A 72,089-nucleotide genomic window follows, 5' to 3' on the forward strand; every position below is an offset into this window, starting at 1 on the left:
GTTCTATTCTCCTTGACTGATCTCTCCCTGGAGATGAATAGTGAATAGTCCACTGAGCTAAAAGCCTGTGTGTGTTTACATGTCTCTCTACACCCCCTCTTTCTTTCTTTCTCTCTCCACCCCCATCCAGAATGTGGTGGAGGTGACGGGGACCTTCAAGCAGATGAAGGTGAGGTTAGTGGAGGAAGGTTTCGACCCGGCCAGCATCACAGACCCTCTGTACATCCTACAGGAGAGAAAGCAGAGTTACACACCAATGACTGGCCAGATCTACAGCTCCATAGTGGCAGGCATCATCAAGCTGTGAACAGATCTGTAGTGATACTACTCCTGGGTCCTATTCATTAGGGCATGCAATGGAAAACGTTTCAAAAATGTTTTGCAACGGAAAAACAAAAATGAGCATTACTTAGTCCCTCCTCGTTTTAATCCACGCCAGCCCTAATTCTTCACCTGCGGGATCGTCTGAGACCAGCCACCCAGACAGCTAATAAAACTTGGGAGTATTTCTGTCTGTAATAAAGCCCTTTTGTGGGGAAAAACTAATTCTGATTGGCTGGGCCTGGCTCCCAAGTGGGTGGGCCTATGCCCTCCTAGGCCCACCCATGGCTGCGCCCCTGCCCAGTCATGTGAAATCCATAGATTAGGGCCTAATGAATTTATTTCAATTTACTGATTTCCTCATAAGAATTGTAACTCAATAAAATCATTGAAATTGTTGCATGTTGTTTCTATTTTTGTGTTTATATTAGTGAACCTTTGTGGAAACAGTGCCACTCTTCGTCCCAGCGACTGTAATAGTTCTTGTTTAAACAGAGGAGAGGAGTATCCGTCAGCGTGGTAAAACATTTTCTATAAAAACTCTTCACCAAAATTAATAATTTCAGAAGCACAGTAACTACTCTCTTTACTGCCAGAACACTGCATTTCCAGTCCAGCCTGTTTTAGTCAGTAATAACTGTTACCTGGTATCCAGTCCAGCCTGTTTTAGTCAGTAATAACTGTTACCAGGTATCCAGTCCAGCCTGTTTTAGTCAGTAATAACTGTTACCTGGTATCCAGTCCAGCCTGTTTTAGTCAGGAATAACTGTTACCAGGTATCCAGTCCAGCCTGTTTTAGTCAGTAATAACTGTTACCTGGTATCCAGTCCAGCCTGTTTTAGTCAGTAATAACTGTTACCAGGTATCCAGTCCAGCCTGTTTTAGTCAGTAATAACTGTTACCAGGTATCCAGTCCAGCCTGTTTTAGTCAGTAATAACTGTTACCTGGTATCCAGTCCAGCCTGTTTTAGTCAGTAATAACTGTTACCTGGTATCCAATCCAGCCTGTTTTAGTCAGTAATAACTGTTACCTGGTATCCAGTCCAGCCTGTTTTAGTCAGTAATAACTGTTACCTGGTATCCAGTCCAGCCTGTTTTAGTCAGTAAAAACTGTTACCAGGTATCCAGACAGTTCTAAGAGCATCCCAAAATTGCACCCTATTCCCTATAGTGAACTACTTTTGACTAGATCCCTATGAACCCTGGTCAAAAGGAGTACACTATCATATAGGGAATCGGGTGCCATTCAAGGGAAAGCTACCTCTGCAGTCCTTGACTGGGGGCCTCATTCCTCCAGTTGGGGTTTCTGAGCAGTCCTCGACCAGGGGCCTCATTCCTCCAGTTGGTGTTTCTGAGCAGTCCTCGACCAGGGGCCTCATTCCTCCAGTTGGGGTTTCTGAGCAGTCCTCGACCAGGGGCCTCCCTCCATTTGGGGTTTCTGAGCAGTCCTCGACCGGGGGCCTCATTCTTTCAGTTGGGGTTTCTGAGCAGTCCTCGACCGGGGGCCTCATTCCTCCAGTTGGGGTTTCTGAGCAGTCCTCGACCAGGGGCCTCATTCCTCCAGTTGGGGTTTCTCAGCAACAGCACAGCAACAACTGTCTGGATGATAACTGTTTGATTATTGAGTAGGGCTGCATCCCAAATGGGACCCTTTTCCCTATACATGTATAGTGCACTACATTCGACCAGAGCCATAAGGGCCAGATAGTCAAAAGTAGTTCACTATACAGGAAATTAGACCCTGGTCAAAAGTAGTTCACTATATAGGAAATAGGACCCTGGTCAAAAGTACATACTGTAGCTACCTGTGTTATCTGTCAGCAACAGAGAGCCGATTTTACATCTATGTAGACTAGGTAGAGCCTACACCTTGACCAGGGGTCAGGGCAAAGATAGTGGCTGTGTACCACCCTCAAATTCATATCTGGGCATCAGACAGTTCCACTGCTTTTTTAAAAATCCATTTTTCATATCCGTGATTAATTTAGACCTGGGACACCAGGTGGGTGCAATTAATGATCAGGTGGAACAGAAAACCAGCAGTAGTCTGGCCCTGGTGGATTTGAATACCCCTGGTGTATGGTAGAAGTCATGGGTCAACAATGAAACCCTTTTACAGAAATAGGAAATAAAAGAATGAAAACTGATATGTTGATTGATGTATTTATGAAGCCATGGTCTAATGTAAAGCCCACAGCCATAAACACAGAGACAGTGATTGAACGGTATTGCTGAGATTTATTACAATGTAATAAAAACATATGTTTGAGCCTTCTGATTCTCCCAACAGGACAAGCATGTAGCCTGCCTATGCTGTTACAGCCCCACTGTCACGTCCTGACCATAGTAAGTTGTTATTTTCTATGGTAGAGTAAGTCAGGAGGTGTTTGTCTGTTTTTGTATTTCTATGTTCAGTTTCTAGTTTTGTATTTCTGTTGGTTTTGTTTGGTATGATCTCCAAATAGAGGCAGCTGGTTGTCGTTGTCTCTAATTGGAGGTCATATTTAAGCTGATGTTTGTCCCACCTGTTTTTGTGGGTGATTATATTTTGAGTAGTGTGTTCTCTCTGCGTCACGGTTTGTTGTTTTTGTTAGTTCAAGTAATTAGTGTATTGCATTACGTTTCACGAATAAATAAAGATGTGGAACTACAAACACGCTGCATTTTGGTCCGATCCTTCAGACAGCCGTGACAGAATCACCCACCAAAAATAGACCAAGCAGTGTGGTAAGGAGTATCTGGAGGAATGGACTTGGGAGGAGATTTTGAATGGTAAAGGACCCTTGAGGCAGGCTGTCGCTGGAGGTTTCGGACTGGGGAGCGTCGCTGGAGGTTCTGGACTGGGGACCGTCGCTGCAGGCTCCGTGCCATGGATCATCACTACAGGTTCCGCGCCATGGATCATCACTGGAGGCTTCTTTCGTGGAGCTGGAATAGGTCTCACCGGAGTAGAGAACGTCGCTGAGAGTTCTGGACTAGGGAACGTCACTGGAGGCCGGGTGCGCGGAGCAGGCACAGGGTATACTGGGCCGTGAAGGCGCACTGGAGGTCTGGAGCTTATGGCACGAGGCATTGTGACAGGTCGCACAGGTTTCTGTTGGCGAACTGGGGTTACCGTGCCTAGATAACCTGGACCGAGAAGACGCACCGGAGACCAGGAACGCTGAGCAGGCATACTCCTTCCTGGCTCAATGCCAACTCTAGCACGGCACCTGTGAGGAGCTTGCACCAAGCGCGCCGGGCTGTAGCTGCGCACTGGCGACACAGTGCGTGTCTCAGCATAACATGGTGCTTGCTCGATCACTTGCCCCCCACAGTAAGCACGGGGAGTTGGCTCAGGTCTCCAACCTGACTCTGCCAATCTCCTCGTGTGCCCCCCCCCCCCCCCCCCACCACACACAATTTTTTGGGGGGCTGTCTCTCGCCCTTGCCTTGTTGTTGGTACAGCGCCTCATAATGACGCCGCTCCGCTTTAGCTGCCTCAATCTCCTTCCTCGGACGGCGATACTCCCCAGCCTGCCTCCAGGGTCCTTTTCCGTCCAGAATTTCCTCCCAGGTCCATTTCTGTTGCTCCTGGGCACGCTGCTTGGTCCTTTTGTGGTGGGTAGTTCTGTAACGTGCGTCGTATAGAGGGGCGTGTTGAGTGCTCATAATTATTCTTTAATGAATAAACGAAACACTTCACAAAGAAACAAAACGACAGCAAAGAGTTCCGTCAGGAAACATACAACTAAACGGAGAACAACTACCCACAAACACAATAGAAAAAACCCCAACTTAAATATGATCTCCAATTAGAGGCAACGAGGACCAGCTGCCTCCAATTGGAGATCAACCCAAAAGACCAACAGAAATAGTAACCTAGAATATAACATAGAAAAACACCCCCTACTCTACTATAGAAAATGACATCTTACAAGGGTCAGGACGTGACACACAGGCCATAACATAATACAATGTCTACTCTCAAACAAGGCGAAATTATATAGATCTATGGATAGAGGTCAGCAGGGGTAAACTGGGACCAGAAATCAGCTCCGGAATTTGTAACTGATAAGAGAATTATATAATAAAGGTAAATGAATAAAGAATCCATTATTAATTAGTAGTTATGTAGCATGGGTAATGAATAATTAAAGTACTGAACGTTAGTCCCATAAGGTCTAGTAGAGACCCGGAAGGGAGAGAAATGTGTGTGTGTGTGTGTGATTAGTGGGCCTAAGGGAATTGTAGACGTGTGTGTGAAGAGACCGGGAGTAGCCTTCAAGGTTCTCCTAATCTTGGGGGAAAGGAACAGGCAGCGCTGGTTAGTGATTAACAGTGGTGGGAAGTCCGGGGACGGATAATATTCACCTACTGTTTGTGGGTATGTATGTGCGTAGGTTATCTACTGTTTGTGTGGAGGTGTGTGCGTGAGCGGGGAGAGAGGATAAAATTAACTTCTTTGTTAATGTTGGGCAGAACGTTCTCTGAATAAACTGTACAGACCTTTTGCAGAAAGCTGAGTCCTTGCCTAATTATTCTTTACCCAGTGTCTTGCAAACCTTGGGAATTAGTCAAGGCTTATTGATTGTTAATTATTATCATGGGGATAAAATAATTCCTTTGACACTAACATAGGGCCCATTATTATCCAGATCATTTTCATTGTGCACCCTGAAAAAAAAGTTAGACTGGCCCAATAGGCAAAGAAATCTGCCCATGGAGGTCAATGCCCTAGAGGTGTCTGTCTGTAATGTCACTGCCATGGTCATAATTAGAATAGAATAGCCTGCTACTTCCTTACTTTATATTCCTCGCAAAGCCATTGGCTGTTGGGGATTTCACACCTACATGCGTCCAAAGGTCGTGGAGAGTTGTGGACTGGAGGGGTTGCAATAACCCGTTACTTTCTTAAACAGCACGGCCAAGAAGGAGACACCTTTTATTGACAATCACAAAGAAGTAGACCTTAACTTTCAATATGTACGTGTTATTATATACCATATTGGCAGGATTGGCTATACTGCCACTCGTCCTTTATCTCAGAAATCCTTACCTTATGCAGGACCTGCGCTACACAGTGACTTGCATCGTACTCGGGTTCCGAATGAACAGAATCAAGAGGAGCAAACCGTTCTACAGCATGCTGGACTGTTTTCTCGATAAGGTCAACAAACACCCCAACAAACAGTTTATTGTATTCGAGAAGAGTTCGTATACATACCGGGATGTTGACAAGCAGAGCAACAAGTTGGCCCGGGCGCTCTCACAGCACGCCGGCGTGAAGGAAGGGGACACTGTCGCCCTCTTCATGGGTAACGAGCCCATGTATATGTTTATCTGGCTGGCCCTGGCTAAACTTGGATGTACAGCTGCTCTGCTCAACTACAACATCAGGTCCAAGTCCTTATTGCACTGTTTCACCTGCTGCAGAACCAACGTGCTCCTGGCTGCTTCAGGTAAGCCCAGCCCACTTACCTTGTGTAATATTCGTATGTGTAAACATACTGAATTGGATGCATTTTACCGCCGTACCATACTGTGCTATGATTGGTTAAGACCACCCAGATGGTTAGGTCATGGTCAGTTGATCATGGTTGGAGATAGGTAAACATGCCAGTTGTAGCTAGCTAATAAAGAGCTACGTTAAGAAATATCCTGTAGAACTGCATTTTATTATTTTGTACAAAGCGTGCAAAACAAGACATGGTGTCAGAGTAAAAGGTCTTAAAAGATGGATTTTGCTGGAGTTCCTTCACCTCGAATGGACTGGGAGTCTACAAACTTACCCGATGCATGGCGTAAGTACAAACAGCATGTGGAGCTAATGTTCACAGGTCCTCTGAAGGAAAGAGGAGAAGAGGAAAAATGTAGCTACCTGCTCCTCTGGATCGGTGAAAAAGGGAGAGATATTTACAACACATGGACACTTACCGAGGCCGAATCAAAAGTACTGAAAACATACTACGATCGTTTTGAAGCATATGTTGTGCAGAAGACCAATACGATTTTCGCTAGGTACAAATTCCATGAGAAAGTACAGGGAGCTAGCAAGTTTTTTGAACAGTTTGTGACTGAGCTGCGTCTGCTTGTGAAAGACTGTGATTATGCAAACAAGGATGAGATGGTCAGGGACCATATTGTATTTGGAATACACTCACCGCGAGTGAGAGAAACTTTTGAATGTTGGGTCTGAGCTAACGCTGGACAAAGCTATCGACATAGCCAGATCTCACGAGCTAGCACAGGCTCAGATGAAAACCATTTCGCGCCGCAGCACGAGCGCATCACGTGAACACGCAGTGCACGCAGTCATCAAAGCACACCTCCGGTGCCCTGAGAGCGCGTTTTAGAACGGAGAGAGACATAACTCCAAAACAGAGCGACAGACTCAAAACATGTGGATATTGTGGATGAAGTGCATGGTGAACAAGGAAATGGAATCACTTTGCAAAAGTGTGCAGAGCTTACCGTGGAAAAACAGTACACGCAGTGAGTGAAGATGAAATGCCAATCAAAGAGTCAATCGCTGATGAACTGTTTATTGATTCAGTGACACAGAAAAGTCAAATATCAGAGACAGAGCAAGCCTTTGCTGACATTGAGATAGGAACACAAGGCACAGAGCTAAAGTTCAAACTAGACACTGGTGCACAAGTAAACATTATTCCTCTGAATAAGCACCGCAGCTTGACATCTGAGTGTGAGCTACAGCCCACCATGCGCAGACTGACTGGTTATGGTGGTGAACAGCTCCCAGTAAAAGGCACATGCACTTTCAAATGCAAATACAAGGAAAGTGACATGATGTTGGACTTTTACGTTGTTGACACTAGAGCACCTGCAGTGCTAGGTCTTAAAGCATGTTTAGACATGGACCTCATCAAGCTAGTTTTACCAGTGACAGCACCAGTAGAGACAGAAAATGTACTGGAGGAGTTTGCTGATGTTTTTATAGGAATAGGATTATTCCCAGGAGAATGTACCATTCACCTTGACCCAGACACAACCCCTGTGGTCTACCCACAGAGAAAGATTCCCCTTGCTCTCCGTGCCCATCTGTAGAAAGAGTTGGAGAGCATGGAGGAATCTGACATAGTCACCAAGGTTACAGAACCGACTTGACTGGGTAAACGCGTTAGTGGTGGTGGAGAAACCACGCACAGGCAAGCTCCGAGTATGTCTCGACCCAAGAGACTTGAACAAGGCTATCAAACGCCCCTATTACCCTTTACCGACGCTAGATGGCATCACACACAAGCTAGCGGGAGCACACTACTTCAGTGTCATGGACGCTAGATCAGGCTACTGGGCTATCAAGCTCACAGAAGAGTCATCTAAGCTCACAACATTCAACACACCGTTTGGACGCTACAGGTTCCGTTGCCTGCCTTTTGGGATTATCTCAGCCCAAGATGAATTTCAGCGAAAGATCAATGACGTGTAGGAAGGCCTCGACGGAGTTGTGGACGACATCGTCTATGGTCGAACCAAAGACGAGCACGACCAAAACCTCAGCGCGATGCTGCAAAAGTCCCGCGAGAGAGGAGTCCGGCTCAACCCCGAGAAGAGCACAGACGGTGCTACAGAGGTCAGCTACTTCGGATATCTTCTCTCAGCAAATGGAATCTAGCCAGATACACAGAAGATCTCAGCCATAAAAGAAATGGAGCCACCAAAGAACCATGCAGAGCTGGAAACAGTGCTTGGCATGGTCAACTACTTAGCCAAGTTCGCACCCAGCCTCTCCAATGCTAATGCACCCCTGCGTCAACTGATAAAGCAGTCCAGTCAGTTTCTCTGGGACAAGAAACATGACATTGCTTTCCAGAATGTGAAAGACGATCACGAGAGAACCAGGACCAATCCTTGCCTACTACGACCCCAACAAAGAGCTCAGACTCCAAGTGGACGAGTATGGACTTGGTGCAGTGCTACTGCAAGAAGGAAAGCCCATCGGCTACGCTTCCAAATCTCACAGACTGTGAAATCAACTACGCTCAAATCGAAACGGAGCTCGACGCCATTCTGTTCGGATGTAAACGCTTCCATCAGTACGTATATGGACGACAAGTTATTGTGGAATCCGACCACAAGCCCCTTGAGTCAATCATGACGAAACCACTAGCCGCAGCCCCGCCAAGGCTACAGAGAATGATCCTTCAACTACAAAAATACGACTTCACAATCACTCACCGTCCAGACAAAGACATCCCTGTCGCAGACACACTCTCCAGGAACTTTCTTACCTGCAAGGACAGCAGCCTCAGTGAAGGCATGGACATGCAAGTGCACACTGTGTACAGCAACTTACCAGTTAGTGACACAAAACTGAAGGAGATCCGAGCAGAAACAGAAAAGGACTCACAACTCACACAGCTGAGGAAAGTCATACAGCATGGATGGCCTGAGGAGAGGAGAAAATGCCCTCAAATTCTGAGACGCTCTTGGAACCATCGTGATGAACTATCACAGATCAACGAAATAATTTTCAAAGGGGAGAAAATCATTATTCCTACCAGTCTCAGAGAAGAGATTTGACAAACATCCATGCTGGACACATGGGCATGGAAAAGTGCAAACAGAGATCACGGGACATTTTGTTATGGCCCGGAATGTGCAAACAAATAGAGGACATTGTTGGTAAATGCGCCATCTGTTTTGAATGACGCCCCTCAAACACCAAAGAGCCAATGTTACCTCACTGTATCCCAGACCGACCCTGGCAGGTCGTGGCAATCGATCTGTTCACCTGGAACAACGAGGACTACATCTTAACACTGGACTACTACAATAGATAATTCGAACTTGACAAGCTTCACAGCACCACATCTGCAGCTGCGATACACAAGCTGAAAGCAGCCTTTGCCAGGCATGGCATTGTAGAGACTTTAATATCTGACAATGGGCCCTGTTACAAATGAAATGAGTTTGAATCCTTCACAAAAGCATGGGAGTTCACACATGTCACCACAAGCCCGCATTACCCTCAAAGTAATGGCCTTGCTGAAAAATCTGTGCAGATTGCTAGATCACTCATGGACAAAGCAAAAGCAGACAAGAGAGACCCCTACCTCAGTCTCCTTGAATACCGCAACACTCCAGTTGACAACTTCAAATCACCAGCCCAGCTGTTGATGAGCCGCAGACTTCGCTCAGTCCTTCCCTGCACCAACCTGGCTGAGCTGGACCCAAGGAAAGAGCTAAAAAATATATTTTTTAAACCCTAAGCTAGTCTTGCCTGCTTCAAGAACAGCTAGCTAACTAACCAATACAATACAGTGAGTGGTCCGCCCAGTTCTAACTAGGGTGCTTAGACAAAGTTTTCTTACGGGTAATGTATGCCCAAGGGCGACTTGGCTTGGTATCCCCTTTTCCCACCAACAAACAAACAGCCATACACCACAGCAATACATACTCACATGATAATGGACAATGTGAGATGAAGGCGCAAACACAAAAGAGAGATAGCTCCAGAGACAACTGATTGGGTTTCTTTTAAACCAAGGGAAAAGGGGATGTGATTGGGTAAGGGAAAAGGAGCAGGTGTGTCTTCAGATTGGCGACTGATTGGCGACTGATGACTGCCACCTGTGACTAGGGCAGAAGGAGAGAAAACAAACACACACAGGATACCTGTATCCGTAACACTCCCACCCTTAAAAGAGCAACCCTATAAGGATTGCAATCAAAGTATTTACAACGAATACTAACAAGTTCAACAAGCAACGGCAACCTAACGAGACATACAAAAATTATACATTTTAAACACGAGACAAAACATCTGCCAATACATTTTCAGAACCCTTTTTGCGGATCTCCAATTCATAATTCTGCACAATAAGGGCCCAACGCATAAGGCGCTGGTTCTGGTTGTACATACGGTGGAGAAACACTAAGGGGTTATGGTCAGTATATACTATCACTGGTAGGGCACTGGAACCAATATATACTTCAAAGTATTGCAGAGCTAACAACAAAGCTAGAGCTTCTTGTAGGATGGTTGCATAGTTAGCCTGACATTTGTTCAACTTTCGAGAAAGATAACAAACAGGATGATCCACTCCACTCTTGTCCTGCTGCAGTAGAACAGCACAAGCACCTCTGGCACTAGCATCTACCTCAAGTTTAAACGGTTGTTCAAAATCCGGAGCAGCAAGTACAGGGGTATTACGTAAGAGTGCTTTAGCAGTATCAAAAGCTACCTGACAATCAGGGGACCACTCAAACGATCTAGCCAGACTGAGCAAATCGGTCAATGGAGAAACTACGGCAGACATTTTTACAGAAACTACGGTAGTAGCCAACCATCCCTAAAAAGTGGCGTAGCTCTCATCTGGTGGTAGGTGAGGGGAATGCAGTTATAGCCTAGACCTTGGTATCAACAGGGAGCACCTGTCCATAGCCGACCTCTTTGCCGAGATTGGGAAGGCCACGGTTACCTAACTCGCACTTTGCCAAGTTCAGGGTTAGAGAAACAGCTGCCAAACATTCACATACTACCCTTAGAGAGTTAACATGATCTGACTACGCAGACAAATAAATCACTAGATCATCAAGGTAGGCACTACAATTGGGAACGCCAGCTAATACAAAGTTAACCAGTCATTGGAAAGTGGCTGGTGCATTCCGCATAGTTACATAAGTAGCAGCACCAACAGTGTCGATACAGTCGTCCAGTCTGGGTAACGGGAACGAATCTGGCATTAAGTTTCACTTAATTTCTTTTCAATTAAATAAGGACCAGAGAAACGAGCTGACAGTGAAGATCCTGGAACAGGCAATAACACCAGTACTTGGTCACCCGGCTGTAGTGGACGAGAAACAGCCTGTTTAATTATCAAAGTATCTTTTCATACTCCTCTGTGAGGAAGGCAGAGCTTCCTTTGCGAGAGCACAGGCTTGGTGTAGGCGCTCACGAAAGCGACTAATGTAGTCCAACACATTCTCATCTCCCGCACACAACTCTTGGGACAAAAACTGTTCTTTAAGAACTTTCATTGGTCCTCTCACTGTGTGACCAAACACAGCCGGGCTGAACGCTAGGGACTCCTGTACAGTATCACGAGCAGCAAACAAAACTAGACGAACTCCCTCATCCCAATCTTTCTCAGTATCCAAACAATATTTATGTAGCATAGACTTCAGTGTCTGATGCCAATGTTCAAGTGCACCCTGAGACTCTGGGTGATATGCGCTTGATACATGGTGCGTAATTGACAAGGATTTTAACACCTGCTTGAAGAGCTTTGATAGGAAATTGGTACCCTGATCAGTGTGTACCACCTTAGGTAACCCAAATGTCGTGAAGAATTTAATTAAGGCTTTACTCACTACCGGAGCTGTAATCCTTCGCAGAGGAATGGCCTCGGGGTATGTTGTTGCCATACACATAACCGTAAACAAAAACTGGTTACCCGATTTTGTCTTCGGTAACAGTCCAACACAATCAACCACCACATGTTCGAATGGTTCACCTATGACAGGTATTGGACAAAGAGGAGCGGGAGGAATAACCTCATTTGGTTTTCCTGTTATTTGACATGTGTGGCATGTCTGACAGTACTGAGCCACATCTTGTTTTAAACTTTGCCAAAAGAAATGTCGAAGGACCCGATCATAAGTCTTCGTGATTCCTAAATGACCGGACCACTGGTGATCATGAGCAAGGGATAACACATTTTGTCGAAGGCTGTAGGAATCATTATTTGGTAAACAGCATTCCAATCTCCGCCCGCGTCAACATGGGATGTCCATTTACGCATGAGGAGATTACCATCAATGAAGTAAGCCACGTTCTTCTTCTTTACCTCTTCCAATGAGACAACACTAGAAAAACATTTTAGCAAGCCTGTTGTCAACCTTTTGGTTAGCAATCAGCTGCTCACGAGTGACTGGTAACTCTATTGCATCATCAATAGGTTCAATATACTTCGATTCTGCCCTGGGCTGTTTGTAAGAGGGGATCAGCTTCCCAGATGTAGCACACAACCCATCCTCTTGATCAAACTCATTGAACAGAACAGTGTTCGACAAATCTATTACGTCACCCACTTGTCGTGCCTGAGCACGAGTGACAGCACAAGCGGGGAACACGTGGATAATTCTGTGCCAACTCATTGGAGAGAGAGTGGTCACTTTTTATCCAATACGGGTACTACCTTTCCTCCGGCAATATCGTTACCCATTATAAAGGTCACACCTTTTACTGGCAACATAGGACGTACCCCCACTCTGAATATTCCACTGATTAACTCAGAGTGTACACTAACAAAGTGCAATGGCACTGGGACAAAACCATTTCAATACCCTGAACTAACACACTGGAACCACAGTAGGTATTGTCGGAGAAGGGCAACACATCAAACAATATAAACGGCCGCGTATTTCTAAGGATTTTAACCGGACACTGAGAGGCTTCGTCATTCGTTAGGGAAACAAACCCCTCGAAAATGAACGGTTCATAACTGCGGTCGGGGACTGTCAAACTACATTTACCCTGAGGCACCTGTTTCGTTTCAGACCTCCCAACCGTACGAATTAGACCAACACCTGTTGGCGGCTTGGCATGAAGAGGCATCCCTTGTTTGCGTTTTAGCAGAAAGCAATCATTAATCATATGTCCCATCTTATGACAATAGAAACAGGGACTCTCATTTTTCGGGCGTGCTTGATGTACTGCTGGCCGACTAGGGCTTAAAGTAGGCAATTCAGTGGCTCTACTCTCAGTATGAGCCGAAAACACGCTCTTGTGCGTCAACACAAACTCGTCTGCCAACACAATCACTTCTGACAGGCAGGATACTTTGTTCATTTTGGTAAACTACAATGCGTTCGGGTAAGCCATTTTTAAACTCTTCCAACAAGATTAACTCCCGGAGAGAGTTGAAATCAGTTACCTTGCTAGCAGCATGCCATTTATCAAACAGATTTCCCTTGTCTCTAGCAAATTCTACATAAGTGTCACATCTGTCATCAGGAATGGACCAAGGCGCAGCGGGTTGCGTGCTCATCATTGTTATTTATTTAGTGAACACGAAAAAAACAAAGAAACACAACAGTCTTACAGGCGATACTAAAAGCAATGCAAAAACAACTACCTACAAAACCCAAACCAAACACACACCTAATTATAGGACTCTCAATCAGAGGCAACTAGAAACACCTGCCTCCAATTGAGAGTCCAACACCCAAACCTAAACAGAAAAACTAAACTAGACAGAACGTAGAAATACATACAAAAACACAAACCCTCTGCCACATCCTGACCAAAACTAATACAATTACTCCCTCTGCTGGTCAGGACGTGACAATAAGTCTTACTAGAAGACTTTCTATGAGACCTAAATCTCTGTCGGTATGCCTCAGGAACAAGCTCATAGGCGCGAAGAACAGTAGCTTTGACCACCTCATAATTCAAACTGTCTTCCAGAGGCAGTGCTGACAAAACCTCTTGGGCTTTACCAGTTAATTTACACTGAAGTAATAAGCACCATACCTCTTCAGGCCATTTCAATGCTACGGCTATACATTCAAAAACACAAAAATAGGAGTCAACCTCTGCTTTGGTACCTTTGTTTAGAGAGTCAATCTGCCTACTAATGTCAAAAGTGGAAATGGAAACGAGACCCGTAACATATCTCATGCAAATCATAACAGTGAAAAGGAACAGTGAGAACTAAAAACAACAAACAACCTAAACCTACCGCCAAACACTATAGGTTTATTGTTCAAACACATGGTAATGGGGGGGGGGGGGTTGAGCTGGACCCAAGAAAAACCCTAAGCTAGTCTTGCCTGCTTCAAGAACAGCTAGCTAACTAACCAATAAAATACAGTGGGTGGTCCGCCCAGTTCTAACTAGGGTACTTAGACAAAGTTTTCCTATGGGTAATGTATGCCCAAGGGCGACTTGGCTTGGTATCCCCTTTTCCCACCAACAAACAAACAGCCATACACCACAGCAATACATACTCCCATGATAACGGACAATGTGAGATGAAGGCGCAAAAAACAAAAGAGAGATAGCTCCAGAGACAACTGATTGGGTTTCTTTTAAACCAAGGGAAAGGGGATGTGATTGGGTAAGGGAAAAGGAGCAGGTGTGTCTTCAGATTGGCGACTGATTGGCGACTGATGACTGCCACCTGTGACTAGGGCAGAAGGAGAGAAAACAAACACACACAGGATACCTGTATCTGTAACAAAATGCATGAAAAACGTGCACAGAGACAACAACAACAAAAGCGATACTACGACAGGTCAGCTAGACCACTGCCACCACTGATCGACGGAGAGTCAGTTAGAATCCAGGAGCATGGCCTCTGGAAGCCAGCAGTCGTCATCCAGCCAGCTGACACTGAACGCTCATATCACGTCCGCACCGCAGAAGGAGCGGTGTACCGCCGCAATCGTCGTCACCTACTGAACACAAAAGAATAACACACTGATGAGATGAACTGTTCCCCTGAAAGAGAACGTGATGGACTAAACACACACACAGCACAACATACACCACACTTACCTGCAACACCACAACAACTGTTGACTGACACAGAAGCATGCTCGGCATCATATCGCACAAGGTCAGGAAGAGAGGTCAAGCCCAGAGCTGTCCTAGACCTGTGAAATGTCAAAGGGTGTAGGCGCATCGCTGCCCTAAAAGAGTTCCAGACTGTAAACTTGTTATTGAAGTTCACTTGAAATGCTTTGGTATTGTATTTGTTTGAAATGTTAAGATGTCATTTCTACAGTGAAAACTGAGTTGCTGAGAATCCCTTGTTCGAAACGTAACAGTATGTTGGATCATTGTTTCAGAGTCTATGTTGATTCAGTTGGTGTAGTATGCAATATAAATGGTTACTTACCTTGAGTTCAAACTGCAGAGCATGTATTCAAAAGAAACGCTTAGAATATGTAAAACATTTTCTTTTGTTTTTAAAGAAGGGGGATGTATATGAGTAAACATACTGAATTGTAATTGGATGCATTTTACCGCCGAATCATACTGTGCTATGATTGGTTAAGACCACCCAGATGGTTAGGTCATGGTCAGTTGATCATGGTTGGAGATAGGTGAACATGCCAGTTGTAGCTAGCTAATAAAGAGCTACGTTAAGAAATATCCTGTAGTACTGCATTTTATTATTTTGTACAAAGCGTCCAAAACAAGACACCTTGGTGTTGCTGTTTACAATATTATTGTTAATACATCTATTTTGAATAATAATTAATATATCCATAAAAACTAGTGTAGAGACCCATGGTTATTTGATCGGCAGGTAGCCTAGTGGTTAGAGCGTTGGGCCAGTAACCGAAAGGTAGCCTAGTGGTTAGAGCGTTGGGCCAGTAACCGAAAGGTAGCCTAGTGGTTAGAGCATTGGGCCAGTAACCGAAAGGTAGCCTAGTGGTTAGAGCGTTGGGCCAGTAACAGAAAAGTTGCTGGATTGAAATCCCGAGGTTACAAGGTAAAAACCTGTCGTTCTGCTCCTGAGCAAGGCAGTTAACCCACTGTTCCCTGGGTGTTGAAAACGTGGATGTTGAGTATGTCAGCCCCCACACCTCTATGATTCAGAGCGGTTGGGTTAAATGCATTCAGTTGTACAACTGACTAGGTATCCTCCTTTCCCTCTATGCAGCTAGTGGGAGGCAGTGCTAGTAGTGCACAGGCCAGAATTAATAGGATTCTGTCTCATGCTTGCTCTGTCTATGTCCCTCCCTCTCTTCTCCCCCCAGAGTTGCGTGGAGCGGTAGAGGAGGTGCTCCCCACCCTGAGGGAGCAGAGTGTAAGTGTGTTTGTGCTGGGTGAGGAGGAGGAGAAGTGTGTGACGAAGGGCTTGAATACTCTGAGCAGCAGCAGGATAAAGCAGTACTCAGATCAACCTCTGGACCCACAGCTCAGGTCAAAGGTCACCTTAAAGAGCCCTGCCCTCTACATCTATACGTCAGGAACTACAGGTAAGCTGGGCCAAACCAAGCTGGACTGGACTGGACTGGCCTGGTCATGCATCCAGCATAGTTGCAGGAAGTGTGCTAGAAAGAACAATGTGAAAAATAAAATGTCCAGACCAGTACAGTATGACTCTGATGAGCCCTGTAGTGTGAATTAGACAGAACACTACTGATGTCCAGACCAGTACAGTATGACTCTGGTCAGCCCTGTAGTGTGAATTAAACAGAACACTACTGATGTCCAGGCCAGTACAGTATGATTCTGGTCAGCCCTGTAGTTTGAATTAAACAGAATACTACTGATGTCCAGACCAGTACAGTATGACTCTGGTCAGCCCTGTAGTGTGAATTTAACAGAATACTACTGATGTTTATGCCAGACAGGTAAATATTCTTAGATAGCACAACTCTGATTGTTTAAAGATATATGGTACCATTTAGATTTACATCAGCCATGATTCTCTGTTTCCTGCCCTTCCTGGTGTCTTGTCCTCAGGTCTGCCGAAGGCTGCGGTCATCACACATGAGAGGCTGTACAAGGCCTCCTCTATGCAGGCCATCTCAGGTGTGGCCTCTGATGATGTCATCTACATCTATCTGCCTCTCTACCACGCCTCAGGCTTTGTGATTGGTCTGGCTGGAGCCATAGAGAGAGGTACTCTACTGTACTGTACAGCACAGTTGGTGAGAGTGTTGTTCTGGCAGTGGCCAGGTCGTGGGTTCAATTCCTGCATAGGTAACATGCACCTCATAGTAGTGCAGTATATGGGAGAAAGATATGAAGAGGTGTGAAGAGCTGAAATGGTTCAGAACTGGTTTAGAACTGGTTCAGAACTTCTTTAGATCTGTTTCAGAACTTCTCTAGATCTGGTTCAGAACATCTTTACATCTGGTTTAGAACTGGTTCAGAACTTCTCTAGATCTGATTCAGAACTGTTTCATTACTGGTTCCGAACTTCTTTAGATCTGGTTCAGAACTGCTTCAAAATTGCTTCAGAACTGGTTCCATGTCATCTCTAGCAATTACAATAACTACATTCAAATGGAATTCAAATGGAGAGAGAAAAACATAATTGAAATTCTCTATAAAAATTACTCTGCTAGTCGCCTGACGTGGCACTGATGATGAAGATAAAAAATGCAAATGTCTCTGAATACGCGTTCCATATTATTTGAGGGCCGTCATGTGTAATAATGTTGTTATGATGTTGACCAGGGTTTACTAAGGGTTGTTTAATGGAGTGTCTCTTTACTCTGGGCGTTGGAGTAGAGGTGACTTGGCTCTGAGGTGACTTCTAGTATTTCAAACCAAAGTTCCTGAGTGCATTCAAAATGGCATCCTATTCCCTTTATAGTGCATTGCTTTTGTTTTTGACCAGGGTCCATGTGCCTCTGGTCAAAAGTAGTGCACTATATAGGGAATAGGGTTACATTTGAGACGCAGCCCCAGTTCCAAGCTGTTTATGTCAATAATGACCTTAGACTCTCAAATCAACCAGGAAAAATTCCTAGGCCTTAGGGGTGCTGTAGCCTTTAACTAGGGCCCAGAGTTATTCCTTCCTTGTCCAGTAACATGGTCAGGAACAACTCCTGGCCATAACCAGAACCATTCAGAGGGGACTGTGCTTTAGTTAGTTAGTTAGTTAGGTAACTATTTAGTCAGTCAGTGAGTTAGTTAGGTAATCATTCATTCAGTCAGTCAGTGAGTTAGTTAGTTAGTTAATAATTTTGTCAGTCAGTTAGTGAATTAGTTAGTTTGTTAGGTAATCATTTAGTCAGTCAGTGTAACAGCTGTCGTCGGGAATAGAGAACCAAAACGCAGCAGGAATGTGGATGCTCATATTGATATTTATTTTAAATAAAGAGAACACCAAAATAACAAAACGACGAACGCACGAACAACAAAACAGTCTTGTCAGGCTCACACAGCCAAAACAAGAAACAATCTCCCACAACACCAAACCAAACAATTACCCATATATAGGACTCTCAATCAGAGGCAACGAGAAAGCACCTGCCTCCAATTGAGAGTCCAACCCCCATCAACCTAAACATAGAAATACAACAAACCAGAAAGAACATAGAAATACAAAACATAGACCAAAACCCAGAAATAATAAATCAAACACCCTACTACATACACCACCACCCCGAAACACCTAAACAAAATACCCTCTGCCACGTCCTGACCAAACTACAATAACAAATAATCCCTAAACTGGTCAGGACGTGACATTAAGCCCCCCTAAAGGTGCAAACCCCGGATGCACCTTACACAAAAAAAATAAAAACATAATCCCCAAAAACAAACAAAAATCCCCCTAAACTAAAGGGAGGGAAGGGAGGGTGGCTGCCGTCAACGACGGCACCTGTGCTACACCCCCCCCCTCCCCAACCCACCTAAACTGGAGGTGGTTCCGGCTCAGGCCTACTGCCCTCCAGACTGCAGACAGACTTGCTCAGTTCCGGGCCGTAGGCAGACTCCCATCGTTCCGAATCGTAGGCAGACCCATTCCGTTCCAGATCGTAGGCAGACCCATTCCATTCCACGCCGGTTCTGGGTCACAGGCAGACCCCTTCGGTCCCGGGTCGCAGGCCGACCCCCTCGGTCCCGGGTCGCAGGCAGACCCCCTCGGTTCCGGGTCGCAGGCAGGCTCCTTCGGTTCCGGGTCGCAGGCAGGCTCTCCCGGTTCCGGGTCGCAGGCAGGCTCCCCCGGTTCCGGGTCGCAGGCAGGCTCCCCCGGTTCCGGGTCGCAGGCAGGCTCCCTCGGTTCCGGGTCGCAGGCAGACTCCCTCGGTTCCGGGTCGCAGGCAGACTCCCTCGCTTCCGGGTCGCAGGCAGACTCCCTCGCTTCCGGGTCGCAGGCAGACTCCCTCGGTTCCGGGTCGCAGGCAGTCTCCCTCGGTTCCGGACTAGACACTGTTGCCGGATACTCTGGACTGCACACTGTTGCCGGATACTCTGGATTGCACACTGTTGCCGGATACTCTGGACTGCACACTGTTGCCGGATACTCTGGACTGCACACTGTTGCCGGATACTCTGGACTGCACACTGTTGCCTGATACTCTGGACTGCACACTGTTGCCTGATACTCTGGACTGCACACTGTTGCCGGATACTCTGGACTGCACACTGTTGCCGGATACTCTGGACTGCACACTGTTGCTGGATACTCTGGACTGCACACTATTGCCGAACTCTCGAGGCTGGGCTGACGCACTGGAAGCCTGATGCGTGGTACTGGATGTGCCAGTCTGGGGTCCCGCACCTCAGGGCTAGTGCAGGGAGCGGGAACAGGCCGAGTCGGACTGGGTTGACGCACTGGAAGTGTGGGAGAAAGGTAGACGTGCTGAAGGAAGGAAAAACATAGATACATCAGCTAGGGGAAGAGGAGATTAACATCTGACCCTAAGTAATGATGACAAGGATGTTAGGGACCACGTGAGGGCCAGGCAAGCTAAATGTATAGCCATGACTAAATGTATGGCCAGATGGATGAACTTAAGTTAAGTGAACAAGGCCCGGATACACTTAGAGAGAAACACACGAGAGAAGATAACAGGAACATAACCAAGCGTAAGCATGCAATGCACGCATTATTTTTATATCCACGTGAGGAGATTTTGGCCACCATTATGTTAGAAATAAGAGCAGATATGGGCGTTATCCTCTGATATGGGCGTTATCTATAGGGTTGAAAGATAATGGTGGCAGAAAGCATAGGGGGCTTTACTTCATTTACATAAAGGATGGACCTATGTAGTATTGTATTGAGGAAGTCAGTTGTTCCGCGGACAGGCTCGGCTTTACTACTTTGTATTAATCTATATTGAATTTAAAAGTTCTTGTAAGAGTGTTATTTTTAAGACAATTTTCCACGACATACTTGGCGAGCTAGCCAGGCGTTGATGGAACCTCAGACAACGGCGTTTTTGGTTGGTGACGGTTTCTCTGGACAGTCTCGCAAACGGGTTGCCGCCCAACTATAATAGGGTAAGCTTGTTCTTACAATAGTTGAAATGTTTGTGTAGATTGCTTCAGAGGGTCAGTCTCAACGAAGGAGACGCCACGTAGGTCTCTCTATTTAAGAACTCCTAAAAACCCAGTAGTATTAAAATAACTGTTGAATTCAATGAACTGCATGCATGCATGAATTGGGGGATTGTTAAATGTAATAAATGTACATTTTGTGAGGATTACATGCGTAGTGAGTTGTGAACCTGCTTGTGTTGGGTGTTTAGCGGGGGGGCTTGCGTTTGCGCTGATTGGACCGTTCTAACGGACCCACGTGTGTGGTTTGGTTGGGTGGAGTTGTCCCGTCTGATTCTACTTGGCCGAGTTCAACTGTTTCAGGACCTGTTTTGGGATGTGCGTTAACACAGCCCAATCAACCTGATCAGGTGGTTCGTGTTGGGTGTGTGATTCGGGTTGCTCCTCTCGCGAGACCACTCATCTGGGGACCTTGTGTGGCCCGGGAGGTGCGTGCGCTTGCTCTCTTTTGGCTGAACTGCCTGACCTGGTGTGGGGCTACTACTGCTGCGTGCGTGTGGTCAGAACAAATTGATGAATAGATAGAAAATCTTGTGATACCGCTTCGAACAATATTTAACAAAGGACTGCTTGGACAGGCTATTTGGCTATGTGGCTCTGCTAGGTTAAAAGAGCTACATAAATAAATAGCTAGAAATCCCATACGATCGCGCCTGGGAGAAAATTAGAAGGCTTGATTGGGTGGGCTGTTCACGAAATCGCTCGAGGAACGAGGGTCTGTATGCAGTGAACAGGTAGGGCGCAGGAGAGATTCGACCTGGGTAGGCGAATGGTAACTGCAAAAAAATTGTCCTACAGATAATAACGCTCCGCTTTGCTAACGGCGCCGGAAGATCAGTAGGGTCCACCGCGTAGCTGCTCTGAGGAACAGAGGACAGTACGAGGGGGGCAAACAGTGTGAAGGGAAGCTGACTCGATTAAGCAGAATTTCCGACATACTGCAAAAATCCTATAAATACAAAGTTTTCCTGTGTTGAGAAAGTGTATCAGGAATAGACTAAGGTTTATAGGTCGCTTTAGCTAAGGCGAGGTGTGAATGAACGAATGTGAATAAAGATTGTATGAATGCAAATAAAAGAGTTTGAATGAGTGAAAATTTCTCTAGGTTGAGGAAGTATATCAGAGCAAGCCAGAAGTGTGGAGCAAGGAGAAGAAATATTGTGTGTGCGTGTGTGTGCGCTATTTTGGGACAGGGGAGGAACTGTGAGGCTCCGCGGTATAGCCGCTTGATATAAGTAGGGAGAGTAGGGTTAAACTCTCCTTGAGAAAAGGAAACAAAACCAATAGATAACAGATAAGAAAAGCTACATGTAAAAATAGAACATTGATATAATAAAGTATGTTAAATTGATAAAACTGGGAAATACATAGGATACGACAAAAAGGCAGTAAACACATACACATAGCATACACGGTGTGTAGGGAGGAAAGGAAAAACATACAGATAAGATATAAACTATAGTGGGTAGTTAAAATAAAGTCAGGTCAGCTAGAATAAAATAAGATAAAGAACAGAACTGCGATATAAATTTATAGCATTTACGAAACGGATAGCATAGCGCAGTAAAAAACACTAGTAAGGAATAAAGTACCTTAGAACTGCCGGAGCCCTAGGGGGCCGCAGCTTAGGGAAGGAGGATCAGATTACGATAATTAGGAGAGACAGAGGGTCTGGGGAAACCCTGAAAAATAGGAACCAGGACTAAGATAGTTAGAATAAAATAGGAACAAAGCAATAAGAAACAATCGGATAAAATAGTGAGCAAATAAATATAAATAAAAAAAGGATAGACATTATAAGGAATAAGATCAAAAAGGATTTAATAAAGTAAAATAAAGCTAAGGTATAGATGCCCATCAAAATGAATAGGACGCCGGTAGAGACCTTGGGGGCCAGACACCCCTTGAGTAAAAATGAAATAAAGGAAACGTCTGAAAAATGGAAACGTACCAGGAAATTGAACACCAAATGGCCTGCAGTAGGGACATTGGATGTCTCTGTGTGTGAGGAAATGGAGACTTTAATAAAAAACTATAAACCAAACGACAAAAGACAGAAAAGAAAGAACAAACGAGAAAGAGAAAATGAAGTACTGAAAATGTTTAAAGAAGAAGGAATGGGCCTATTACGAAGCATGAAAACGGCAAGAGAAATGCTGAAGAAAAATGACAAGGCGAGTGAGGAAAAAGGGGATAGGGAGAATAAACCCCCACCCTACCCCCATGGACAGTTTCCCATGGTAACTGGACACATGGAAATAAGAGGCACGGTAGAAGTGATGGAGGAAGAGGAGGAGGCCTGCACACCCGGAGCAGTGTGTGCACCCTCTCACTCAACAGGAAGAGGCCTGACAAAAACAAAGAGATACACAAGAATTGAAGAAGAAGGTTTCAATTGCTATGGGGGTTTGATGAAAACCCTGAAAGCAATGGAAACAGAAATAGGGAAAAAGGAAACATCGAAACAACGCACAAAAGAAGGAAGAAAAGAAAAAGACCAGAAGAAAGAGCAACCAAGGAAACCCATAAAAACACCAGAGGAATCCCAAATAGGTGACAGTCTTGGTGAAGAGTCCGAAGGAGAGGAAGGAAGTAAGAGATTCCATATAAGTCAACTAGAAAGGGCAAATCGACTATTAGCACAACGGGTACAAGAAGAATGTGAACGAGTACAGGAAGGATATGCAAGAGAGCAAGAAAGACAAGATGAGGCGGCAGCCCGTAACTTACAGGAGAGCCTGAGATATGAGTCCACAGAAACAGATCGCAGGACACTTAGAGAAGGGGCAAGGAAGAGAGCTGGATACTATAAACAGTGCCCAATCTTGATAAAAGGAAACCAAGGACACTACATACCATGGGCTACGCAGGACCTGGAGGGGTTGGTTGCCCGGTTGCCGGATCTCCATGAAGGGGCTGGAAAGTGGATCAGAACTTTTGAAGAATTCACAATGGGGAAATTACTGGCGGTGGGCGACATAAGGGCATTACTGGCAAGGGTAACGAGCGTGCAGAGAATGGGAGAAATTATGCAGGATGGAGGGATCAACGGCACAGAGTGGGAGGTCTCAAGAGATGGAGATAGGGTTGCTCTCAATACTACTGATTCTGTATAAAGCGATAGGGGATTCCTTTTTTTTATTTTTAGGCCTGCCGTCTGGAGGGCCCTAAGGCCAGCATACCCAACAAAGGTGGACCCCAAGGCACTAAGGGGAGAGGCCATTGGAGCTACAGAAAACCCGGCTGCATACCTGCATGGACAATTGAAAAAATGGAGAATGGAAACAGAACAGGACCTGGAGGAAAATGAACTGATGACAACAATGTTCCGGACCTCAGTGGTGGAAGCCATGCCCCAGCCGGTGAGGAACCGACTGGAGGACGTGGTGGGACTTACTTCAAAACCTTACAAAGATTTCTGTGACTATGTAATTCACGCTGTGGAGAAACATAGACGGGAAGAACAAAAACAAACTGAACAAGGAAAGGACATCCAGAGAAGGCTGGCCCAGTTGCAGCTGGATGAACTGACCAAAGGAAAGAAGAAGATCCATGCCTCAGTAACCACCCCTGTGCCCGAGATAGGAACAATGGCTGCTGTTTCCTCAGGAGGGCCGAAACCGTTGACCCCCGGCCGGACCCAAGTGCCTGCCCCATTGCCAGTAGCAAATATGTACACACAGCCCCCGAATTGGAATGGTGGGAATAGACAACAGAAAAACATACAGGGGGATCAAAGGAGAGGACCTAGGACCCCACGGGGGCCGCCTGGTGTGTGTTGGGGTTGCTACCAACCGGGACACACCAGACGTGAATGTCCCGTAAACCCGTGACAGGATCGGACTGGGGATAACACGTACAATAGGCGTCCACCAACAAACAATAGCTCCGGTGGCTGGCAGCCACCTGCTAGTGGAAACCAGAATGGCTGGGGCCCTACTGGTGGATGGCAGGGCAACCAAAATCCACCCCCGGGCCCTGTGAACCCATGGTCAGGACCCAATCAGACGTACTAGGGATGCCCAGAGAATCCTAAAGGGGAGGGTCAGTTCCCAATTCTAACCACGAGAGCTGACCAAGAACCTATGCTGCAGGTTCAAATAGAGAATAAAGGCATACCCATGATGATAGATACTGGAGCCACTTACATGTGTGTGAGTCCAAATTATGCCTCTCATCTCCCCATGTCTGGCAAATATGCCAAAACAATAGGATTCTTGGGAAACACGCAGCTGATTCCAATGACCGCTCCAGTTCGTCTTACTGCCGATGGTAAATCAGCCACAATCCCAATACTGGTATCAGATCAAACACCGGTTAATCTGTTAGGAAGAGATGCCCTATGCAAAATGGGTATACAAATTAAATGTTCCCCTGACGGGGTGATAATAGAAAAAATAGGACTACAATTACCGGTGGTAAACACAGGGGTCACAGCCAACGCATATTGGTTAGGAGGAATTGAGACAGATGTAGACAGAACAGTAAGGAGATGGGGTAAATGTATTCAGGCACAAATACCTAAAGCAGTTAGAGCAAAATCGGAATATCATTGCACAATGCAATTCGACCCTCATCAGGATCCTTTGTTAGAACAGCTCTGGGTTATAGGGGCAAATGGTTGGAAAGCACCAATTATGTCCCAATGTATAATCATTGGAGAACAGGGAGCAGCCATGGATGTGATGGACGGAGATGGATCTGAATTTGTACAGAAATGGTTCAATGTTTCTGACTCTATCCCTCACATCACATTGCTGGTGAATCAAGGTTTCACATCAAAAGATCTAGGACCCATGATGAGGAAAGCTAAAAAGACAATATGGGACAAAACAGACAATCCATTGATTTTCCATTCCGAAGATAAAGCATTTATCAAGATAGTAACCACTACAATGATGATTGGCGATCCTAGGGAGATAGAGGTCAGTGCAGGCCAACAAGCAGTGTTAGGTGAAGGGATAGGGCTAATTAGTGAGCTTAGAGAAGAAATGGAAAAAACCATACCATCAGAAGTATGGTCACAACATGACACCGACGTGGGGCTTGTCAAATCAGCAAGTCCGATCAACATAAAAGTAAAACCAGACGCCAAACCCCCCTGGAAAGCCCAGTGTCCTATGAAGCCTGAAGCTGAAGAAGGAATAAGGTCAACAATTGAAGGATTGATCAGGGCAGGAGTATTGATTGAGATGCCAAGTGTCTGCAATACACCTTTGCTACCTGTACTTAAAGCCGATGGTAAAAAATGGCGACTGGTACTTGACTTAAGGGCTATTAATGATATAGCACAAGATTGTCCAGCGGAAGTTCCCAATCCTCACACACTGTTGACTAATGTTCCCCCAGATGCCAAATACTTCACCGTGATTGATCTGTGTGGAGCATTTTTTAGTGTCCCCCTGGCGGAGGAATGTAGGCACCTGTTTGCATTTAGGTACAGAGGTAAAACTCTGTCTTACTCTCGACTCCCCCAGGGATTTAAGCACAGCCCACACTTGTTCAATCAAGTATTAAGGGCAGATCTCGAAGAATTAATGCTTGACGGCACTCTGATCCAATATGTGGATGACCTGTTAATCTGTGCCTCCACGGTAGAACAGTGCCACTCTGACTCTCTAAAAGTACTGCAGCGGTTAGCAGACGGAGGACACAAGGTCTCTAAAACAAAATTACAGTACTGTCAACCCCAGGTTGAGTACTTGGGCAGAACAATAGCCCATGGAACTAAAGCAATAGCTCCAGGACAGCTAGAGGGAATTAGCAAAGCTCCATTACCACAAACGGTAGCTCAAATGATGACCTTTTTAGGAATGACGGGATTTAGTTCTGACTGGATAGAAGAGTATGTAGTTAAAACAGTTCCTCTGAGAGAAATAATGAAGGAAGCAGGACAGCTCAATCTAAGAGCACCGCTGGAGTGGAACGCTGATGCTGTAATTGCGTTTGAAACACTTAAAAAGGAGATGCAGACAGCACCGGCCCTAGCGGCCCCCGACTACACTAAACCATTTTTGTTATACGTAGCAAATAGGTGTGACAACTATTCTCATGCAGGAAACATGAAGTGGTAGGAAGAAACAGCCTATTGCATACTACAGTTCTAAATTAGATCCAGTAGCCCAAGGCTACCCACCCTGTTATCAGGGATTGGCAGCCTTGCATTATGCATATGACAAAGCCTCAACTATCACCATGGGATATCCCGTGATCATAAGCACCCATCATAAAATAGTGGAGCTAATAGAACAGGGTAGATTTGTGTTAACTAACGCTAGAACCTTGGACTACATGACTTTACTCACTTACCCGGACGTTTCCATTAAAAGATGCAGCACTGTCAATCCAGCTGACAGAATTCCATTTGACTTTGAAGGGCAAGCACATGACTGTGTTGCACATGACTGCAAGCACATGACTGTTGTGAAGCTCTAACATTTACCAAACTGCGCCCAGACTTAGAGTCCATTCCACTAATGGACCGTGAGGGAAGTAACTTGGAGAATTACTTTGTAGATGGTTCTTGTTTTAAGGACTACACTGGTAATCATGCAGGGTTTGCAGTGGTTAAAAAGAGTGATGGAACTCCCATCCAACATCATACGCAAATCATTAAACTAATGACAGCTTTAACGTACCCTAAAAAACTGGCCATAATAAAATGTCAAGCTCACAAAAAAGGTAATGACTTCGTCATTAGGGGTAATAATGCAGCTGATGAGGCTGCTAAAAGGCATCTAGATGTATTGTCCCTATTCTAACGGCACCGTTGCTAGACGTAATCGGAATTGCGCCACTCACAACTCCAGCTGAGTTGATTCAAATTCAGGCTCGTGCCACAATCACTGAGAAAACAACCTGGATACAGAGGGGAGCCTCTGTTGATAGACATGGGGTATGGAGAACACATGATGGTGCTATACTTGCCACCACCACCTTACTGGGTTTGCTTATTAATGATGCACATGATCTAGATCATTGTGCAAGGGGGGAGGTAGTAAGACAAATCAAAAAACAAGGTTTTTGGTCTCCTTATCTACAGGCAACAGTAGATGAGATCTTGTCAAAATGTGAAATATGCTCGAAAAACAACATACGAAAAGGTATAACCACGCCCATAGGTCACATACCGGTCCCAGAAGGTCCATTTCGACACATTGTGATGGACTATGTAGACATGATAAAACCTGCATATGGTAAAAGGTACATGTTAGTCATCATAGACAGGTTTAGCAGATGGATAGAAGCAATACCGTCGGCTGATCAAGGAGCAAGCACCGTGATAAAATTCTTATCAAAAGAAATAATACCTAGGTTCGGTATTCCATCAGAAATCAGCTCAGACAATGGCGCAGCGTTTATACAGAAAGTGGTAAAAATCATAATACAGAGGTTAAGGATGAAACAAAGACTAGGATGTGTGTATCATCCCCAATCGCAAGGTATCGTAGAGAGAGCCAACGGCTCGCTGAAAAACAAAATAATAAAGATTTGCCTATCCACAGGGCTTAACTGGGTAGATGCTTTGCCGCTTGCACTAATGAGCAATCGCATGGAAACTAACAGAAACACGCACTTGTCACCGCATGAAATGCTTACGGGTCGACCCATGCCTGTGCCATCACTAGGGGGACTGTACAAAGGTCCCTCTTTAGACATACTAGAAACAGAACTAAAATCATATGTAAAGCACCTAACCAAGATACATGAAGCTATATATTCAAAGGAGAAAAAGAAGGAACCGGAGCAGAGACCAGAGGGGCCACGCCAGGTGATACCAGGGGACCTGGTCTACATTCGGGTGTTCCGGAGAAAGTGGGATCAACCGAGGAGAGAAGGACCCTACGAGGTGGCCGAAGCAACATCAACAGCCGTCCAGGTGAAAGGAAGCAAGACGTGGTATCATGTCAACCACTGCACCAGGGTCCCAACAGAAAGGAGGAAACAACCGGATAGAAATGAGGACCCAGAGGATGTTGATACACCAAATGGGGGCAAGACAGGAGAAGGAGCAGCGGAAGAGATCGAGGCTCCGGAAGGAAGCCAGGAAGCTAACAGGCCAGGTGAAAGCCAAGAGACGGCTGACACACCACCAACTGCTCTCAGAAGGAGTAAACGAAGTGACAGGGCGGGAGAAGAAACCGGCCAACCAACGATATTCAAACCTGTGGGACCAGAGACTCCAGGGTGGGGGGAAAACGATATGCCTGATACTCCTGGTGATATGCCTACTGTGGCAGATATCTATGGCGAAAGCCCAATACAATGGGACCCAGAAGTACACCCCAGAGAATGGGAACAATTCTTCCCTGGAATTGATGCCTACCCAGATGGGGAGCCAGGTGAATCATAGGAGGGAGATCCACAAACTGAAGAAGGAACTACCCCTGCAGGAGGCACTGAAGAAGAAAATATCCCAACACAAGCTACTGAAGGAGAGACGAGCCCAACAGGAGCTGCCGAAGGAGAAACTACTCAAACAGCAGGAGGAGAAACTTCCCAAAGGAGAGAAGAGGGAGACGTTCCAAGGGCCGAAGGGCAAGGGACTTTTCCCGCAATTGACTTCTCGACACTCACCTGGTCCCCTTGATGAACAATTGAATAGGAAGAAAAGAGAGGAACCTGCCGAACAACCTGGAAGGACAAACAAGGTTAGCATCCCAGTCCCACCTCAGATCAAAACAGGAGAACAGAGATCGGTCGCAATATACAGGATTAAACCCCTACCTGATGTCGCATACTGCGGATGGACACATCATCAGACGAAGGGAGAAGTGATTTGGGACCCAAAAGGATGTGACTTAACAATAACCAAAGAAGAAAATTAATGGGTGCTCAGCATAAATACGATTGAACCCGTTGAAGGAGAATAATTTATAGTTGAACTCACACGTACAAGACTGACTGAGGGGAGTAGTTCAACCACCATGAAAATCGAATTCACACCGACACCCAATCTGAAGGTGCTTACAACGACTAGAACCACGACACCTGTGGCAGCTGCTGTGAACACCACAGTGGTTACCACTAGAGTACCAACTACTACTCTGGGTGAGAAATCTACTATGCCTACAACAAAACCAGAAGCATCAGAAACAGGAGGGTTCTTTACTGACATTTGGAACTTACTGACAAAACCTAACAGCCCACCTCAAGATGAAAACACTGATGAAACAGCGAGTATGTCAGAACCAGAACCGCTCAAGGACAAAACATTGGAAGAAGCAGTAAAGAATGATTGGTATAAGTGAGCTAGGTATACGGCGGACAGACATAGAATGGACAATTGTATCTTGTGCAGCAAATCACCTTTGTCTGAAATGTTAATAGTACCTGAACCGGCATCATTTGACAGTTGTGCTAATTGGAAAAATGCTAATTGTAATCATGGAAAGTACCATATTCCCATGTGTGACATTGAATGCAGAATGGCCTTGGGCAGTACCAGGGGTAAAACTATAATAAATAAGACTGTACTGGCTAATAAGGAATGTGCTGCAAACAACATTAGAACTGATTTAATTAACTAGACCTCAGATAGACAAAAGTACTGTGGTTAAGGGAAAATATGAATGTTTCTATAATTATGGTATTGATGGGATTAATGTAGGAAACACAACTGTTAAATGTGACACTATCTGGGTATTAGAAATTGCGGGGGTTCGCAAATTTGATGAGAAAGGTCTAATTACCAATAGGAGGGGCTCGTGTGGCCACATCACTCAGGTTGCACCATCTCTTACTATGTTAAAGAACCAAGATAGAGGTATTGCTGATAGCTTTGGATGTGTGGGAAAAACAAACTTCTGAATGTTCTTCCTGAAGGATGGACTGTATTGTGTGTTTTAGTCAGAGCAGTCCAACAAGTTACCATTATCAAAACACCACAGGTGGAGCATGCTAAAACTAGAACTAAGAGAGAATATGAATCAGATCCTAAAGTATACCTTGATTCAATTGGACAACCCAGAGGTGTGCCCAATGAGTTTAAGGCCAGGGATGAGGTTAAATCTGGATTGGAATCTATATTTTTGTGGGTAACACCCAATAAGAACTTAGAGTGGATTAATTATATATACTATAATCAACAAAGATGTATTCATTATACTGACTCTGCTTTGACAGCCTTAGGAGAACAGGTAAAGTCCACAAGCCAGATGACATGGCAAAATAGGGAGGCTCTCACCTGGCTCTTAGCAGAGAAGGGGGGAGTTTGTGTAATGTATGGAGATGCTTTCTGTACTTTTATTCCCAATAACACTGCACCTAATGGAACATTTTCCCTAGCTATGAATAAACTTAAAGGGTTAAGAGCAGAAGTAAAGGCGAATGCTGGGTTTGATTCTCATGTCTGGGATTGGTTGGACCTGGCTTTGGGAAAATGGGGTGCTATGTTTACTAGGCTGGCCATTATGATGGGTGGAGGTCTAGTGGCATTAGGTGTTGTATTTTGCTGTGTGTTGCCTTTAGTTAAATCACTTGTGGTCAAGACCACTGTTAAACAGATGTCAGTACATAGAGCAAACCCTAAACGTAAGAGGAGGCCAAGAAAGAAGTTTAAGGAACATATACTAGATCCACCTCTTATAATCAATCCTGTCCCTGGTAACCCTGGACATTATACGGACAAGTATGGAAAACCTTGCAATGCTGTTGGAGGACCCCTTGATTGCCCTTTTGGTAATCCTAGTTGTCTTCATGGGGTAATCCTTGGGGGAGGTTATGAGTGCCATGATTGGCGTCCTGGTGGTTTTCCTGTGTGTGCCAAAGACCCCGATTCGGATGAGATAGTGCTTGTCCATGTACACAAAAAATGTCCGCAACCTAGGCGTTGCAAGTGGTGCTCCCAGGACGACAATGATGGACATTACCATCATCCTGAACCTTTGTTCTGCTCAAAGTGCCAAAGAGGGGATTGTCCTATCTGTGCAGATGAGGAATGTGCCCCTATGATATGAGTTCTGGTATAACTTTGAACACAGCCTTAAGTGTATGTTGTGTTTTGTGTTTGTTTTATGGTTTTTATACATATATACATGTATGCTTTTTCTTTTAATTAAAGTTAGTTTTGCCTTCCTAAAATGAGGAACATTTATTATACGCTAGGTAACAGAGGATGTTCCGGTTACAAGTGTCTACGGACCATGTCCTTAATCTTCTAGCAGTAATGAGTGATACATGCTTCATTTCTGTTAGAGAGCTGTCCGCGAGGGAGGATTGTGTTAGAATGATATTTTTATTTTTGATCACTTAGGCCTTGTTCAGATTCATAGTGGGTGTATTGCCTTTTAATTATTTATATTATGTTTATTATTGCTTTATATTCTTGTTATTATTTTCTATATTCTATCTATACTCTACATAACTGAGATAACCTCAGGCAAGGCTACGTACTACATGGTCATGCTTCTTCATAGTATATTGATTTGTCATATGTACCCTCATGGCTATTTTAAGTTTGACTGGATCTTTTACTCCTATCTATGTTCTTGGATTGGAGATGTTTGGTCCAGTATATGATTATGTTTTATCTTTTCACATTTCGTTCAACAAACTTACCATTTAATGTACCTATTATTATCATTTGCTTCCATCCTTATTTTCTCTAGTTTAATCATGTTTTGTGTGGGACTAATTAGTCCCAGAGGAGGGATTTATGTGGGAGAAAGGTAGACATGCTGAAGGAAGGAAAAACATAGATACATCAGCTAGGGGAAGAGGAGATTAACATCTGACCCTAAGTAATGATGACAAGGACGTTAGGGACCACGTGAGGGCCAGGCAAGCTAAATGTATAGCCATGACTAAATGTATGGCCAGATGGATGAACTTAAGTTAAGTGAACAAGGCCCGGATACACTTAGAGAGAAACACACGAGAGAAGATAACAGGAACATAACCAAGCGTAAGCATGCAATGCACACATTATTTTTATATCCACGTGAGGAGATTTTGGCCACCATTATGTTAGAAATAAGAGCAGATATGGGCGTTATCCTCAGATATGGGCGTTACCCATAGGGTTGAAAGATAAGGGTGGCAGAAAGCATAGGGGGCTTTACTTCATTTACATAAAGGATGGACCTATGTATTGTATGTGCATAAAAGCAGAGCCGGGGCCTGAGGAAGTCAGTTGTTCCCGCGGACCGGCTCAGCTTTACTACTTTGAATTAAAGTCTATATTGAATTTACAAGTTCTTGTAAGAGTGTTATTTTTAAGACAATTTTCCACGACAGAAGCCTGATGCGTGGTGCTGGTACTGGAGGTATCAGCCTGGGAACACGCACCTCAGGGCTAGTGCGGGGAGCGGGAACAGGACGAGTCGGACTGGGCTGACGCACTGGACCGTAGAGGCTTACTGGCGGTCTCGAGCGCAGAACTGGGATCGCTCTTACTGGCTGGATGCCCACTTCCCCCTGGTAAATGTGGGGCGCTGGTACTGCGTGTACCAGCCTAAAAATACTTGGCCTCGCCACAGTACCCATTACCCCGAAGCACGGGACCTGTCCAGTCACTGGTTGCCCAAAAAAGGTACGGGGATTTGGCCTGGGGCTCACTCCTCGCCCAGCCAAACTACCCGTGTGCCCCCCCCACCCAAAAAATAATAATCTTGGGGCTGCCTCTCGGGCTCCCTTAAATCCTCCACAGCCCTGGAAATGCCTCTCCTCAACTCTGCCCATGTCTCCTTTTCCCGACAGTCCATATCATATTCCCATCGCTCCCTTCTCCGCTGCTTGGTCCTTTTGTGGTGGGAGATTCTGTAACGGCTGTCGTCGGGAATAGAGGACCAAAACGCAGCAGGAACGTGGATGCTCATCTTGTTATTTATTTTAAATAAAGAGAACACCAAAATAACAAAACGAAGACCGCACGAACAACAAAACAGTCTTGTCAGGCTCACACAGGCAAAACAAGAAACAATCTCCCACAACACCAAACCAAACAATTACCCATATATAGGACTCTCAATCAGAGGCAACGAGAAAGCACCTGCCTCCAATTGAGAGTCCAACCCCCCATCAACGTAAACATAGAAATGCAACAAACCAGAAAGAACATAGACCAAAACCCGGAAATAATAAATCAAACACCCTACTACATACACCACCACCCCGAAACACATAAACAAAATACCCTCTGCCACGTCCTGACGAAACTACAATAGCAAATAATCCCTAAACTGGTCAGGACGTGACAGTCAGTTAGTGAGTTAGTTAGGTAATCATTCAGTCAGTCAGTGAGTTAGTTAGTTTGTTAGGTAATAATTTAGTCAGTGAGTGAGTGAGTGAGTGAGTGAGTGAGTGAGTGAGTGAGTGAGTGAGTGAGTGAGTGAGTTAGTTAGGTAATCATTCAGTCAGTCAGTTAGTGAGTGAGTGAGTTAGTTAGTTAGTTAATTAGTTAGTTAGGTAATCATTTAGTCAGTCTGTGAGTTAGTTAGTTAGTTAGGTAATAATTCAGTCAGTCAGTGAGTTAGTTAGTTAGGTAATAATTTAGTCAGTCAGTTAGTGAGTTAGTTAGTTTGTTAGGTAATCATTTAGTCAGTCAGTTAGTGAGTGAGTGAGTTAGTTAGTTAGTTAATTAGTTAGTTAGGTAATCATTTAGTCAGTCTGTGAGTTAGTTTGTTAGGTATTCATTTAGTCAGTTAGTGAGTGAGTTAGTTAGTTAGTCATTTAGTCAGTTAGTGAGTTAGTTAATTCATTAGTTAGTTAGTTAGGTAATCATTTAGTCAGTCAGTGAGTTAGTTAGTTAGGTAATCATTTAGTCAGTCAGTTAGTGAATTAGTTTGTTAGGTAATCATATACTCAGTCAGTGAGTTAGTTAGTTAGGTAATCATTTAGTCAGTTTTTTAGTGAGTTAGTTAGTTTATTAGGTAATAATTTAGTCAGTCAGTCAGTGAGTTAGTTAGTTAGTTAAGTAATCATTTAGTCAGTTAGTGAGTTAGTTAGATTGTTAGTTAGGTAATCATTTAGTCAGTCGGTGAGTTAGTTTGTTAGGTAATCATTTAGTCAGTCGGTGAGTTAGTTTGTTAGGTAATCATTTAGTCAGTCAGTTAGTCATTTAGGTAATCATTTAGTCAGTCAGTTAGTGAGTTAGTTAGTTAGGTAATAATTTAGTCAGTTAGTGAGTTAGTTTGTTGGGTAATCATTTAGTCAGTCAGTGAGTGAGTTAGTTTGTTAGGTAATCATTTAGTCAGTCAGTGAGTTAGTTAGGTAATCATTTAGTTAGTCAGTGAGTTAGTTTGTTAGTTAGGTAATCATTTAGTCAGTCAATTAGTGAGTGAGTGAGTGAGTTAGTTAGTTAATCATTTAGTCAGTCAGTTAGTTAGTTAGGTAATCAGTCAGTCAGTCAGTCAGTCAGTCAGTCAGTCAGTCAGTCAGTCAGTCAGTCAGTCAGTCAGTCAGTCAGTCAGTCAGTCAGTCAGTCAGTCAGTCAGTCAGTCAGTCAGTCAGTCAGTCAGTCAGTCAGTCCGTTCGTTCGTTCGTTCGTTCGTTCGTTCGTTCGTTAGTTAATCATTTAGTCAGTTAGTGAGTTAGTTTGTTTGTCCATGAGGTTCTGAGCTCTGTTGAATGCTTTATCTTCTCCTCTCAGGCAACACCGTTGTCCTGAGGTGTAAATTCTCTGCCTCTAACTTCTGGGATGACTGCAGGAAACACAAGGTGACTGTGATCCAGTACATAGGAGAGATCATGAGGTACCTCTGTAACTCACCCAAGGTACTGGAACACATGCCTCCTGTTACTTTCATCATTCAGACCATTAAATACCAAAAATAATAGGGCTGGTAGTATTAAATCATATATCAATGTAAACCAAATACCTGTACATCCTATCCTCTCTCCTCTCCACTCCTCTCTCCTCCTCCTCTCTTCACCTCTATCCTCTCCTCTCCGCTCCTCACCTCTCTCCGCTCCTCTCCTCTCCTCACCTCTCCTCTCTCCTCTCTCCTCTCCGCTCCGCTCCTCACCTCTCTTCTTTCTCTCCTCACCTCACCTCTCCAATTCTCTCCCCTCTTCTCTCCTCACCTCCCCTCTTCTCTCCTCTCTCCTTACCTCTAATCTCCTCCCCTCTCCCCACCTCTCCTCTTCTCTCCTCATCTCCTTTCTCCCCTCCCCTTGTCTCCTCACCTCTCCTCCCCTTATCTCTTCTCTCACCTCTCCTCACCTCTCACCTCCTCTCACCTCTCCCTCTCTCCTCTCCTCTTCTCTCCTCAGAAAGATAATGACAGACATCACAAGGTACGTCTGGCCCTGGGTAACGGGCTTAGAGCAGGCACCTGGTCAGAGTTCCTGCAGCGTTTTGGTGACATCCGTGTCAGTGAATGTTACGGAGCCACCGAGGGAAACATCATCTTTGTCAACTACATCGGGAAAGTCGGAGCGATCGGCAAAGAGCACTTCCTTCATAAAGTGAGACTACTGTCTGGGACACTAATGGCTGCTGTGTTCCAAATACCAGCCTATTCACTTTATAGTGCACTACTTTCAACCAGGGTCCATAGGGCTCTGGTCAAATGTAGTGCACTATTTAGGGAATAGGGTGCCATTGGGATGTAGACACTGAGCTTCTGAGAAAGACTACCTTGTTTCTAATCCTGACAGTCTATGTGAGACGTATTATGTCAGTGTGATGAAGTGTGTCAGGACACTATTCTGTATGGAAACTCAAGTAGAAGTAGAACATCTTTGTTTTCTGGTGGCACGATACTATCTTCATTGTTATTATATACTCGTATTATATAGCTATTACATAGGTATTACTCTCCATACATACATTACACTACATACAGTAGATACATTACACTACATAGATTCATTACACTACATAGATGCATTACACTACATAGATACATTATACTACATAGATATATTACACTGTATATGTACATACATTGTTATTATTTGACCCTGCTGGTCATCTATGAACATTTGAACATCTTGGCCATGTTCTGTTATAATCTCCACCCAGCACAGCCAGAAGAGGACTGGCCACCCATTATAGCCTGGTTCCTCTAGGTTTCTTCCTAGGTTCCGGCCTTTCTTGGGAGTTTTTCCTAGCCACTGTGCTTCTACACTTGCATTGCTTGCTGTTTGGGGTTTTAGACTGGGTTTCTGTACAGTACTTTGTGGCATCAGCTGATGTATGAAGTGCCTTATAAATAGATTTGAGTGATTGATTGATTGATTGATACGGTGTATCATTGTTTTCTCTTGTTATGTGTGTTGTCTGTCTGTCTGTCTGTCTGTCTGTCTGTCTGTCTGTCTGTCTGTCTGTCTGTCTGTCTGTCTGTCTGTCTGTCTGTCTGTCTGTCTGTCTGTCTGTCTGTCTGTCTGTCTGTCTGTCTGTCTGTCTGTCTGTCTGTCTGTCTGTCTGTCTGTCTGTCTGTCTGTCTGTCGTATGTGTGTTCGCAGGCAAGCTTCCCCTACGCTCTGATTCAGTATGACACAGAGAGAGAGGAACCTGTCAAAGACTCTAGAGGTTTCTGTATCAAAGTCCCTAAAGGTGAGAACACACACACACACACACACAAACATATTCACACACACACACATATTCTCACACACACACACACACACACACACACACACACACACACACACACACACACACACACACACACACACACACACACACACACACACACACACACACACACACACACACACACACACACACACATAAACATATTCACACACACACACATATTCACACAGACACCCCATTACTTGTTGTTTTGGTCCTCAGGAGAAACTGGATTGCTGGTTGCCAAGATTACGGCGCAGGCTCCGTTCAGTGGCTATGCTAATAACCAGCAGCAGACAGACAGGAAGAAGCTGAGAGATGTGTTTGTTAAGGGAGATCTATACTTCAACAGTGGAGACCTGCTGAGGATCGACCACGAGGGCTTTATTTACTTCATGGACCGCATCTCAGAGAACTTCAGGTCAGAAACGCTTTAGCTGTTTTACTTTAGTAGTTATCAACTAAAGGTTTAATAATGAGCTGGGTTAAAACGTTTTATGGGGCGGCAGGTAGCCTAGTGGTTAGAGTGTTGGACTTGTAACCGAAAGGTTGGAAGAACTAATCCCCGAGCTGACAAGGTAAACATCTGTCGTTCTGCCCCTGACCAAGGCAGTTAACCCACTGGCTGTCTTTGAAAATAAGAATTTGTTCTTAACTGACTTGCCTAGTTAAATAAAGGTAAAAAAATATATATAAAAAATATGATGTCATGTCCTGTGAATCACCTCCAGGTTGAGTAATGAGTTGAGTTTCTCTAGGTTTCTTCCTTCTTGGAAGTGTCTGCTTCTGCTTGCTCTTTGGGTTCTAGGCCAGGCTACTGTCTGAATTAATTTGATATGAGTTAACATCTAGGTGGAAAGGAGAGAGCGTGGCCACCACGGAGGTGACTGAGCACCTGATCATGGTGGAATGTATCGAAGAAGCCAAGGCCTACGGTGTCAAGGTTCCAGGTGATTTTGCATTTTAGTCATTTAGCAGATAATCTTATCCAGAGGTAGCTAGGTTCAATTAACAGACGTTATTATCCAGAGGTAGCTAGGTTTACATTTACATTTACATTTAAGTCATTTAGCAGACGCTCTTATCCAGAGCGACTTACAAATTGCTGCATTCACCTTATGATATCCAGTGGAACAACCACTTTACAATAGTGCATCTAAATCTTTTAAGGGGGGTTAGAAGGATTACTTTATCCTATCCTAGGTATTCCTTAAAGAGGTGGGGTTTCAGGTGTCTCCGGAAGGTGGTGATTGACTCCGCTGTCCTGGCACCGTGAGGGAGCTTGTTCCACCATTGGGGTGCCAGAGCAGCGAACAGTTTTGACTGGGCTGAGCGGGAACTGTGCTTCCTCAGAGGTAGGGAGGCGAGCAGGCCAGAGGTGGATGAACGCAGTGCCCTTGTTTGGGTGTAGGGCCTGATCAGAGCCTGAAGGTACGGAGGTGCCGTTCCCCTCACAGCTCCGTAGGCAAGCACCATGGTCTTGTAGCGGATGCGAGCTTCAACTGGAAGCCAGTGGAGAGAGCGGAGGAGCGGGGTGACGTGAGAGAACTTGGGAAGGTTGAACACCAGACGGGCTGCGGCGTTCTGGATGAGTTGTAGGGGTTTAATGGCACAGGCAGGGAGCCCAGCCAACAGCCAGTTGCAGTAATCCAGATGGGAGATGACAAGTGCCTGGATTAGGACCTGCGCTGCTTCCTGTGTGAGGCAGGGTCGTACTCTGCGAATGTTGTAGAGCATGAACCTACAGGATCGGGTCACCGCCTTGATGTTAGTGGAGAACGACAGGGTGTTGTCCAGGGTCACGCCAAGGTTCTTAGCACTCTGGGAGGAGGACACAATGGAGTTGTCATCCGTGATGGCGAGATCATGGAATGGGCAGTCCTTCCCTGGGAGGAAGAGCAGCTCCGTCTTGCCGAGGTTCAGCTTGAGGTGGTGATCCGTCATCCACACTGATATGTCTGCCAGACATGCAGAGATGCGATTCGCCACCTGGTTATCAGAAGGGGGAAAGGAGAAGATTAATTGTGTGTCGTCTGCATAGCAATGATAGGAGAGACCATGTGAGGATATGACAGAGCCAAGAGACTTGGTGTATAGTGAGAATAGGAGAGGGCCTAGAACAGAGCCCTGGGGACACAAGTGGTGAGAGCACGTGGTGTGGAGACAGATTCTCGCCACATCACCTGGTAGGAGCGACCTGTCAGGTAGGACGCAATCCAAGGGCAGTGTGAGCAGGACCAGCGGTGTCGTTTGACTTAGCAAAGGAGGATCGGATGTCGTCGACCTTCTTTTCAAAATGGTTGACGATGTCATCCGCAGAGAGGGAGGGGGGGGAGGGGGAGGAGGATTCAGGAGGGAGGAGAAGGTGGCAAAGAGCTTCCTAGGGTTAGAGGCAGATGCTTGGAATTTAGAGTGGTAGAAAGTGGCTTTAGCAGCAGAGACAGAAGAGGAAAATGTAGAGAGGAGGGAGTGAAAGGATGCCAGGTCCGCAGGAAGGCGAGTTTTCCTCCATTTCCGCTCGGCTGCCCGGAGCCCTGTTCTGTGAGCTCGCAGTGAGTCGTCGAGCCACGGAGCAGGAGGGGAGGACCGAGCCGGCCTGGAGGATAGGGGACAGAGAAAATCAAAGGATGCAGAAAGGGAGGAGAGGAGGGTTGAAGAGGCAGAATCAGGAGATAGATTGGAGAAGGTTTGAGCAGAGGGAAGAGATGATAGGATGGAAGAGGAGAGAGTAGCGGGGGAGAGAGAGCGAAGGTTGGGACGGCGCAATACCATCCAAGTAGGGGCAGAGTGAGAAGTGTTGGATGAGAGCGAGAGGGAAAAGGATACAAGGTAGTGGTCAGAGACTTGGAGGGGAGTTGCAATGAGATTAGTGGAAGAACAGCATCTAGTAAAGATGAGGTCAAGCGTATTGTCTGCCTTGTGAGTAGGGGGGGAAGGTGAGAGGGTGAGGTCAAAAGAGGAGAGGAGTGGAAAGAAGGAGGCAGAGAGGAATGAGTCAAAGGTAGATGTGGGGAGGTTAAAGTCACCCAGAATTGTGAGAGGTGAGCCATCCTCAGGAAAGGAACTTATCAAGGCGTCAAGCTCATTGATGAACTCTCCATGGGAACCTGGAGGGCGATAAATGATAAGGATGTTAAGCTTGAAAGGGCTGGTAACTGTGACAGCATGGAATTCAAAGGAGGCGATAGACAGATGGGTCAGGGGAGAAAGAGAAAATGTCCACTTGGGAGAGATGAGGATCCCAGTTCCAGCACCCCGCTGACCAGATGCTCTCGGGGTGTGCGAGAACACGTGGGCAGACGAGGAGAGAGCAGTAGGAGTAGCAGTGTTATCTGTGGTAATCCATGTATCCGTCAGTGCCAAGAAGTCGAGGGACTGGAGGGTAGCATAGGCTGAGATGAACTCTGCATTGTTGGCCGCAGACCGGCAGTTCCAGAGGCTGCCGGAGACCTGGAACTCCACGTGGGTCGTGCGCGCTGGGACCACCAGGTTAGAGTGGCAGCGGCCACGCGGTGTGAAGCGTTTGTATGGGCTTTGCAGAGAGGAGAGAACAGGGATAGACAGACACATAGTTGACAGGCTACAGAAGAGGCTACGCTAATGCAAAGGAGATTGGACTACACGTCTCGAATGTTCAGAAAGTTAAGCTTACGTTGCAAAAATCTTATTGACTAAAATGATTAAAATGATACAGTACTGCTGGCTGGTGAAGTAGGCTAGCTAGCAGTGGCTGCGTTGTTGACTTTGTTTGAAAGTGTAGCTGGCTAGGTAACCTCGATAGTTTCAGTACTACACCTTATCATGATACAAAGGCAACTATGTAGCTAGCTAACATAACACTAATCAAGACGTTCCTTTGTAATGTATTTAGTTTCTACAATGCTGCTCGTCGGTAATAGTTGGCTAGGTTTGGAAATGGCGTCGCGGGGGACGAAAATAGCTGGCCAGCTAACCTCGATAATTACTCTAAACTACACAATTATCAAACTATGACAAACTATGACAAAGACAACTTATTGACTAAAATGACTAAAATGATACAGTACTGCTGGCTGGTAAAGTAGGCTAGCTAGCAGTGGCTGCGTTGTTGACTTTGTTTGACAGTGTAGCTGGCTAGGTAACCTCGATAGTTTCAGTACTACACCTTATCATGATACAAAGGCAACTATGTAGCTATCTAACACTAGCTAACCTCGATAATTACTCTAAACTACACAATTATCTTAGATACAAAGACAGCAAAGACAACTATGTAGCTAGCTAACACTACACTATTCAAATCGTTCCGTTGTAATGTATTAGTTTCTACAGTGCTGCTAGTCGGTAGAAGTTGACTAGCTAGCTAGCAGTTGTTGACTAAGTAGTAGAACGGTAGCGCGGCACGGCGGACGAAAATAGCTGGCTAGCTAACCTCGATAATTACTCTAAACTACACAATTATCTTTGATACAAAGACAACTAAGTAGCTAGCTAAAAAATTGCTCAGATCAAACAAATCAAACCATTGTAAGGTTCATTTAACAGGCACTCTTATCCAGAGGTAGCTAGGTTCATTTAGCAGACTCTCTTATCCAGAGGTAGCTAGGTTCATTTAGCAGACTCTCTTATCCAGAGGTAGCTAGGTTCATTTAGCAGACTCTCTTATCCAGAGGTAGCTAGGTTCATTTAACAGACTCTCTCATCCAGAGGTAGATAGGTTAATTTAACAGACTCTCTTATCCAGAGGTAGCTGTCACGTCCTGACCAGTAGAGGGAGAATTTGTATTGTAGTTTGGTCAGGATGTGGCAGAAGGGTATTTATTTCGTATGGTTCGGGTTGTGTGTGTAGTATTAAAGGGGTGTTTGGTTTATGTATTCCAGGGTTTTAGTGTATGTTCTGGTTTTGGTTTTCTACGGTTTTCTGGTTTGTCTATTTCTTTGTTGTCTGTGTGGCTCCCAATCAGGAACAGCTGTACGTCGTTGTTCCTGATTGGGAGTCATATATTAGGATCTTGTTTTCACCTGGGGTTTTTGTGGGTAGTTGTCTTTTGCACTGCTGTTAATTTAGCCTGCGAAACTGTCATCTGTCATTCTTTGTTTTGTTATTTTTTCCGTGTTCTCTTTAATTATTAAATACAAGATGAGCATTCATATTCCCGCTGCATTTTGGTCATCAATACACAACGACACCCGTGACAGTAGCTAGGTTCATTTAACAGACTCTATTATCCAGAGGTAGCTAGGTTCATTTAACCTCTCTAGGGTCGGCGGGACGAAATCGTCCCACCTACGTAACAGCCAGTGGAATCCTGTGGCGCGTTATTCAAATACCTTAGGAATGCTATTACTTCAATTTCTCAAACATATGACTATTTTACAGCATTTTAACAGACTCTCTTATCCAGAGGTAGCTAGGTTCATTTAGCAGACAATCTTATCCAGAGGTAGCTAGGTTCATTTAACAGACTCTCTTATCCAGAGGTAGCTAGGTTCCTTTAACAGACTCTCTTATCCAGAGGTAGCTAGGTTCATTTAACAGACTCTCTTATCCAGAGGTAGCTAGGTTCATTTAACAGACTATCTTATCCAGAGGTAGCTAGGTTCATTTAGCAGACTCTCTTATCCAGAGGTAGCTAGGTTCATTTAACAGACTCTCTTATCCAGAGGTAGCTAGGTTCATTTAACAGACTCTCTTATCCAGAGGTAGCTAGGTTCATTTAATAGACTCTCTTATCCAGAGGTAGCTAGGTTCATTTAACAGACTCTCTTATCCAGAGGTAGCTAGGTTCATTTAACAGACTCTCTTATCCAGAGGTAGCTAGGTTCATTTAACAGACTCTCTTATCCAGAGGTAGATAGGTTCATTTAACAGACTCTCTTATCCAGAGCGACTTAGTCACCTCATTAAACATATGTTTTTTATAGAATAGTTTTATTCATAGAATGTTTTATATACACTACACACAGTTGACATAGTATATATAGCTACATATAACAATACACACCTACCCACCTACAACACACACAGTCACATCATTGTGTAGTTATTAACCCAGTGCGTTCTTCTCATGTTGGCTGTGAAGGACCAGCACTTTAAAGGGGGAGAATTTAATATCAATGAGAATTTTTGAAAATGTATTAAAGTCAGCTGTCTCTCTTGGTGATCCTGCTTTGTGACGTACCCCACAGGATACGAGGGGAGGGTTGGAATGGCAGCGGTCAAACTGAAAGATGACATGGAGTTTGACAGTAAAGCCACACTGGAGCACGTCAAGACCTGCCTGCCCAGCTACGCTAGACCACGCTTCATACGCATACAGGTGATCCCGTGGGAATAATGTTCAAATCACAATCCTCGTCATGATACCTTTTATTTACAAAGCACTTAAAGCTACCATCTGGGAAATGTTGAAGAGATTACCTGATCCCAGATTGTACCTTTTTAAAGATTTTCTCAAATGCTTAAGATTCATAAAACGTACATTTTAATGCAATTTATTTTATTTTAAAAATCCCAGAATTCCCTGGCTGTGACTGGAACGTTCAAGCAGATGAAGGTGAAGCTAGCCGAAGAGGGATTCAACCCATCCGTGATGCAGGATCGATTATACTTCCTGGAGGACAGTAAGGGATACATCCCCATGACACAGGAGATGTACCACTCTATTTCTGATGGAAAAATACACTTATGATTGATTTTCTTTTACAGATTTTCTAACTGTTAATCTCTTATTTTACAATTAACTGTCAAATTTTTCACTGTTGTGTTTAAATGAAAGGGAGCAAAATACTAATGTCAAAGACCAAGTTTTAACATTTTGTGCATTTAATGACTATTGAGAAAAAAATTGAAAATGAAAACTGAACATTTTATGGAAAATTGGTAAATAAATAAATATACTAAAGACATATTGTGTATCTATCTGAGATGTGTGGCTGTGTCACTTAAAAAAATGATATCTGATAAAAAATAATAAATAAAAGACGTCAGAGCTCTGCCATCTCTGCACCCTGAAATCACAAAGGTGTTTGTGGGAAACATTTGGGAGGGAGACTACAGGGTCGTATGCATCGGGCACCAACTGGAAGAAAACGGATTGGACCAAGGTGGGACCACCTGAACTTGTACAATAAGAAACATTGATTTTCCATTTCAAAACATGTTGCTACGGTGTGCCTAATGAATACGACCCAGGGGCTAACCTTGGCTACAGTAGAGCAGGAAAGTTAGTGGTATCTACTGTAGTCACAGAGGAACAAGACCAACAGCTGAGTCTCCTACACCCAGAGGAGGACCAGGGATTTGGGGAGATCTGAGCTTTGGGGCGATCTGAAGTCCCCTGACAGGGCAGCACACCTGGTAGCGCCCACACTGCACCCACAGGTGGCAGAAACTGGGCAAGCTGTAGAACTTGGTGAGCTTCCTCAGGACCCGTTTTCCCAGCTGGTTGGAATTGGTTGGAGAAGGCCACTCTGGGATCTGAAAGAGGCCTGAGGGGCTTGGGCCTGAGGAGAGACGCCTGAGCTGGGTGTCATTTAGGGGGTGGATGAGGTCTGGGTCTTTATGTCCAGGCTGCGAGTCCGTGACAGAGCTAGAGAGAGGCTTAGAAAGGGGATCAGTGTTATGACCAAACAGGGGCCCAATGGGGCCAGGTAAGGGCTCACTGCTGCAGCTCAGAGAGCGTACTGTCCTCCTCGACCTGTTCTCAGACCCAGACTTTTCTTTATCCATCCAGAATGGTGGTTGTGGTCTAAATCCAGTCTTATCACTGTCCAAGCGGAGCTGTGGTTGGACCCTCTGAACTCTGAAGGCAGCAGTACAGGGGATATCTTTAGGGCCGTCTCTGGCTCCTGTCTCTGGGTCCTGGCTGGTCTGGGCCTGGCTGGTCCCGAGCTCTCTGGGTCCTGTCTTGGGGCTGGTCTGTGTTGGGCCGGCCTCCAGCTCTTTGGATCCTGTCTTGGGGCTGGTCTGTGTTTGGCCGGCCTCTAGCTCTTTGGATCCTGTCTTGGGACTGGTCTGTGTCGGGTCGGCCTCGAGCTCTTTGGATCCTGTCTTGGGGCTGGTCTGTGTTGTGCCTGCCTCTAGCTCTTTGGATCCTGTCTTGGTGCTAGTCTGTGTCTGGCCGGCCTCCAGCTCTTTGGATCCTGTCTTGGGACTGGTCTGTGTCGGGTCGACCTCGAGCTCTTTGGATCCTGTCTTGGGGCTGGTCTGTGTTGTGCCTGCCTCTAGCTCTTTGGATCCTGTCTTGGTGCTAGTCTGTGTCTGGCCGGCCTCCAGCTCTTTGGATCCTGTCTTGCGGCTGGTCTGTGTCGGGTCGGCCTCCAGCTCTTTGGATCCTGTCTTGGGGCTGGTCTGTGTCGAGCCGGCCGCTAGCTCTTTGGATCCGGTCTTGGGGCTGGTCTGTGTCGGGCCAGCCTCCAGCTCTTTGGATCCTGTCTTGGGGCTGGTCTGTGTCGAGCCGGCCGCTAGCTCTTTGGATCCGGTCTTGGGGCTGGTCTGTGTCTGGCCGGCCTCCAGCTCTTTGGATCCTGTCTTGGGGCTGGTCTGTGTCGGGCCGGTCTCTTGCTTTTTGGGTGTTTTCAGTGTTTCATCCTCTGTGTCACTGATGGCCTTTTCAATCTGCTTTGGTTTCCTAGTCATGAGAGAGGCAGCCAAGCCCTCTGCTGCTGTTGTTGTGTGATTCTCCGAATCACTGTTTGTCTCTGACAGCTTCTCAACAGTTTTTCTGACTGGAGACTGCTGCTCCTCCATTTTACTGACTGCCTGTTTTTCAGCATCCTCGGCCAGAAGGTCGGTGGCCATTTTGCGAATGATGTTCCAGTCCCTGATAATGTCCTCTGAGGTGGTCAGCTGTGACGTCACGGTGAAGCGGATGATGCGTTTCCTATCGATGTCAGCGGGGACAAGGTACATGGTGCCGGACCGCGTCAGTCGCCTTAGCAACTCCTGAGTCAGAGCATTCCCTTCCTGAGAGAGAGAGAGGGAGGGTGAGACAGAGAGAGAGGGAGGGGGGAGGAGAGATGGGGAGACAGAGAGAAGGGGGGAGACAGAGAGAGAGAAGGGGGAGAGAGAGATTTGACAGTTGAGAGATACCTGTGTTTGGCCCTTTTCTCATTGACGTATGTTTAAGGAGAGGCAGTGCGACGAGATTTCAATTGACATAATGTGTAAGTAAGCTCTGTATTTATATCCTAAAATAGGCCCATTTATTTGTGTTCTGAGAAAATGTGAACGTGATCAAATTTACATTTTTATTCAAACTAGAGTTGGGTTCAATAGTTAGGCCGGGATTCAGTTTGGAGTTGGGTTCAATAGTTAGGCCGGGATTCAACCCAAATCAGGTTGGAGTTGGGTTCAATAGTCAGGCCGGGATTCAATCCAAATCAGGTTGGAGTTGGGTTCAATAGTCAGGCCGGGATTCAATCCAAATCAGGTTGGAGTTGGGTTCAATAGTCAGGCCGGGATTCAATCCAAATCAGGTTGGAGTTGGGTTCAATAGTCAGGCCGGGATTCAATCCAAATCAGGTTGGAGTTGGGTTCAATAGTTAGGCCGGGATTCAACCCAAATCAGGTTGGAGTTGGGTTCAATAGTCAGGCCGGGATTCAACCCAAATCAGGTTGGAGTTGGGTTCAATAGTTAGGCCAGGATTCAATCCAAATCAGGTTGGAGTTGGGTTCAATAGTCAGGCCGGGATTCAATCCAAATCAGCTTGGAGTTGGTTTCAATAGTTAGGCCAGGATTCAATCCAAATCAGGTTGGAGTTGGGTTCAATAGTCAGGCCGGGATTCAATCCAAATCAGGTTGGAGTTGGGTTCAATAGTCAGGCCGGGACTCAATCCAAATCAGCTTGGAGTTGGGTTCAATACTTAGGCCCGGATCTAATCCAGTCAGGTTGGAGTTGGGTTCAATGTAGGCCATGAATTCAAACCATTTAGGTTGGAGACAATGCTGCTTTTAAAGGCAATGTTCCCACGTTAGCAGAGACCTCATTAAAATGCTGCATATGTAGACTCAACCAGAAACAACCTTTAAGTGGAGCATTGTCCAAAGACTGTGATCGGATTGAATCCCAGCCTTAGAGGTGGGTTGGGCAGACCCAGGTTATCCACGTGAAGGAATGGTCTCTATCAGTGTTCTGCCCTTCACCTTGAGCAGCATAATAACACACATACCTGTTACCTCACAGGCTTAAACAGACAATGACTGACCTTTGAACTCCTGGCTGTGATAGCAGTTGACCTCTAAGCTGTACATTGCCATGAACAAGCCCTGTCAATCATTATCCAGCTCAGAGCAACAGGCTGAATTCTGACCTATACAGTATGTTCACAGGTGACCATGACATGTAAGAACCAGCTATGTGGACATTGTAGAGACCCATCTCTATACTGTGTTCTGTGTGAGATGGTGAATCCTGTTCAAATGTTCCTCAATGGGAGATGTACAGTATATGATACAACACAACACAACACAACTTTACAACACAATACAACACAACTTTACAATACAACACAACTTTACAATACAATACAACACAACTTTACAACACAACTTTACAACACAATACAACACAACTACACAACTTTACAATACAACACAACTTTACAACACAACTTTACAACACAATACAACACAACTTTACAATACAATACAACACAACTTTACAATACAACACAACTTTACAATACAACACAACACAACTTTAGAATACAATACAACTTTACAACACAACACAACTGTACAATACAACACAACTTTACAACACAACTTTACAATACAATACAACTTTACAACACAACTTTACAATACAATACAACACAACTTTAGAATACAACACAACTTTACAACACAACACAACTTTACAATACAACACAACACAACTTTACAACACAATACAACACAACCCAACTTTACAATATAAGGATAGGCCACATACCTTGAGACAGAAGACCACCAAGCCAAGGTGTCTCTCAGCAGGCATGTCAAAGTTAGGGTCACATCTAACCAGGGACTCCAGTAGCTTAGCCATCTCTACACCCTGAAAACACAAACAGAGGTCAGTCACTGTAATGCAGCATCTCAAATTACAGAGGGAGAAAGAAACCGACAGACAGACAGACAGACAGACAGACAGACAGACAGACAGACAGACAGACAGACAGACAGACAGACAGACAGACAGACAGACAGACAGACAGACAGACAGACAGACAGACAGACATACATACATACATACACACATACATGTCTGATGTGTCCCTGAAGGTTCTTCAGACCGAAGGAGCGCATCACGAACCACAGCTTCAGAGAGCGGAACCGTCGACTCAGGGGGATCTGCCAATGCTGACAGACACAGTGGATCAGGATCAAGGTTAACATTCAAATCAACGTTAACATCTATAGATTAAGATCCAGATCAGTTTCCAGATCAAGATCAGTTTCAAGATTTGCATGCTTTCCCGACAGTGGTTAATGTTAGGATTTGGGTACAGCTGATCCTAGATCTGTGTTTAAAGGCAGAAGTTGGACCAACAATGTTGATGAGTTTATCACAGGAGTATACAAAAGGTAGGTAGTGTGTACCATGAAGTAAATGTTAAAAATAAAGTCTTCAAATTGGTAGGTAGGTATAGAGCGTGGTTTAGTTGGTAGAGTTTGCAATGCCAGGGTTGTGGGTTTGATTCCCACGGGGGACCAGTACGAAGAAAGTAGGAAAATGTATGCACTCACTACTGCAAGTCGCTCTGGATAAGCGCGTCTGCTAAATGACTAAAATGTCAAATGTAGGTAGTTTGTACCATGAAGTCGGTGGCTTGGTCTGAGTTTTCGTGTCTGAGGTAGACAGGGTCAACACTGAAGGTTTGTTGGAGCTTGTACTTGTCCTTCACCCTGTTAGGACCAGCGTAGAAAACATGTTACTATATCTCTTTCCCCAGATTAGTAATACTGTACATGAAGCCTGAAGGGCATTCCAGACAGGATGCCATGGGGCTGAGCGGAGTTAGCCAAAATAGAGCAGAGTATTTACTCTGCCTTGGCTGAGTGGCTTTCACGTGCACGAGCAACGGCAATCGCTCTACCTGGATAAAATTCTGCCTCCCGCCTAGCTCCAATAAATGATGAATGGGCAACTCTGCCACCGCTTCGTGTCTGGAAAGCCCTTGAGGGTCGTCATAACTCCTCTCTACCACCCTCTCTCTTTTTAAAACATTTTACTGCAGTGGGCTAAATCGGGGTCACAGTGTTTCTTGGTAGTCTTAAACAAATCTACTTTGAAACAAAAGTTTACACCTCACACACATGGTTATGGGCTTTACAAACAGAAGACCACGTCAGATATAGAGATGAAATGTATTACATTTTGAGTTTACATCCCAATATTAAACTTTATATACAGTACAGAAGACTGAACTATAACAAAACCATTTGACATAGAAACACTAGATTTCCGGCTGTCTTTCTGAAATGTTAATTAATTATTATTAATATTCCACCCATGAGGCCACTAGAGGGCGATTTGGTCATTAGACTGCAGGACAGGATGAAAACCAGGTCTTCCTCCCTCTCTCTCTCTCCCTCTCTCTTCCTTTCTCCCATTCCTCTCTTTCTCCCATTCCTCTCTCCCTCCCCTTTCTCTCTCCCTCCCTCTCTCCCTCCCCTTTCTCTCTCTCTCCCTCCCTCTCTCCCTCCCCTTCCTCCCTCCCTCTCTCCCTCCCCTTCCTCCCTCCCTCCCTCCCTCCCCTCCCCTCTCTCTCACCAGAAGGCGGTGCAGTCGAAGTGGACCATCATCCATTTGGAGGGGTTGAATGCGAAGGAGTCAGCGTACTCTATACCCCCCAGAGGTCCTCTCAGCTCAGGGCAGAGGAACGCTGAGCCGGCGTACGCTGCATCCACATGCAGCCACAGACCTTCCTCTGCACCTAGGCCAGGCAGGGGGAGGAATACGAACACGTTTTGCAGAGAATCTGGGGGGTGGTGGGAGTCCGAGTGGAACTTGAACCTGCAACCCTTATCTGTAAGTATAAAGTAGCCTTGCGGGAACCTTGGCTTGTGCGAGCAGGAACGGCTCATAGGAGCAGAGCAACGTCTCAGAGTGCTGATCTAGCATCAGGCCCCCCCCCGTCCATTCATGATCAGCGCTGTTACTCTGAGACGCTTTATGACTACGGACCCAGGACGCTGAGATTTTTCTAAGTCATATGTCATACATGTTATGTGTGGTACGTGTTGTATGTCATACGGGTGTGTATAATAATTAGAGGTAGGAGATACAGACGTACACACTGGTCCCAGCTCTGACAGGTTGTCGAAGGCACACACCCCCGTGGTCCCCAGAGTGGCACACAGCTGAAACAAACAAACAAACATGATCATTGGTTTGCTTACAACCTATATACCCTACTATGACCTACCACCCCCTAATATACCCTACCATGACCTACCATCCCCTAATATACCCTACCATGACCTACCATCCCCTAATATACCCTACCATGACCTACCACCCCTAATATACCCTACCATGACCTACCACCCCCTAATATACCCTACTATGACCTACCACCCCCTAATATACCCTACCATGACCTACCACCCCCTAATATACCCTACCATGACCTACCACCCCCTAATTTACCCTACTATGACCTACCACCCCCTAATATACCCTACCATGACATACCACCCCCTAATGTACCCTACTATGACCTACCACCCCCTAATATACCCTACCATGACCTACCACCCCCTAATTTACCCTACCATGATCTACCGCCCCCTAATATATACTACCATGACCTACCATCCCCTAATATACCCTACCATGACCTACCATCCCCTAATATACCCTACCATGACCTACCACCCCCTAATATACCCTACCATAACCTACCACCCCTAATATACCCTACTATGACCTACCACCCCCTAATATACTCTACCATGACATACCACCCCCTAATGTACCCTACTATGACCTACCACCCCCTAATATACCCTACCATGACCTACCACCCCCTAATTTACCCTACCATGATCTACCGCCCCCTAATATATACTACCATGACCTACCATCCCCTAATATACCCTACCATGACCTACCATCCCCTAATATACCCTACCATGACCTACCACCCCCTAATATACCCTACCATAACCTACCACCCCTAATATACCCTACCATGACCTACCATCCCCTAATATACCCTACCATGACCTACCATCCCCTAATATACCCTACCATGACCTACCACCCCCTAATTTACCCTACTATGACCTACCACCCCCTAATATACCCTACCATGACCTACCACCCCCTAATATACCCTACCATGACCTACCATGACAGGTACCAGTCCTCTCCTCCTGTCCTCCTGGATGGCCTCTTTCAGAGTGTCTCCTCTCAGGGAGAAGTGGTCGTCTGGAGGGAGGAACCTGATCTTCACCAGGGAGATCAGACCTGCCTTCTCCACTGAGGAGTGAGCCTGATAGAGGCAGAGAGCAGACGGAGAGATGGACAGACAGACGGACAGACAGACAGACAGACAGATGGACGGACAGACAGATGGACGGACAGACAGACAGACAATCTCTCGTTATGCAGAACTCACTATTTGTGTGTGTGTGTGTGTGCGCGTGTGTGTGTGCTTTCGTGCATGCGTGCATGTTTGCAAACGTGTGTGTGTGGGTCCCTAACCCATCCCATCATGACCTGGTCTGATGCGTAGGCCACCAGTCTGGAGTTGACCACTGAGTCGTCCAGGTCTCTGTCTGCTGGATCTGTCCTCTTCTGCTGCTGGATCCTGGCCTTCCTGGCAGCCAGCAGAGCTACCAGACTACTCTCACTCACTGTGCTCTGAGAGGAGGGAGAGAGGGAGGGAGGGAGGGAGGGAGGGAGGGAGGGAAGCACTACGTTTATGTAAACTGAAACACCTGAGGGCTCTTATTTACTGCTCTCTGAGAGGAGTGTAGAGAATGGTATTCCCTTTCACCACTAGGTGGTGCTGTGAGAGTACATGTCTCTCTCCAGTAGACAGGCAGGTACATGTCTACCTGCCTATTCCTCCCTCGGTGCTGTCTAGTTGGTACTGTAAAGGTGAGTATGGTCAGGTGTATCCAGGTGTATCTATCCTAACTGAAGTATTCCTCCCTCGGTGCTGTCTAGTTGGTACTGTAAAGGTGAGTATGGTCAGGTGTATCCAGGTGTATCTATCCTACCTGAAGTATTCCTCCTCCGGTGCTGTCTGGGTGGTGATGGAGGAAGAAGGTGGGGAGACCAAGGGCTTTACACAACCAGTCCATCACGTTCATCTCCAGCTCTGTACACGCCGGGCTGGAGGCCTGGACCCAACACAACATCATGTTATTCTATCATAAATAATTCATAAATAAATAAATATCACACTACTATAGGATTTCCTGCAGGAGTTTTCTGTAACAGATGATTGTATCCAAAGTTACTTCTAGTTAACCCATGGCTCATGTGGAGAAAAAAAACTCACAAACTTGATGTCACAGTTAATGTGCTGCCAGGAAATATCTTTAAAAAAAACCATGATATTCGAGTCTTTAAACCAAAACTTTAGTTGGATAATTAAGTGAGTTAATTTTGTGTAGTTCCACACAAAGAGTAAATAAAGTTGGATGTGATAAGATGGTTACCCAGGTGAATCCGATGTTGTTGATGGCATCAGCCAGCATGTCTCCTAACATGGAGGGCCAGGAGGTCAGGGCTGGGTAGTACGCATGCATGTAGGGGCTCTGCCAGTGGACCACCTGACCAACACACACACACAAACACACACGCAGGCACAAACACACTCCATCATTAGTGCCAGAAACATACTTTGGGGGACAGAATATCCTTACAACAAGTTACAGTGAACATTTCATGTTTGAATCACAATGGTCCTGGTAACGTCTCATAGTCACTCGGCAATTGAGGTCCTTGTTATAAACTCAGCAAAAAAAGAAACGTCCTCTCACTGTCAACTGTGTTTATTTTCAGCAAACTTAACATGTGTAAATATTTGTATGAACATAACAAGATTCAACAACTGAGACATAAACTGAACAAGTTCCACAGACATGTGACTAACAGAAATGGAATAATGTGCTCCTGAAAAATGGGGGGGTCAAAATCAAAAGTAACAGTCAGTATCTGGTGTGGCCACCAGCTGCATCTGGACTGCACCAGATTTGCCAGTTCCTGCTGTGAGATGTTACCCCACTCCCGGACATTTCTGGGGGGAATGGCCCTAGCCCTCACCCTCCGATCCAACAGGTCCCAGACGTGCTCAATGGGATTGAGATCCGGGCTCTTCGCTGGCCATGGCAGAACACTGACATTCCTGTCTTGCAGGAAATCACGCACAGAACAAGCAGTATGGCTGGTTGCATTGTCATGCTGAAGGGTCATGTCAGGATGAGCCTGCAGGAAGGGTACCACATGAGGGAGGAGGATGTCTTCCCTGTAACGCACAGCGTTGCGATTGCCTGCAATGACAACAAGCTCAGTCCGATGATGCTGTGACACACCGCCGCAGACCATGACGGACCCTCCACCTCCAAAGGCGACGTTGTTGCCGGTGATGTCTGGTGAGGACCTGCCATACAACAGGCCTACAAGCCCTCAGTCCAGCCTCTCTCAGCCTATTGCGGACAGTCTGAGCACTGATGGAGGGATTGTGCGTTCCTGGTGTAACTCGGGCAGTTGTTGTTGCCATCCTGTACCTGTCCCGCAGGTGTGATGTTCGGATGTGCCGATCATGTGCAGGTGTTGTTACATGTGGTCTGCCACTGCGAGGACGATCAGCTGTCCGTCCTGTCTCCCTGTTAGCGCTGTCTTAGGCGTCTCACAGTACGGACATTGCAATTTATTGCCCTGGCCACATCTGCAATCCTCATGCCTCCTTGCAGCATGCCTAAGGCACGTTCACGCAGATGAGCAGGGACCCTGGGCATATTTCTTTTGGTGTTTTTCAGTCAGTAGAAAGGCCTCTTTAGTGTCCTAAGTTTTCATAACTGTGACCTTAATTGCCTACGGTCTGTAAGCTGTTAGTGTCTTAATGACTGTTCATGTTCATGTTCATGAATTGTTTTTGGTTCATTGAACAAGCATGGGAAACAGTGTTTAAACCCTTTACAATGAAGATCTGTGAAGTTATTTGGATTTTTACGAATTCTCTTTGAAAGACAGGGTCCTGAAAAAGGGATGTTTCTTTTTTTGCTGAGTATATAATGTGTGAACATAACGTACCCCAGGCATGATGACCTTCTCTATGTCCCTGAAGATACAGTCCCAGTCCTCCGGGTCAGTGGGGGCGCTGTCTGGCAGCAGCTCTCTCATATAGCCAGGCTTCACCTCTGGGCCTGGGGTCACCTTCCTCTCTCTGATGGTGGTCAGGTACCTAGTGATGTAATCCACCATCTCTTTACCTGGACGACGGACAACACACAACAGTCAAATTACACAATATTAGATAGCATATTATATTATATAGGATATCAATCACAAACAATGTTCAACCACTCTTTGAGATCTATAGAAATAGATGTTTTGGTCTTCTTCAGGGTATAACAAAACAACAGACAGATTACACAATATTAGATAGCATATTATACTGAGCAAAAATATAAACGCAACATGCAAATAATTTCAGCGATTTTACAGTTCATATAAGGACTTTTTTTTTAAAGGAAATCAGTTCATTTAAATAAATTCATTAGGCCCTAATCTATGGATTTCACATGACAGGGGTGCAGCCACGGGTGGACCAGGGAGATATCGGCCCTCCCATTTGGGAGCCAGGTCCATCTACTGGGAAACCAGGCCCAGCCAATCAGAATATTTTTTTCCCCACAAAAGAGCTTTATTACAGTTTTATCAGCTGTTCGGGTGGCTGGTCCCAGACGATCCTGCAGGTGAAGAAGCCGGATGTGGAGGTCCTGGGCTGGCGTGGTTAACGAGGCCGATTGGACGTACTGCCAAATTCTCTAAAACGACGTTGGAGGTGGCTTATGGTAGAGAAATGAACATTCAATTCTCTGGCAACCGCTCTGGTGTACATTCCTGTAGTCTGCATGCCATTTGCACGCTCCCTCAAAACCTGACACATCTGTGGCATTGCGTTGTACAGTATGACAAAACTGCATATTTTAGAGTTGCCTTTTATTGTCCCCATCTACCTACCTACAATACCAACCATCTATCTATCTATCTACCTACAATACCAACCATCTATCTACCTACCTACAATACCAACCATCTATCTACCTACAATACCAACCATCTATCTACAATACCAACCATCTACCTGCCTACAATACCAACCATCTACCTACAACACCAACCATCTATCTACCTACAATACCAACCATCTACAATACCAACCATCTATCTATCTACAACACCAACCATCTATCTACCTACAATACCAACCATCTACCTACAATACCAACCATCTACCTGCCTACAATACCAACCATCTACCTACAACACCAACGATCTATCTGCCTACAACACCAACGATCTATCTGCCTACAATACCAACCATCTACCTACAATACCAACCATCTACCTACAATACCAACCATCTACAATACCTACCATCTACCTACCTACAATACCAACCATCTACCTACCTACCTACAATAACTACCTACAATACCTACCATCTACCTACCTACAATGCCAACCATCTACCTACCTACCTACAATAACTATCTACAATACCAACCATCTACAATACCAACCATCTACCTACCTACAACACCAACCATCTACCTGCCTGCAATACCAACCATCTACCTACAATACCAACCATATACCATACCTACCATCTACCTACCTACAATACAACCATCTACCTACATACCTACCTACAATAACTACCTACAATACCAACCATCTACAATACCAACCATCTACCTACAATACCTACCATCTATCTACCTACAACACCAACCATCTACCTACCTACAATACCAACCATCTACCTACCTACAATACCAATCATCTACCTGCCTACAATACCAACCATCTACCTACAATACCAACCATCTATCTACAATACCAACCATCTACCTACAATACCTACCTACAATACCTACCTACAATACCTACCTACAATAACTACCTAAAATACCTACCTACAATACCTACCTACAATACCTACCTACAATACCTACCTACAATACCTACCTACAATAACTATCTACAATAACTATCTACAATACCTACCTACAATACCAACCATCTACCTACAATACCTACCTACAATACCTACCTGCAATAACTACCTACAATACCTACCTACAATACCTACCTACAATACCTACCTACAATAACTACCTACAATACCTACCTACAATAACTACCTACAATACCTACCTACAATACCTACCTACAATACCTACCTACAATAACTACCTTCAATAACTACCTACAATACCTACCTACAATAACTACCTACAATAACTACCTACAATACCTACCTACAATAACTACCTAAAATACCTACCTACAATACCTACCTACATTAACTACCTACAATACCTACCTACAATACCTACCTACAATACCTACCTACAATAACTACCTACAATACCTACCTACAATAACTACCTACAATCTAAATACATGGTTTTAGCTTTACTCAGCACTATATAGAGAAGAAGCCTTTCTTACCTCTACGATTGTATTCCTCTGCCTGCATCCTTGTAACAATAGAGTTGTCAGCTGAGAGGTGTACAGTAGTGTGTTAGATCAGTGTTTCTCTCCGCTGGTGTGGTGTTGTAGGTTTAGTTAAGAGACAGAGGTACAGACATATATATACAGGGCCACCGATGACGTAGACTGACATAGAAACTAATGCTCGTCTCTCTACCTTCCCACCTACAGTTAAATAAACATCAAGGGCTGCATCTCATTTCACAATAGATGTCCTCTCTCCACGTGCCCTGGTGCGGTGCACTCCCGCTCTCCCCTTCATGGGTCTATCTGTCTGGGATGAATAGGTAAATGTGATGGTCACACACACACACACACACACACACACACACACACACACACACACACACAAAGCTGTGTTGAAAGTAAATTAAACTTTCCTTCACTCCTCATTTTCCCTCTATTAACTAAATAAACTAACATGATACACACAAATGGCACCCTTTACCCTATATAGCCCTATAGGCCAAAAGTAGTGGCCTATAGGTCAAAAGTAGTGCCCTGTAAAGGAGATAGGGCTCCATCTGGAACACAGCCAGGTCTAGGATGTCTTACTCAGTGAACCAGCAGCTGTTATCATATGCAGATGTTATCATATGCAGGATGTCCTGCAGTATCAAACTATCAAATGAAATCAAATTGTATTTGTCACATGTGCCGAATACAACAGGTGTAAACCTTACTGTGAAATGCTTACTTACAAGCCCTTAACCCACAATGCAGTTCAATAAATAGAGTTAAGAAAATATTTACTAAATAAACTAAAGTACATTTTTAAAATAAAAAGTAACAATAAAATGACATAACAATAACGAGGCTATATACAGGGGGTAGTACCCAGTCAATGTTCGGGGTACACGATAGTCGAGCTAATTTGTACATGTATTTAGGGGTAAAGTGACAATGCATAGATAAACAGCGAGTAGCAGCAGTGTAAAACCAAAGTCTGGGTGGCCATAGGATTACAGTTTTTTTCAATTGTTTAAGCACAATTTTGAAACCAGGGCCCGGTTTGTCAAAACACTACACACAATTAGCACAACCCTACACCAAAGTAGCACAACACTTCAGATCATTTGCAAAATGGAAAACTTTTGTCAAAACTGTACACGACTTCATAAGAACAATATTTTGTTACCATACGAAACACATTTCATATGACTTCAATCTTTTTGAACCAGTTACACACTGCTGTTGCTAACCTAAAACACTTTTAGCAAGTCTAATTGTCAGTGATTAGAGTGCTGTAAATGAAATACACAGAGAAAGTACAACTATACAAACACTACACAAGACCAATGCTGCAGACTGAGGAAAATATAATTTATTTTTCTCCATATACCCAAATCAGTCAACATGTCAACATGGAGAATCACAACAAAACACGTCCCAGTTTTCATGCTACTACAGTAGTGTGCATAACACTGTTAGCTCAGTAAACAAGACAAACGTAAAATACTGTATCCAGTACAGGTTACAATTACAGTTAATAACAACAACAAACATAAAAAATAATCTGAAAAAAAGGACAATATTATACAGAAAATACTACAGTAAACATACTATACATTATCTCTTCGCCTAGCTGGATCTGGCCAGAGAATTTCATCAACATCACAAGCAATATCCTCGATTAGCAAGACAACGCGGGAAGAACCGTCTTGAATGTCGAATCCATCCTTGCACAGCTGCGGCGTGGACTTGGTCACAGGCGTCCTCCATGGCCTGAATGAGGGGTACCTGAGCCTGGGGCTGGAGATCGTAAACCTTCCACCACCATGCAGAGAAAAACTCTTCCATAGGGTTTAGAAACGGAGAGTATGGTGGAAGGTATAGTACTGTCAACTGTGGATGGTGTTGAAACCAGTTCTGGACCAAAGCAGAGCGGTGGAATGACACATTGTCCCAGATGACAGTGTGTTGCATCTGGTGTATTTCATTACCTGCTGTGACGATGTGGTGCAATCGGTCCAAAAATGCGAGAATGTGAGGTGTGTTGTAAGGGCCCGTTTTGGCATGACGGAGGAGAACCCCATGCTGTGAAATGGCAGCGCAAAGGGTGATGTTACCCCCACGTTGCCCTGGGACATTGATTATAGCCCTGTGGCCAATGATATTTCTGCCTCTCCTTCTTGCTTTTGTGAGGTTGAACACACAATATATATGAATTCATGCAGGATTTCCTCAGCATCCATCTGCAAAACTCCCTGAAATACAGTGAAAGACAAGATTGTGTAGTTCAGGATAGGTCTAGTATACAGTCAATATAAAAAGTAATGTGTGCAGTATGCAACATCACAGTGCTAAAGTGAACAATACAAACCTCCACATACTCATGCCGCAGCCGTTTGACCCTCTCTGAATTCCGCTCAAAAGGCACTGGATAAAGTTGTTTCATTTGAACCTGATGTCTTTTCAGGATGCGTGCCAGTGTTGACTGAGAGACCTGATGGACATTATTGAAAATGGCATGGTCACCGATAATGTTGGCTTGTAGTTCTCTGTACCTGATAGCATTATTGGCCATACCCATGTTTATTATCTCTCTTGTTCTTGCGTGAATATGGGCCCCCTTCCTCCTTGTCGTTCCCGACCCTCAATCCTATGTAGAGAATAATACATGTAACTTACTGTACAATGTCACAGGAAGGGGTATCACAAGTGCTGATATGGTGCATACAATAAGCGGCTGATTACTGTAACTGTAGACAGATCTTTTACCTGTTTTCCTGTTGAAAAGTCCTTATGACAGATGCCACTGTATATCTGCTAAGATTTGGCTGAACTCTCAGTCCAGCCTCCCTCAGCGTTAATCCGTGGTTCACAACATGGTCCACTAGTGTTGCACGAATGTCATTTGATAAGTTTGGTCCTCTTCTTCTTTGTACACGTTCTCCTCCTGCTTCAGGTCTTCCTCTGCCTCTGGCTCGGCCTCTTCCTCTACCTCCTTCTCCTCCTCTGTGTACTCCTCCTCTCACCCTCACTCTTCTTCTGACTCCTTCCATTTTGGTTGAAGGCAGGTGAACTTACCTGCTGCATTTTTATAGTGCTTAAACCTGATTGGTGTGTCTATAATTTAGCAATCATGTGTTTGTGCACCTGATGGCTGTGTTTAACAGATTGGCTCATAGGTGTGGTAATTTGACAGTCAGTGCTTTGGAATTGCAAGGAAGTGACATCATGATATACTTCTGTGTCTGATGTATACAAGTGTGTTTAGTGTTTTGCAAATCACTGTGTGTAATGTTTTGCAAATAGTGTGAAGCTGACAATGTGCTTACAGTTGTGCAAATCTAGCCTTGTGTTTTGCTCCTTGAGTGTAAGTGGGAAAAGTTCAATTTTAGTGTGTAAGCAATCGTAAAAAACTGTAATTGTTCAGCAGTCTTATAGCTTGGGGTTAGAAGCTGTTCTGGAGCTTTTTGGACCTAGACTTGGCACTCCGGTACCACTTGCCGTGCAGTAGCAGAGAGAACAGTCTATGACTTGGGTGATTGGAGTCTTTGACAATTTTTGTGGCCTTCCTCTGACACCGCCTAGTATATACAGTAGGTCCTGGATGTCAGGAAGCTTGGCCCAAGCGATGTATTGGGTCGTATTCAATACCCTCTGTAGCGCTTTAAGGTCAGATGCCGAGCAATTGCCATACCAGGCGGTGATGCAACTGGTCAGGATGCTCTCGATGGTGCAGCTGTAGACTTTTTGAGGATCTGGAGACCTATGCCAAATCTTTTCAGTCTCCTGAGGGGGAAAAGGTGTTGTCGTACCCTCTTCACGACTGTCTTGGTGTGTTTGGACCATGATAGTTTGTTGGTGATGTGGACAGGAAGTACAGGAGGGGACTAAGCATGCACCCCTGATGGGCCCCGGTGTTGAGGATCAGCATGGCAGATGTGTTGTTGCCCACCCTAACCACCTGGGGGCGGCCCGTCAGGAAGTCCAGGATCCAATTGCAGAGGGAGGTGTTTAGTCCCAGGGTGCTTTGCTTAGCTTTGTGGGCACTATGGTGTTGAACGGTGAGCTGTAGTCAATGAACAGCATTCTCACATAGATGCTCCTTTTGTCTCCTGTTGTTTTCCTTTAACAAGTTGAGGGTAAGGTCATCTAAACCCTTAACCTGTTTACATTATGTGGAACACTGAGTGGATGAGCAAGCACCAACCTTTTGAAGATCTTAGAATTATTAAACAACTGGGTTTTATATTTTGACTACGTGGATATCTGTCACGCCCTGGCCATAGAGAGGGTTTTATTCTCTATTTTGGTTAGGCCAGGGTGTGACTAGGGTGGGCATTCTATGTCCTTTTTTCTATGCTTTGTATTTCTTTGGTTTGGCCTGGTATGGCTCTCAATCAGGGACAGCTGTACATCGTTGTCGCTGATTGGGAGCCATACTTAGGCAGCCTGTTTTCCTTTAGGGTTTTGTGGGTAGTTGTTTTCTGTCTTGTGTGTTCACCTGGCAGAACTGTTGGCTTTCGTTTTCTTGTTTTATTTAAAGTGTCATTAAAGTTAATATGAGCACTTACCACGCTGCATCTTGGTCCCCTCTGTCAGACGATCGTTACAGAACTACCCACCACAACTGGATCAAGCAGCGTGCTCAGGAGGAGATGGACACCTGGTCTCATCAGGAGTGGATTGGGAGGAGAGACTGGACTTGGGGCCAGGTGATCGACAGATATCGGAGCCTACCCGGGAAGGCTGAGAGGCAGCACACGGGGAGATTGGCGGAGTCAGGCGATAGACCTGAGCCAACTTCCCGTGCTTACCGGAAGCAGCGTGGTACTGGTCAGGCACCGTGTTATGCTGTGAAGCGCACGGTGTCTCCAGTTCGTGCTCATAGCCCGGTGCGCTATAGGCCAGCCCCCCGCAAGAGCCATGCTAGAGTGGGCATCGAGCCAGGACGGGTTGTGCAGGCCGTGCGCTCCAGACCTCCAGTGCGTCTCCAGGACCCGGTCTATCCTGTGCCTGCGCCCAGAGCCAGGCCTCCTGCAAGTCTCCCCAGCCTGGTGAGTCCTGTGCCTGCGCCCAGGGCCAGGCCTACTGAAAGTCCCGCCAGTCCGGAGCCGCCAGAGCCGCCCGCCAGTCCGGAGCCGCCAGAGCCGCCCGCCAGTCCGGCGCCGCCAGAGCCGCAGCCAGCTCTATATTATCTGTGTCATCGTTCAGCCACGACTGGGTAAAACACAAGATATTACAGTTTTTAATGTCCCGTTGGTAGGCTAGTCTCGACCGTAGATCATCGAGTTTGTTTTCCAGTGATTGCATGTTGACCAATAGAACCGATGGTAGTGGCGATTTACTCACTCGCCTCTGAATCCTCACAAGGCGTTCCGACCTTCTCCCTCTGTATCTCCGCCTTTTCTTCATGCGAATGTCAGGGATTTGTCCCTGGTCTCCGGAAAGTAGTATATCCTCTGCGTCGGACTCATTAAAGAAAAAATCTTCGTCCACCTTACGGTAAACCTCCCAATGACAGATGAATGAGATGGAATAACTCTTATGACATAATATCTACTTCTCCGTTTTCCTCATCTATGTGTAATTTCAAATGAGAATGTATCCATCCATAAAAAAATCAAGAATGAATCATGGGTCCAAAGAACAGAAAAGACTGCAATATTTTGAAGAGCATCCCAACTCCATCGCTACTTTGGAAAGCATCAGCTGTTCAGTTACTCTGATTGCCTTTTAATGTATAAAATGAAGAGGATGAAGATGGAAACGTAGGTCCTCCTGTGTAAACAAAATATTTGACATTGTGTTCCCATTTCAACTTTTCTGTGCTTTTAAATGGTTGAAAGTACAGTGATAGACATTTGGGTGACAACTAAATAAAATAAAAAATCAGACATTGTTTTTCCACTGGAAAATGTTTTTAGATGGTTGAAAGCATAGTCATAACACACTGGAAATTCAACTAACTTTTGCCTGTCTTTTTGAGTAGGTGAATATAAATTATAATCTCATTTATCAACGTCTCAACCAAAAATTACCCCAGTTATCCACATTAAAATGAGGTTCTGTACCCCAGTGGGCTGTGACCCAACACGTCGACTCTTGTTACCCATAACTAGACAGGCTAGAAATGTTTTAACAATTATTGTCATTTTTTTTTGTGAAGCTTGCATTCAATTGCCCCTCCCTGTTCCACACAACAAGCTTCCATTTCCCTTGTCAAAATGGGATTCATGGCTGATTTAAGATGAAATGTTCAACCCTGTTACAGTCAACCCTGTTACAGTCAACCCTGTTACGGTCAACCCTGTTACGGTCAACCCTGTTACGGTCAACCCTGTTACGGTCAACCCTGTTACGGTCAACCCTGTTACAGTCAACCCTGTTACGGTCAACCCTGTTACGGTCAACCCTGTTACGGTCAACCCTGTTACGGTCATCCCTGTTACGGTCAACCCTGTTACGGTCAACCCTGTTACAGTCAACCCTGTTACAGTCAACCCTGTTACGGTCAACCCTGTTACGGTCAACCCTGTTACGGTCAACCCTGTTACGGTCAACCCTGTTACGGTCATCCCTGTTACGGTCAACCCTGTTACAGTCAACCCTGTTACAGTCAACCCTGTTACAGTCAACCCTGTTACGGTCAACCCTGTTACGGTCAACCCTGTTACGGTCAACCCTGTTACAGTCAACCCTGTTACAGTCAACCCTGTTACGGTCAACCCTGTTACGGTCAACCCTGTTACTTTATTTGGCACTTAATAGCTACTTACTCTAGTAATTTTTTTACTCAACCACTTGAGATGGGAAATGTTGTTTTTTTATTCCGTTTAACATAATTTTTGACAGAATGTTAAAATGAGGGGAAATCAATAGTTCCACATCTCAAAGGGCACCTAATTGGTGGAACGCCTCGCCTCTCTTCTCCCAGTGTGTGTCCGTCTGTGGGCGAGGGACTCAGGGCAGGGCTCACATTGATCATGTTTACTATAGCATGATAGCCACACGACAAAAAGCCCCACGCCATCACCTTTTGTGAGAACATATTCCATGCTAAAAGACCCATTGTTCTGATTCAACACAGAAGGCATCAAGATAATGTGAGGTCATTCTGAGTTGGAAATACATGGCAAACCTTAAATAAACAATAATTGCACACATTAAAACAAGAAGAAACTAAACAGTATAAAACACAGAGAATAACAGACGTTACCACTGCATCAGAATGGTTTACAAAGTGTAACATTGGTAAGAAGTGGAGTTCTCAGATCATTAAGGGGAGGTCCACCGTTGACTGGAATAATAACAGTCATCAGGTCCACCGTTGACTGGAATAATAACAGTCATCAGGTCCACCACTGACTGGAATAATAACAGTCATCAGGTCCACCGTTGACTGGAATAATAACAGTCATCAGGTCCACCACTGACTGGAATAATAACAGTCATCAGATCCACCGCTGACTGGAATAATAACAGTCATCAGGTCCACCACAGACTGGAATAATAACAGTCATCAGGTCCACCACAAACTGGAATAATAACAGTCATCAGGTCCACCACAGACTGGAATAATAACAGTCATCAGGTCCACCACTGACTGGAATAATAACAGTCATCAGGTCCACCACAGACTGGAATAATAACAGTCATCAGGTCCACCACAGACTGGAATAATAACAGTCATCAGGTCCACCACAGACTGGAATAATAACAGTCATCAGGTCCACTACAGACTGGAATAATAACAGTCATCAGGTCCACCACTGACTGGAATAATAACAGTCATCAGGTCCACCGCTGACTGGAATAATAACAGTCATCAGGTCCACTACAGACTGGAATAATAACAGTCATCAGGTCCACCGCTGACTGGAATAATAACAGTCATCAGGTCCACCACAGACTGGAATAATAACAGTCATCAGATCCACCACAGACTGGAATAATAACAGTCATCAGGTCCACCAGAGACTGGAATAATAACAGTCATCAGGTCCACCACAGACTGGAATAATAACAGTCATCAGGTCCACCACAGACTGGAATAATAACAGTCATCAGGTCCACCGCTGACTGGAATAATAACAGTCATCAGGTCCACCACAGACTGGAATAATAACAGTCATCAGGTCCACCGCTGACTGGAATAATAACAGTCATCAGGTCCACCGCTGACTGGAATAATAACAGTCATCAGGTCCACCACAGACTGGAATAATAACAGTCATCAGGTCCACCACAGACTGGAATAATAACAGTCATCAGGTCCACCGCTGACTGGAATAATAACAGTCATCAGGTCCACCACTGACTGGAATAATAACAGTCATCAGGTCCACCACAGACTGGAATAATAACAGTCATCAGGTCCACCACAGACTGGAATAATAACAGTCATCAGGTCCACTACAGACTGGAATAATAACAGTCATCAGGTCCACCACAGACTGGAATAATAACAGTCATCAGATCCACCACAGACTGGAATAATAACAGTCATCAGGTCCACCGCTGACTGGAATAATAACAGTCATCAGGTCCACCACAGACTGGAATAATAACAGTCATCAGGTCCACCACAGACTGGAATAATAACAGTCATCAGGTCCACTACAGACTGGAATAATAACAGTCATCAGGTCCACTACAGACTGGAATAATAACAGTCATCAGGTCCACCACTGACTGGAATAATAACAGTCATCAGGTCTACCACAGACTGGAATAATAACAGTCATCAGGTCCACCACAGACTGGAATAATAACAGTCATCAGGTCCACCACAGACTGGAATAATAACAGTCATCAGGTCCACCACAGACTGGAATAATAACAGTCATCAGGTCCACCGCTGACTGGAATAATAACAGTCATCAGGTCCACCAGACGTCCCTGTAGATGCACACGCACGATACACACACACACGCACACGCACACACATACAAAACCTATTCTGTGAAAGTATATTGTTCCATTTCCTCTCTGGCTAGTTGAATGTATTGACGTTGGTTTCCTGTCTGACTAGTTGAATGTATTGACGTTGGTTTCCTGTCTGACTAGCTGAATGTATTGACGTTGGTTTCCTGTCTGACTAGTTGAATGTACTGATGTTGGTTTCCTGTTTGACTAGCTGAATGTATTGACGTTGGTTTCCTGTCTGACTAGCTGAATGTATTGACGTTGGTTTCCTGTCTGACTAGCTGAATGTATTGACGTTGGTTTCCTGTCTGACTAGTTGAATGTATTGACGTTGGTTTCCTGTCTGACTAGTTGAATGTATTGACGTTGGTTTCCTGTCTGACTAGCTGAATGTACTGACGTTGGTTTCCTGTCTGACTAGTTGAATGTATTGACGTTGGTTTCCTGTCTGACTAGTTGAATGTATTGACGTTGGTTTCCTGTCTGACTAGTTGAATGTATTGACGTTGGTTTCCTGTCTGACTAGCTGAATGTACTGACGTTGGTTTCCTGTCTGACTAGTTGAATGTATTGACGTTGGTTTCCTGTCTGACTAGTTGAATGTATTGACGTTGGTTTCCTGTCTGACTAGTTGAATGTATTGACGTTGGTTTCCTGTCTGGCTAGTTGAATGTATTGACGTTGGTTTCCTGTCTGACTAGCTGAATGTATTGACGTTGGTTTCCTGTCTGACTAGTTGAATGTATTGACGTTGGTTTCCTGTCTGGCTAATTGAATGTATTGACGTTGGTTTCCTGTCTGACTAGCTGAATGTATTGACGTTGGTTTCCTGTCTGACTAGCTGAATGTATTGACGTTGGTTTCCTGTCTGACTAGCTGAATGTATTGACGTTGGTTTCCTGTCTGACTAGTTGAATGTATTGACGTTGGTTTCCTGTCTGACTAGCTGAATGTATTGACGTTGGTTTCCTGTCTGACTAGCTGAATGTATTGACGTTGGTTTCCTGTCTGACTAGCTGAATGTATTGACGTTGGTTTCCTGTCTGACTAGCTGAATGTATTGACGTTGGTTTCCTGTCTGACTAGCTGAATGTATTGACGTTGGTTTCCTGTCTGACTAGCTGAATGTATTGACGTTGGTTTCCTGTCTGACTAGTTGAATGTATTGACGTTGTTTTCCTGTCTGACTAGCTGAATGTACTGACGTTGGTTTCCTGTCTGACTAGTTGTATGTATTGACGTTGGTTTCCTGTCTGACTAGCTGAATGTATTGACGTTGGTTTCCTGTCTGACTAGCTGAATGTACTGACGTTGGTTTCCTGTCTGACTAGTTGAATGTATTGACGTTGGTTTCCTGTCTGACTAGTTGAATGTATTGACGTTGGTTTCCTGTCTGACTAGCTGAATGTATTGACGTTGGTTTCCTGTCTGACTAGCTGAATGTATTGACGTTGGTTTCCTGTCTGACTAGCTGAATGTATTGACGTTGGTTTCCTGTCTGACTAGCTGAATGTACCAATGTTGGTTTCCTGTCTGACTAGCTGAATGTACTGATGTTGGTTTCCTGTCTGACTAGCTGAATGTACGGACGTTGATTTCCTGTCTGACTAGCTGAATGTATTGACGTTGGTTTCCTGTCTGACTAGCTGAATGTATTGACGTTGGTTTCCTGTCTGACTAGCTGAATGTACTGACGTTGGTTTCCTTTTCTGACTAGCTGAATGTATTGACGTTGGTTTCCTGTCTGACTAGCTGAATGTATTGACGTTGGTTTCCTGTCTGACTAGCTGAATGTACTGACGTTGGTTTCCTGTCTGACTAGCTGAATGTACCAATGTTGGTTTCCTGTCTGACTAGTTGTATGTATTGACGTTGGTTTCCTGTCTGACTAGCTGAATGTACTGATGTTGGTTTCCTGTCTGACTAGCTGAATGTACCAATGTTGGTTTCCTGTCTGACTAGCTGATTGTATTGACGTTGGTTTCCTGTCTGACTAGTTGAATGTATTGACGTTGGTTTCCTGTCTGACTAGCTGAATGTACTGACGTTGGTTTGGTTTCGCTCACATCTGTGATGTTTGAGTTGTATGGTGGTTTCAAAACAAACAAGGTGAAACATTACAGAATGGAGACCAAACACTGAATCAACGGTCTTTGTCACACCTGTCTATTTCACTGGCTGAGGATACCATGGGCCCGTTCTAAGTGGCTCCCTATTCCCTACGGGCTCTGGTCAAAAGTAGTGCACTATATAGGGAATAGGGTGCCATTTGAGACACCGTCCATATGTATAACACTGCCACAAGCCCAGGCACCAGCTGCACTGTTCCCACCCTTCCCATCCTCTGACATTTAAACACTGAGAAATACACACTCCCTCTCATTCATTTCTCTAGGGAGGTCATTGATGGGACAGAAATCAATCCATAGTGCAAATATACACAGCAAACAGGGTACAGATTAGTATTTAAAGGCAGGAAGACATATTTCAAAAGGTTATGGATTAAAGGTGCGTTCTGTAAGTACAATTTCAGGTCAAAGTGATGTCCCTGTAAAAACAACAACTGTACATCGTCATAACACAAACTGCCTCTCTCAAGTCTACACCCATCAGGAAAATGATCATCGTCATAACACAAACTGCCTCTCTCAAGTCTACACCCATCAGGAAAATGATCATCGTCATAACACAAACTGCCTCTCTCAAGTCTACACCCATCAGGAAAATGATCATCGTCATAACACAAACTGCCTCTCTCAAGTCTACACCCATCAGGAAAATGATCATCGTCATAACACAAACTGCCTCTCTCAAGTCTACACCCATCAGGAAAATGATCATCGTCATAACACAAACTGCCTCTCTCAAGTCTACACCCATCAGGAAAATGATCATCGTCATAACACAAACTGCCTCTCTCAAGTCTACACCCATCAGGAAAATGATCATCGTCATAACACAAACTGCCTCTCTCAAGTCTACACCCATCAGGAAAATGATCATCGTCATAACACAAACTGCCTCTCTCAAGTCTACACCCATCAGGAAAATGATCATCGTCATAACACAAACTGCCTCTCTCAAGTCTACACCCATCAGGAAAATGATCATCGTCATAACACAAACTGCCTCTCTCAAGTCTACACCCATCAGGAAAATGATCATCGTCATAACACAAACTGCCTCTCTCAAGTCTACACCCATCAGGAAAATGATCATCGTCATAACACAAACTGCCTCTCTCAAGTCTACACCCATCAGGAAAATGATCATCGTCATAACACAAACTGCCTCTCTCAAGTCTACACCCATCAGGAAAATGATCATCGTCATAACACAAACTGCCTCTCTCAAGTCTACACCCATCAGGAAAATGATCATCGTCATAACACAAACTGCCTCTCTCAAGTCTACACCCATCAGGAAAATGATCATCGTCATAACACAAACTGCCTCTCTCAAGTCTACACCCATCAGGAAAATGATCATCGTCATAACACAAACTGCCTCTCTCAAGTCTACACCCATCAGGAAAATGATCATCGTCATAACACAAACTGCCTCTCTCAAGTCTACACCCATCAGGAAAATGATCATCGTCATTGAGAAACTTTGAATATCAGCTTACTTCCTTTAACGAATTGTAATGGAATTGACCAACACTGCTTTGTTAACACATCCAGTATTCTGAACCTGTAGGATCTCAGCCAGCTGGTCGTTGACGTTGTCGAGGGCCAGTTTACAGAACTTGCTGGTAGCGTGGATGTCCACTGCCGTGCTGCACAGCCCAGCGGAGAGCACTCATCTTCAGCATGTCTTTAGTATTCACATCGGCCCTGTGCTGGAACACAGAGGACAGAGATAGCGGGGGGGGGGGGCAGTCAATCTATTGATCCATCAAATTGATCTCGATCAATCGAATCAAACTTGATCAATTGATCTCGATGAATCAATCAATTGTTCAAACGAAGGAGCAGAAGTCTTCTCACTCACTCATTCATTCATTTATCAATATGAACAATTAACAACAAAAAAAATCAACATATAGCATTACTGTCCCAGACAGTTGGGACATTCATTATGCAGTAAAGAATGTCCCTGTACAGCAGGCCTGGTCATTGACGTCAGCGGATCCCATGCTACATGCTACAGCAGAGCAGAGAGATCAATGGGGCCATTGTCCTGTACTCCCTGTTCCCTACAGGGGCCCTACAGTCCCTGGGCATGTCCCAAATGGCACCCTATTCCCTATATAATGCACTGCTTTTGCCCAGGGCCCTATTAGAGATCAGTCATTCTACTATTCTACCCTATGGGCCCTGGTTAAAAAGTAGTGCACTATATAGGGAAAAGGGTGGCATTATGAACGCATCCCCTATGACAGTGGATGAGTGTGTAGTTAATAACGGCATTAGCTCAGAGGCCCTGTAACAGCAGTTAATAACGGCATTAGCTCAGAGGCCCTATGACAGTGGACGACTGTTGCTGATGGCAGGAGATCACAGGGGGATGGGGCTGTAATGGTAGAATGACTACTGATCTTATGTAATGGAGGTCTGAACAGAGTTTTAGACACACATCAAAGTCGTCCAGGTGAATCTGAATCGTTATATCTCACAGTCCTTTCTTCCATAACATCATCAATTCATTTTTGAACGTCATGTTGTTTTATGAATGAATTAAACAAAGTGATTTTGTGAATAATTTCTGTGACATTTTATTCATAAGTAAAGTTAAACATATATATTAATTAAGAGCATTATAAGCTACTGACTATGTTGTTACTCCTTAGGCACAAAAACTGGGGTACGCGCAATTCCGTCGGGGGTACGCCAAATAAAAATGTGATTCACATTTAAAAAATGTCACTTTTCAAACAGTCCCTTTTATATTTTCCAACGGGGCTATACATTTGGGTGAGGTATTTTTCTCACCTGAGTAGACTCGTTTCACTGCCCAAAATAAAATGAAACCATCTAGTGTTCAGCTAAATAACAACACAATGTCAAATACAGGTAGCCTAGTCAAATAATTAACATCCAATCACATTAACCGTTACTCTCTCGCGGGAATTCCACCAATGGTCCATATGTAGCCAAACGTAGCTGCAGCTGATTCCGTTTGCTCGAAAATGGATAAATGGTTAAAAAAAGGAAGGGCCGTGTCCATAGAGACACATACCAGCTCTACTGGTAGTACTGCTACTACCAGCACTACTACACCTGCACCTGTCGACTACACAAGTTGTTCTGCTTCCACGAGCACATCCAATGCAAGCATCAGTAATTCTACATTTGTTGTTAGCCCAGCTAGAATGGACACTGACAGTTGTGAATCTGATGCAGCCGAAGAGCTCCTGCCCCTCTACCGGGGAAAGCACCGAACAACAGACAGGGACGTTGGACCAGCGAAGAGGCGCAAATATGATGAACTACATTGATTTGGGGTTCACTTATATTGGGAGTAGTGCCTTTCCTCAGCCACAGTGTGTTATATGTGCAAAAGCATTATCTCACAACTCGATGAAACTTTCACACTTGAGCAGACATTTAGAAACAAAACATGCCAATTTGAAAAATAAGCCCCAGGAGTTTTTTGAGCGAGAAGTAAAATTACTTTTGAGTAGTAAGACATGTATAAAAGCAACAGATACCATTAATAAAAATAGTCTAGAAGCATCTTATATGGTGAGCTACCGAGTGGCTAGGACAGGCAAGCCCCACACTATTGTGGAGGACTTAATTCTTCCTGCTGCCTAGGTTTTGGCTGGGACAATGCTGGGGGAAAAGGCCATAAAAACTATACAGACAATGTCTTCATCAAACAACACTGTTTCCCGACGCAGCAGTGACATGGTGGGAGATGGTTTGAAACAATTACTGATCGCATACAAGCCAGTGAATTCTATGCGTTACAGCTGGATGAATCAACAAATGTGGCGGGCCTGACACAACTCCTGGTATATGTTCGTTCCATTTATATGGGGTCAATTAAGGAAAACATCCTCTTCTGCAAACCACTGGAAACCAGGACAATGGGAGAGGATATTTTTAAAGTACTGGACAGCTTTGTGACATCAAATGGACTTTGGAGTTCAAGATGTGTTGGTATCTGTACTGATGGCGTAAAAGCCATGACAGGGAGACATAGTGGAGTGGTAACGCACGTGCAAGCAGTTGCTCCCGACGCCACTTGGGTACACTGCATCATCCACCGAGAGGCTCTTGCTGCCAAGGAAATGCCTGACAGCTTGAAAGACGTTTTGGACACTACAGTGAAAATGGATAACTTTGTTAAAGTCCTGATCTCTCGTGTATTTTCTGCACTATGCAATGATATGGGCAACGACCATGTAACACTTTTAAAACATACAGAAGTGAGCAGGTTATCAAGGGGCAAAGTATTGACACCGTCATAAGCGTCGTCTTCTGATGAGGAGAAATCATCGGACCAATACGCAGCGTGGTAAGTGTCCATACTTTTATTTTTAAACGTGAACACAAAACAAGAACGACAGTCCTGTAAGGCTAACCAGCTATACAAAGAAACAACCACCCACAAACACAAGAGAAAATAAACCCACTTAAATATGGCCTCCAATTAGAAGCAACGACAACCAGCTGCTTCTAATTGGAGGTCGTTCCCAAAACTAACATAGAAATAGACAAACTA

General features: G+C 44.9%; 3 protein-coding genes and 1 pseudogene across 3 annotated transcripts in view; 2 read left to right on the forward strand and 2 right to left on the reverse strand.

Moving 5' to 3' along the window:
* LOC115166758 (very long-chain acyl-CoA synthetase) overlaps positions 1-388 on the forward strand; it is a 25,649-nt gene extending 25,261 nt beyond the window's left edge. Inside the window, exon 10 of the mRNA XM_029720534.1 lies at positions 131-388. Within this exon, the coding sequence (XP_029576394.1) occupies positions 131-307 (177 nt within the window). The 3' untranslated portion in view covers positions 308-388. The remainder of the gene's footprint in view (positions 1-130) is intronic.
* Positions 389-5,166: 4,778 nt separating this feature from the next.
* LOC115166760 (very long-chain acyl-CoA synthetase-like) lies at positions 5,167-43,657 on the forward strand. Its single transcript, XM_029720537.1, has 10 exons — positions 5,167-5,762; positions 16,039-16,260; positions 16,751-16,909; positions 34,899-35,023; positions 35,522-35,716; positions 36,719-36,809; positions 37,053-37,251; positions 37,683-37,780; positions 42,999-43,129; positions 43,328-43,657. Exons 1-10 carry the CDS (start codon positions 5,285-5,287, stop codon positions 43,499-43,501), a joined length of 1,872 nt encoding a protein of 623 aa, XP_029576397.1. The 5' UTR covers positions 5,167-5,284; the 3' UTR covers positions 43,502-43,657.
* Positions 43,658-48,555: 4,898 nt separating this feature from the next.
* On the reverse strand, positions 48,556-56,526 carry LOC115166759 (histidine decarboxylase-like). Its single transcript, XM_029720536.1, has 9 exons — positions 56,499-56,526; positions 54,069-54,247; positions 52,472-52,585; positions 52,028-52,150; positions 51,522-51,665; positions 51,151-51,294; positions 50,084-50,158; positions 49,569-49,723; positions 48,556-48,700 (listed from the first exon to the last, which is right to left on the reverse strand). Exons 1-9 carry the CDS (start codon positions 56,524-56,526, stop codon positions 48,589-48,591), a joined length of 1,074 nt encoding a protein of 357 aa, XP_029576396.1. The 3' UTR covers positions 48,556-48,588.
* Positions 56,527-68,929: 12,403 nt separating this feature from the next.
* Positions 68,930-72,089, reverse strand: part of LOC115167419 (GA-binding protein subunit beta-1-like) — a 5,543-nt pseudogene continuing 2,383 nt past the window's right edge.

Source organism: Salmo trutta, chromosome 29, assembly GCF_901001165.1.
Source record: "Salmo trutta chromosome 29, fSalTru1.1, whole genome shotgun sequence".
NCBI lineage: Eukaryota > Metazoa > Chordata > Actinopteri > Salmoniformes > Salmonidae > Salmo > Salmo trutta.

Excerpts from the sequence above, each read along its gene's own strand:
- LOC115166760 (XM_029720537.1), top strand. The coding sequence starts at position 5,285 with ATGTACGTGTTATTATATACCATATTGGCAGGATTGGCTATACTGCCA. Across the intron at positions 5,763-16,038 it reads CGTGCTCCTGGCTGCTTCAG|AGTTGCGTGGAGCGGTAGAG; the intron begins GTAAGCCCAGCC and ends TTCTCCCCCCAG. Across the intron at positions 36,810-37,052 it reads CTGTATCAAAGTCCCTAAAG|GAGAAACTGGATTGCTGGTT; the intron begins GTGAGAACACAC and ends TTTGGTCCTCAG.
- LOC115166759 (XM_029720536.1), bottom strand. The coding sequence starts at position 56,526 with ATGCAGGCAGAGGAATACAATCGTAGAG. Across the intron at positions 51,295-51,521 it reads TGGCCTACGCATCAGACCAG|GCTCACTCCTCAGTGGAGAA; the intron begins GTCATGATGGGA and ends TGCCTCTATCAG. Across the intron at positions 50,159-51,150 it reads GAGGACTGGTACCTGTCATG|CTGTGTGCCACTCTGGGGAC; the intron begins GTAGGTCATGGT and ends TGTTTGTTTCAG.